The sequence below is a fragment of the Lissotriton helveticus genome, chromosome 7 (assembly GCF_964261635.1).
Source record: "Lissotriton helveticus chromosome 7, aLisHel1.1, whole genome shotgun sequence".
In the NCBI taxonomy this organism is placed as follows: Eukaryota; Metazoa; Chordata; class Amphibia; order Caudata; family Salamandridae; genus Lissotriton; species Lissotriton helveticus.
The window spans coordinates 1,904,557,552-1,904,629,640 of record NC_136068.1 but is presented as its reverse complement, the minus strand read 5'-3'; the positions used below and the strand labels follow the sequence as shown (position 1 = coordinate 1,904,629,640).

The 72,089-nt window shown below is 45.4% G+C and overlaps 1 pseudogene; it reads right to left on the bottom strand.

The window, feature by feature from the left end:
• Nucleotides 1-29,148: 29,148 nt before the first annotated feature.
• On the bottom strand, nucleotides 29,149-30,078 carry LOC144767849 (olfactory receptor 5V1-like; annotated as a pseudogene).
• Nucleotides 30,079-72,089: the final 42,011 nt, after the last annotated feature.

Sequence of the window (72,089 nt, the reverse complement as noted above, 5' to 3'; positions counted from 1 at the left end):
GTGCACAAATTATGGCCACTGATTCACAGTAGTCACCCGAATTAAAAACGGTGTGAACAAATGGCATTAAAGTGCTCAATTATGGTCCTCAGTTCACAGCAGAAACACGAACAGTCCCCACAGTCATGCGAAATCAGCTTAAAAGGGACATTAACTTTGGCAGATGGAAAGTAAACAGTCATAAATCTGCCAATGAACGTGAGAGAAAAGATAAATACGTAATGGCAACGACCACTCAAAAAAATCTTTATACACTGCACTCCGCTATAATTTCCCAAGCGCTGCTGCCATACGATTATTTTAAAAATGTTGATGAAGAAGAATAAGTCTCTTTGGATCACCGAAGGCTATTATTACCTACGAAGTACCTTAACCTTGTGGGCCCCAAGGTTTAGCTGGTGTATGAAACAAGAGGGAAGGAAAGCCGTGCTGCTCCCTCACGCAGACCAGACCTCGCCAGTGTTAAAAAGACTACCAGAAACAAACGCTTCCTACACATAAACAATCCACGGCATATTGCTTTTTCCATGTGTGCTGCACAAGGCAGCAGACATAAAAACAAAACAAAGAGAAACAAAGCATTTCTCCTCCTTTTGCCAAGTTAAGACCAGGTTTTCCCGGGTCTTAATTTTGGCACTGCCTCCTATTTACGCCACCTTTGTAAATAGAGGACAGCGTCAAAATCAATGGGTGTTGCGGTGGTAATTACGGATGCATGGAGGGGCTCACTAGGTACAATGCTTTATCAGACCTGCGAAAACTAATAGCTTTCGAACACAGGCCTCCCTTCCCTCTTAATCCCGTGCTGCCCAATGACCCCTCATTAGGAGTCTTTTATTCTAGGATAACCAGCACCGGGTTATACTTTTGTTGTTTTTTTGCCGGGTATCACTAATTTTGTTACCTAGGCACAAAGGAATGACGGTATGGCAGGGTGTTAGTGTACCCTGACCACCCATTTCTTTGTTTTGGTCCTGAAGAAAAACCGGTAATTCCAATTACGGTTTGAAACATATAGACCCTCCACATACTATTCAGATACACTTGGTCATAATCATACCTGTTATTGTATCTACACACATATTTTAACATTGTCCAGTAGTCTTAAGAATAATTTTTTTTCTAAAATAAGCCATACCAGGACAATTTTTAACACACCTACCCTCTTTTTCTAACACTCATCACTCACATACCAGCTCCACTGTATTTCAGGTGTTGTAGCGGGAAACAACCTTTACAACGCAACTTTTACAACAAACTACCATTACAACGAAATTTTTACAACGCAAAAACTTTTACAACGCATACCATTACAACGCAGGATTTTACAACGCAAGTACCTTTACAACGCATACCATTACAACGTAAGTTTTGGTAAGTATATAATTATTTTTAAAATATTATATGTTTGGGTTTTTGGGTAAAGGGGTATTTTTAGGGTTCAGGGTCAGTTTTCAGTTTTTGGGTAAAGGGGTATTTTTAGGGTTCAGGGTCAGTTTTCAGTTTTTGGGTAAAGGGGTATTTTTAGGGTTCAGGGTCAGTTTTCAGTTTTTGGGTAAAGGGATATTTTTAGGGTTCAGGGTCAGTTTTCAGTTTTTGGGTAAAGGGGTATTTTTAGGGTTCAGGGTCAGTTTTCAGTTTTTGGGTAAAGGGGTATTTTTAGGGTTCAGGGTCAGTTTTCAGTTTTTGGGTAAAGGGGTATTTTTAGGGTTCAGGGTCAGTTTTCAGTTTTTGGTTAAAGGGGTATTTTTAGGGTTCAGGGTCAGTTTTGGGTTTTTGGGTAAAGGGGTATTTTTAGGGTTCAGGGACAGTTTTGGGTTTTTGGGGTACAGGGTTAATTTGTAAAAATAAAATAAAATTATATTTAAATTAAATTAATTAAATGTAATTAAATAAAAATTAATTATATTTTAATAATTTAAATTAATTTAAATTAAAAAAAATATTTTTAGGGTTCAGGGTCAGTTTTGGGTTTTTGGGGTACAGGGTTAATTTGTAAAAATAAATTAAAATTATATTTAAATTAAATTAATTAAATACAATTAAATAAAACTTAATTATATTTTAATAATTTAAAATAATTTATATTAAAAAAAATATTATATACTTACCAATATTTACGTTGTAATGGTATGCGTTGTAAAGGTACTTGCGTTGTAAAATCTTGTGTTGTAATGGTATGCGTTGTAAAAGTTTTTGCGTTGTAAAAAAATCGTTGTAATGGTAGTCATTGTAAAAGTATGCGTTGTAACGTCATACATCCGTTGTAGCACACCTTGATGGCACTCGGCCATCGAGGTGGCCCCGATGATGAAGCATGTCACCGACCAGGTCGGTGAGTGAGGGGTTATTAAAAGCCAAAGAAGGACTCTCTTCTTTCTGTATTTAATCATCCCGCCGAAATCGATCTCTGAGAGCATTTTTTCAGGTGGTACTCCTTCCTTTTGTTAATTAAACTACCTAGATTTCCACACACCCATCAGAACTCACCATTCCATGTTCCACAGACATATTTCAAGGCAATAGAGACCCAAGTGTGTAACCTGCTATGGGACGGGAAACCACCCCGCATAGCTACTATTTAATTGATCATAGGATGGTACGATGGCGGTGTAGCACTCCCACACATACAGACGTATTACTGGACCTCACAGCTCATAGTCCTTAACCAATGGGTACACTCCCATCAGACCGACACCGCATTCCGAATTGATCGATACATTCTGTGCGAAGGGGGGTGTCCTGCGAGCACTATACAACAAAGCCAACATTATATTTCTCTCGGGACCCAAAGCACACACGGTCCAACTATGGCACACAGTACGCAAGAAACTGGGTTAGCACAACAAAATGACACAATTTACCCCATTCTGGGAGACTGAGAAACTGGGCAGACTGATTAGTTGTTAAGGATTCCAAAATTGGGACCTAATAGGAATCTCAAGGGTGGGAGATCTTGGGCACTAGGGGAAGTTATCCCATTTAAAAAGCTACAACAACAATACAATATGGCCTCAAGGCAAACGTTCTGTTACCTATAGATCAGACATGTACTCATGGTTGTTATCCTGGCAAACGCAATCCTTCCAGAGGCATCACCACTGGAAGACAGGTTACTTACAGACTAGATGAACTGGAAGGCAATCTCCCCTATGTATCAATAGTTAATTAATAATTTGACAGACGCAACGCAGGGCCTTCTGGAGAAATGGCAGAAGGACATAGGGCAACTAGACGACACCAACTAACAGGAAGCACTGGAATCCCTGCGGGAGGTGGCAATACCCTCCAGATTGCGACTGATACAACTCAAAGTGCTCCAAAGAACATACTTACTTAGGGCAACCGTAGTTAAAATGGGAAACGTTGACTCCCAGCTCTGTCTGCGACAGTGTGGGGGAGCAGGCACATTCTATCACATTCTATGGCATTTTCCTGAAATTAGAAACAACTATGGAATAACCATGAAGACAGTAACACAGATTAGCGGGGCTCCTGTACCACCTGAACCCAAGAGATGTCTCCTCAATATATAGGAGCCCACAGACCTCAATCATAAAAAAACAAGCCTGGGCGACACTGGGTATGATGATCGCAAAACTTTATTTGCTAAACACCAGGGAGTGCAACATACACCAACATATGCCGAATGGTGCAAAGATATGGACTGTGTTATGATAGCCAAAAAGGCAGTCTACGTTAATACGGGATGCCCCAAGAAGTGGGAGCAGGTGTGGGGAGAGTGGAATACATACAGGGGAGGTATATGTTCTCTGCCAACTCGAGAAAAGATGAGGAATACACCAAGACAAGATGCGGACTTAAGTCTAAAAACAAAACAGCCCATTAATAATAGATGGGATGGTCATGGTCTATAACAGTCAAGTTGATGCTATTTTGTCAATGATTGCTTGTAATGTATTGATAATCTAGGATATGTTCAATACAAAGAGTTATAAAAAAACTATGCAGCCTTCTTGAAGAACAAAATTGGTGAACTTGAACCACCTTCCAGGTGAAAACATCTTTTCACACCACTAGTCACAAGTCACATTTATTTATTTATTGATAAGGTAATTTCATGATTTCAGAGTTTTGTACAGCCAAGTGTGCAGCATTGTGTATAGTTCTGCACACCCATTTAATCCTGACAATGTTACTTGGTGGACGGACCTGCCACTGCATGAAAATGCTGCGATTCAGGCCATGTTTCTTGGTAGAAGGTACTACTATGCGTGCCAAGGTTGTGATCCTGGACATGCTACTCTTTGGAAGGTGGAAGGTATTACCAGTGCGTGCCAAGGTTGTGGTATTGACCATGCTACTTGGTGGACGGAGCTACCACTGCTTGCAAAGGTTGCAAACCTGGCTGTGTTACTTGGTGGAAGGAACTACCACTGCATGTAAAGATTGAGTTCCTGGCCATTTCACTTGTGTGAAGGTACTGCCAGTGCATGTCAAGGTTGTGATCCTGACTGTGTTACTTGGTGGAAGGTACTACCTACCATTGCGTTGCCAAGGTTGTGATCCAGTCATGTTACCTCATGAGGATACTACTGTTGCTTGCCAAGGTTGTGACCCAGGCATGTTACCTCATGAGGATACTACTGTTGCTTGCCAAGGTTGTGACCCAGGCATGTTACCTCATGAGGATACTACTGTTGCTTGCCAAGGTTGTGACCTCACCATCCATTCTTTCCTGCTGTGCCTTTGTTCTCTATCGTACCACTCAGTGAAGAGGGACACTAACATTGATTCTACTCCTTTTTATCTGTTTACCTTTTTTCATTTTCTGAACCCCTCTATGGCTACCCTTTTGCTAATGGGCTTAGTACTCAACATAATGACTTTTCCCCTGACCTACCGGTCATGGTTGTTCCTCACTTTTTCTGTGTTCTGCCTGTGTCCATCCTGGTACCTGAAATTCCATGACTTTCACAGACTGAGGCTTGGTCTTTTCTCCAGTGGGGTGGATTGTATACATTTGCCGAATATCATTTCCAGGGAGAGAGGTAAAATGTCAAGGGCGGAAATGGCAAATTGTGAGCACGGCCAAACAAGTTACGACAGCCTTTGTGCATTTAAAGGGACTGATGCCAATGTGAGACTTGGAAATGGAATAGGACACTAGCAAATATGGGCCCTCTGAGCCAGGACTGTATTGTGACGCTCTACTCTGCACACTCCATGCCACTCTGCTCTGCAACAGTGCACTCTATACCACAGCATCCTGCACCATTCCACTCTACCCTACTCTATCCTACTCTACTCCACTTCACTCTAGTCTCAAACAATCCACTGTACGTCACTTCACTCTCTGCTACTCTACTCCACTCTGAGCCACACCACTCTACACTGCACCACTGTTCTCTCTACCATTGCACCCTACACCACTCCACTCTAAACCATTGCACTCTATGCCAAAGCACTCAAATCAAATCCTTTGCATTCAACGTCACTGCACTCTACGCCAATCTACTCTTCATCACTGCACTCTACACCACTATACTCTACTCTGCAATAATCCTCTCTGCACCAATATACAGGGGCGTAGCTTCAGGGGGGTGTTTGAGGTGTTACACACCCCTAATAGCTGCATTATTTAGTAAAGAGATGGGTACAGGAGCTTTCAGTCGAGTATAGTAAGGTATCTGTCAAATTTCTGTAATGTCAAAAAATATCATCTTTTGCACGCCATAACCCGAATAGATGCTGTACGTGGGTCCAACAAACGGAGACAGTCATAAAAAGATTGTGTGGAATACATCGCTATCACCTGCCGTGAGAGAGCTGAATGCTGCATTTATTTGAATTTTGTTTTGAACTTTTAAAATTGCATCCTTATTTAGCGCCGAAATTGTTTTTAAAACTTTGGAAACTTACTTGTTGCCATTGCTAGGGATAGCGTGTCTTTCCCCTTGGCTGCAGTCTCAGAACCGCCCACCTTGCCTGGGAGTCCTGCCAGGACCGCCCCCTTGCAGCCGAGTCAGCGCTGTTTAGGGTCCCGCCATCTTGGGTGAGGAGCAAGGGGAGGGATAGCAGACTAGTGCTAAGCCCCTCCCGCCCTCACGCCCTCGCCAGTACAAAATGGAGCCTCTACCCCAGAGGCGCAGCGGACGGGCGCAGCGGGCGCGCCGGAGGCGCACCAAAGGCACGCCAAAGGCAAGCCCGTCTGCGCCCGTCCGCGACCGCACGGGACCAGGGGCCACAACCCCTGTCCCTCTTCCAGGAAACCTTGGGGGATACAGCTTTATTGAACTGCGCAATTTAGGACCACTTACTAAGACAGCATGTAACCATTCTTACCACCCCTTGAAGTTGCCCACTCAATGTCCGCACTGCCACTCTCATCTCAAAACCACTCCTTCCACGAGAACTCAGCATACCTTCAAGATATTTCTTCTTAATTGTAGGTCCTTACCCAAGCACCAAACGGAACTATCCCTGCTACTTGACGAGCTCACCCCAGATATAGTATTTCTTACTGAGACCTGGCTAACTCCGTCTTCAGAGCCCAACATAATACAAGCTCTGCCTCAAGGGTACCAAGTAGTAAGGTTAGATCGCTGTTCCGGGAAAGGAGGAGGTCTAGCAATAATATTTAAAGACATTTACTCCTGCCGCTGTCTTCCTAGCCCCTTTCCAGACTGCGAAAGCATGGCCTTCAGTCTGGAACTCTCACCTAATACTAACTTTGCTGGAGCATTGATTTATCGCCCCCCGGGTTCGCTTAGACAGTTTGTATATTCTCTACCCTCGGCTGTTGCAGACCTAGCCTCCACCTCCGCCAACTATACACTACTGGGCGACCTAAATATGCATTTTGAGAACTTAGCTGATCATACGGCCCAAGAGCTTATCGCCGATCTGTCTGCTCTGCAGCTATCGCAGCTAGTCAGATCCTCTACACATATGAAAGGGCACCTGCTGGACCCCATATTTAGTAACTGCCCCGATTTAGAAGTCGAACACCCTATCGTGCTCCCATGGACAGACCACCGCCTAGTCCCTTTAACCTGGCACACGCATAGACCTCCTGCTTTGAGGCCAGGAGCACCGAATGCTCGCAACTGGTCCAAACTTCCACTAGATAAATGGACCGACGAACTACAAGCCACTACACCATTGATTAGTGCAGATCCCTTGTTAGCCAACGAAGAATTTAATAATTGGATAACAACATCATTGAATACCACACTTCCATCTAAGATAACTCGGGCAAAGAGATCTAGGACCTCGGCCCCTTGGTATTCGGAGGAACTTAGGGATTTTAAACGCAAGTGCAAAAGGCTTGAGAGGAAATGGCGTTTGGCCTACACTGACCCAGACAAAATTTTGTACAGGAAATCTATTAGGGACTATAAGACAAAAATAAAGAAAGCACAGACCCAGTAATACTCACAAAAGATCTCTGAAGCCAGCTCTAGTTCCAAGGAGATTTATCGGATAGTAAAATGTCTCACTGAACTTCCCCAGCCCCCTGTAAATAGTGACGACTTACAAGTCCGATGTAACGAGTTAGCTGATTTCTTCTATAACAAAATGGATCTCATCTACTCATCCTTCCCAACCATTCTCCCAAACGCCTCAGGTGAAATCCTGGAGCATTTCAAGCAGGGTGTAACAGACAATCTGCCACCTGTGTTGGACGAGTTTCCTTTGTTACACCTGGATCTCTTGGCCACTTTAACGGCGCAGGTAAAATCGGGCCATCCCAGTGACCCTGCCCCCCCAAGCTTCTTAAAGGCAGTTAATCACATCATCCTCCCGGTCATGTTGGAGGTACTAAATGCCTCAATTTCCACCAACATGGTTCCACCAGCATGGAAACAGGCAAGGGTGAGGGCACTCGCGAAGAAACCCAATATGGACGTGAATAATTTTAACAACTACCGTCCCATTTCCTTGCTCCCCTGGATCAGTAAGATATTGGAAAAACACATTAACAACCTTTTGACTAATTTTCTGGAAAATCATCAACTGCTTGACCCTTCACAAACCGGTTTTCGCCCCAAACATGGGACAGAATCGGCTTTGTTGTCAGTTCTGGAAGAAACAAGAGGCATCTTAGATCGGGGAGGATCGGTGGCAGTCATCCTCCTCGATCTGAGTGCCGCTTTTGACACTTAAACCATGAGATCTTACTGCAGCGTCTTCATGATATCGGGATCCAAGGAGGAGCGCTGAAATGGCTCAGGTCATTTCTGTCCAATAGAACATTCCAGGTTTTTGAGGGAAATACCATCTCTACCAGCAGACCGTTGGGCTGTGGAGTCCCGCAGGGCTCCTCGCTCAGCCCGACGTTGTTTAACGTCTACATGAGACCACTGGCAGGTATCGTCCGCCCATATGGTATTTAGATCGTCACCTATGCGGACGATACCCAGTTGGTGGTCTCTCTGACACAGGCTGAGGACCCTACGGCCATAGTAGATCTGGCTGGCTGTCTGAGCGAAGTGAACAGCTGGATGACCCTGTCTTGCCTCAAACTTAATGGGGGCAAGACAGAGGTTATGATGTTGGGACGCTCAGTCCCGTCCTTGCTGAGTTCCATGTGGCCGGCCTGTCTGGGTCCCCCTCCAGTACCAAAGGATGCCATTAAGAGCTTGGGCATTTGGCTGGATAGTGCCCTAACGTTAAACCATCAGGCTGTTAAGTTGTCTGCTACCTGTTTTGGCATTATTAGAATGCTGAGGAAGATTCTCCCCCTGTTACCTTTCCAAGCTAGGCAAATTGTTGTACAGGGATTGATCCACTCTAGGCTGGACTTTGGAAATGCACTCTATCTGGGTGCTCCTGACTTCACACTGCGGAAGTTATAAGTGATCCAAAACTGCGCAGTCCGGACCCTGCTTCAAATTCCTCGTAGGTCCTCTGCTAAACCTGGATTAGCAAGATTGCACTGGCTTCCTGTAAGAGACAGGATTGCTTTCAAATCCCTCTGTATTGCCCACCAGTCCTTCTGGGCAACCGGCCCTCTGATCAATCGTTCCCTAATCACCCCATACCTCCCTATCAGACAGCTGCGCTCAGCTAGCGCATACCTTGCCACGGTGCCCAAAGTCAACCGGGCTAGATCAGGTGGACGTTCTTTTTCCCTGAACGCTGCTAAGCTGTGGAACAGCCTACCCCTTCAACTAAGGTCTAATGCAGACCTGACTTCGTTCAGAAAACACCTGAAAACCTTTCTGTTCAATAAATAAACTTTCCTCTCTCTCTGTGTTAATTGGTTTTACTGCTTACAATTTTATGCAATGTCAGCGCTTGGACGCCTCTGGGCAACTATTTTGCGCTATATTAAACGCATTTACATTACATTACATTACATCAGTTGGGGCAATCAGTGTAGGCGTATTACAGAGGCTTTGACTGAGGAGATAAAGATATGCCGACTCATTCTCTAGGAGAGGAGAATATTTATTATTTGGTGGAAACAAAATACCGAAGATCTAGAATATAGTGGGGATAGGCCGACTCATCCTCTTGAATGGGAGAACTAATATATTTCTGGGTCGAAACAGAATACAGCAGTTCTAGAAAATAGACAACACATTATATTTTATATATATTTATCAAGAATGTCACCATCATCTTTTTAAGATAATAAGAAAGCTACAATGGGGCCGCTTCATTATACAAAACCGTTTCGATCAGAGTAGTGGTTGATCATTTTTTAGAGGAATCAGTTGAGACTTGAAAAAGGTGCTCTAGATTGGGCTGATACCACTGAAGCGCGTCAACGCTTCGAATAGACTAAATTGGGTGGACATATTGGCATGGTTGAAACAAATTAGGATACACATGCTAATTGTCATCTGGAGAATCAATTGGTCAACGAACAAGAAACATATAGTGATTGTCGTAGCTGCCCGTTTCTTCTCTCTTTTGTCTCTTTTCTTTATATCGCCCTCTTTTATCTAGTGTGGGGTTTTTACTATGTTATAATGAATGTGAAATTATACTTTAATAGCTCTATTTTGAATAATAGGGGTTTTAATGTTATGACACAATGGAATAACGGCTCTAATGAATTGTTAATTGTCTCTAATGTATAGAATCTGTTTTTAAATTATTGTACTGATTTTATGCCTGTTTATGAATAATAAAAGTTATTTTTAAAATATAGGCAACTTATATTGTACTGTGAATATTATCAGAGTTGAGGTTGGGGAGCAACTGGGTTTGAGATTGAATGTGGAGATACGTATGTTTGGTATGGGACATACCCAGAGGAAATTAGTTTTTGACATTACAGTCCTATCAGAGCCTGGTCCCTTTGGTGCGAGGGGCCTCTCTCTGTATAGTTTCTTTTCTGTCAGATTTTTCCTGGGATTTTTAAATACCCGCTCAGAGAGAAACATATATACACTCTTCTGTTTTGAAGGTCTGAAAAGAAAATATGGGTATTTTACAAAATACTGTGTTTTAAGCATCCCTCAAAACCCACACTCCTTTCCCTTTCCATTGCCCCTAAAGCCCCCATCATGAGCTGCTTCTCGTATAATATTTAACTTGATATCCCAGCATGATTGCCGGAAAATCTGAAGCTCACACCCCCTCAGTCTTACTGACCACCACTACAATCTATGCCACTCTATTCTACTCCACTCTACAGCACTCTACTCTACACCACTGCACCCTACAAAACAACGCTATGCCAAACTCTACTCTGCCTCACTCAACTCTATGCTAATACAATGTAGGCCACTCTACTCTGCATCACCCAACGCTACGCCACTCTACTCTACAGCACTTCACTCTATTCCACTGTACGCTACTGCACTGTAGGAAGTTGGCTCTTTATATAGTGGACCAAAACGAGGTACACTTTGTAAGAAGTCTAACCAGACTCCAATTGGTTTACAGAAGCACAAATGAGATCCCAAATGCTCTACTTTGTGGCAGTGTGGATGAGCAGTTAGCCGTATCAGAGAGTAGTGATAAGCATTTGTTTACACATATAGGGGCAATAAACGAGACAGACACTCAGGAATAAATCCGAGACCCATTTAGAAACATAAGTCATATTTTTATATAAACTGTGATATCAAGAACTCTGATAGTAAGTGAGTATTTTTCTAAATATTGAATTATACAGGCATTCACAATCAGCTTCTGGGGCTCTCCTTCGGGTCTTAAGGTCATGGGGGGCCAAGGTCCAACGTATTACCACCAGTTACTCATTATCTGCCCTAGTGTGTCTGGGTGCAAAGGTGCTGGTCACGTTGGTAGCTCTATGAACTACGCCCCCTACAGGGTACTTGAGTCACACAGATCCGGCGTCCAGGGAGCACAGTTAGTTCATCGGTTCCTGGGCCGGGGTGCTTGGTGTAGAGAAAAAAGTTTAGCTGGGCTCTGTGCATCTTGGAGCCTTGCGGTCTTTGGTCTCGCCAGTTGAGGGTGCAAAAATCAGGACTGCTTTGCGACTCTGCAAGTGGGTCTCAGGGGTACTAACATCCCAAGACAACTGCTCGGTCTCAGTGCAGGGGGAATCCAGATTGGACTCTCATGGGCAGTGCAGGGGGGTGGTACCCCGGGTATTGGCCCTTTACAGGGTGGGTCAGTCCTGTTGTCCTCTCACTTTTTGAAGGGACAGACCTGACCTTCAGGAGCACAGGATCCTCTGCCTGAGCAGCTGCTGTGTCAATTTTGCCCAGGGGGTGGCAACTCGGTAGACCTGACTTTTCGGTGGCTGCAGACTGTAGGGGAGTAGCTATTCTTCTCCAAGGGTGTTCTTGGAAGCTGGTCAGCTGCAAGACGAGTCGCAAGTCACGATTGTCGAGTCTGGGTGCAGGCTGGCAGGAGTGTATGACATTACAACACATACATTTACAACGCATGCACTTACAACACAGTTTTTACATTGCAACATCCACTACAACGCATTCCATTACATCGCATGACACTACATCGCATTTTAAAAAACTACCTTTACAACACATTCCATTACATCGTATACTACCTTTACAATGCATATCATTACATTGCATTTAAGGTAAGTATTGGATAGTATAGGGGTAAACATTACTATTCTAGCTCCAGGGGGTGCAACAGTAGGGTAAGTGCTGGATAGTGTAGGGGTTAGAAATTACTATTCTAACTCCAATGGCATGCGTTGTAATGGTATGCGTTGTTATGCCTGCATTGTAGTGACATGCGATGTAGTGTCATGCGTTGTAATGATATGCGTTGTAATGCCTGCGTTGTGGTGTTATGCGTTGTAAAGGATGCTGCGATGTAATGCCTTCGTTGTAAGTGTAGTACAATGTAATGGTTGCGTTGTAAAGGTTGTTTCCCGGCAGACAGAGTTTGGCACCTAAAGTCCACAGCAGATTTCAGTTCTCATTCTCTTGTGGCTCTTCTTTGTCCTCTCTTGAACTGTTGAATATGAGTTCTTGGTATCAAGGGTGCTGTCTAAATACTCAAATTAGGGTGTTACAGTTAGCAACATATATTAGCCAATGGACTGCTTACCTTTAGGCTGTCTTCAAAACCTTGACCCAGAGAGCCCAATTCCACCAAAGCTAAAACTTTGGAATTCTAAAAGTCGTGTTCACATTAGGTAGCTCTCTTTAGGTGTGTACTAGCCTGAGAGGGCAACACGCGTCCGGACCAGCTCATTTTCCTGCCAGTCCTGGTGCCAAATGGGACCGGGACAGAGGGTGGTATATCCTCTTTCTGGGGAAGCCTTGGGTCACATATCAAAGGCATGAGAGGCCTTTGAAGCCTTCTGTCTTTATATGCTGATCACTTAGTCATCCTGTTTGGAGGCGTGACAACACCTCTGGCCACACCAGGCATTGTTTCTGCCCACAGATTGTGCAAGCTCTCACCTGCAGGGAGTCAGAACCCTGTCTGTGGTGGCAGGCTGTTCTACACCAGTCAGTCAGCCAGCGCACTGGTAGTCAATAGGTTTTCATGTGGCACCTCTAAGGTGCCCTCTGGGTGCATGTATTAATAAATCCATCACTGGAATCAGTGTGGGCTTATTAATGCATTATGTTCGATACCAAACATCTCTAGTTTTAGTGAAGCCATCATGTAGCTGGGGAACTTAGTGAACATCGGTGTCCAGCACATGTACTCAAGAGGGCTTCCCTGTTCACTTGTAATATCCAAGAATTGACTTAGAAATCACAGTGACATATCTTCCCATGCAGATATGTCCACACATGTAGTATAGTGCACCCTACATTTTTTTTGTAGAGTTTTATATAGCGCAAACTAGACCCGAACCGATTCAGGTATCAGAGCGCTTTACATAGCACAAGTTACGTTTTTACATGAGGACACACACTTTCATGTTTTTTTAGGCACGGGGAGATTAAGTGATTTGCCCAGAATCACAGGAAGTTTTGGCGTCGTTACCGAGACTCGAACCCAGATCCCCAGGCCCGAGGTCGAGCGCCTTAGCCGTTAGGGCTGCAAGGCCTGCTGTATGGGTGGCTTAACTATATTGCATGCAGTGTCTGTGGCATGGCACACAGGAGGTATGCCATGTTTGTCTTCACTTTTCTCTGCACCAAGGCACGCAGTCTGCAATGGCAGTTTGCATGATGGTGCTTAGCGATCCCTTATGGTGGCACAACACATGGTGCATCCCTTAGAGAACCTCTTGACCCTCCTTGCCCTAGGTACCAGGGGTACAATTTACTAGGGGCTTGCAGTGGGTGCTAAAAGTATTTCCAATTGGGGGAACAATTGTACAGTTTTAGGGGAATAGATCTGGCTCTTGGGACCTAGATAGCAGGAACCCAGTGTACTTCTGTCAAAAATTGCATCAGATACCAGGCAGAAATCGGGGGTGACCATATCAAAAAGGAGCATTTTCCTACATGCACTCTACGTCACTTGACTCTGTACCACTCTATGCCACTGCACTCTATCAGCCTGATTCATCATTCTCCCGTTTTGCGAGCCCCTAATAGCGATTCATAAGGAATCGCTATTAAGGACTTGCAAAACGGGATTCATGTAGAAATTGCATGAAGAAATGCGATTCCTACACATTCCTTATTTGCGATTAGCAAATTGCTAATCGCAAATAAGGAATAACTCCCCATTCATTCCTATGGGCCAAAAGGCCCATAGGAATGAATGGGGAGTATTCCTTATTTGCGATTAGCAATTAGCTAATTGCAAATAAGATAGCGATTTAAAGGGTGCCAGGGGTGTCCAAAGGACACCCTGTAGCACCCCTTAAATGCAAATTGAAACTGGTGTTGCGTACACACATGTCCAAAGGACATGTGTGTGTGCAACATGCAACTTAGAAAAATGCTTTTAAAAGCATTTTTCTAAGTTTTCGCTATTTACCACGAGGTTTGACCTCGCGGTAAATAGCGGGCCGAAATTGCGAATTCGCAATTTATTAAATGGATGATGAATTGCATTTAAGGAATCTCAAATAGAGATTCCTTAAATGTAATTCCTCGCAAAATAGCGAAATCGCTATTACCAATTTTTGCATTTGGGATGATGAATCCCAAATGCACAAACAGCGCGCGCAAAGGGCCAGATTCTCTGAATCTGGCCCTTTGCGAGCCGATTTCGGCTTGATGAATCAGGCTGTATGTCTTTCCACTCTGCACCCCTGCACTCTATGTAACTATACTCTGCACCACTGCACTTTTTACCTCTCGGCCCATATGTATGACACATTTTCCCATAGACACAGAATGGGTAAAACCCTTTGATACATATGGCCCTATGTCACTGCACTCTAGTCTACTTTGCCCTACTCCAATCTATGCCATTACATGAAACAACTTTGCAACAGTCCACTCTACAACACTCCTCTCTACGACATGCCACTCTACTCCAGTCTGCGCCTCTCCATGCTACTCTCCTTTATGCCACAAACGTGTAGCTATGTTGAAGAGCGCCCATAGTGGTGTACAAAATGGCTTAAACACTTTGGCAAAGCCAATAGCTCTTGCATAGGCGAGTCCTCTGGGCTTTTCAAATGTTTGTTATGTGTGAAGTCTCTGCCACATGTGCGGAGTCTCCGCAGTAGTAACATTTCTTTAAGTATAATTAAACTTGCGGTTCGTGGATATTGAAAACATTGTAAACTCACACAAGAGTGTAAGTTTGCTTTTAGAGTCAGGGCCCCAGTCTCCTAGCCCCAGTCTACCTCGGAGTTTAGAAGGACGTCTGTCCCCCGTCTGTGCCCTCCAGCCAATCTAAGGTGATTGGATCCAGACTTTAGCTTCCATTTCTCAATCCTGAAAGGCACAGAGTGCTATACAGGTTTTTGTGCGCATATTTGCTAGCTAATTTTCTTTCTGTAGGTTCTGATTGTCCTACAGATGTCTTGAGTTGGTGTGAATAAAGGGAAATAAGCCAAGAATGTCAATGCCTTTAGTTAAGCACTACAGCTGAGTCTAAGTAATTTGTTTTCATATTCCAAATTTCAAAAAGTGTGATAAGTAATAAAAATATTAGAACATTGATGATATTTTTCATATGTTAACTGTAAGCTCAGAATTAATTTTTTTAGCACTGTCCCATCAAACATTAGCAAATTATACATTTAACCCATTTTGTGCATTACAAAGAAATGCTACATCTGGCTGCTGAAAACATGCATTCCTAGGAACACATGGTACATGTTAAGGTGCACGTGGGAAAATATATTCCATAACTCGCACACACCATCTGCACCTTGAACACATGCACAAGTTGTTTGCACATAGGGGACATTTATGAACCTCACAGGTATGGCCTTTTAACCATCACATGTGTCTCAGACATTATCAACAAGGCAGATTTCTTCATGTGTAAACACCAACTGTCCAGAGCCAGAATTGGGGAAACACAGCAAAAGGACTGATTTCTCTTCACAACTCTAGGGTAACGCCTCACTCCATGGCCTCGCAGACTCCTACTACCACCGCTTAGGGACATCCTACATTTTGCAGCAATCTTATCCAGGGCCTGAAGAAATATGATCACATCCCTCTTTCCTGTCCTATTGGAACAACAATAGCTCTCCTTGCCGACCCGCACCATCTTCAAAAACAGCTGCATCATTAATAAAGCCTTCACAACCAGCAACCCCGCTAACCTTGCTGACAAGCTCACCATCTTTAGGGGTTCTCGGCACACCTGCAGCCAGGCACCATCAGATTGCAGAATAAGAAATGTAAAAAAGAAAATACAAGGCAGCAGGCCATTTCCAGCTGCATCCAGAATATGAAAGGAACAGCGTACCCGCCCCCATCAAGGCTGCTCCAGTTCAGGAAAGAGCTGAAGATGCACCTCTTTAACTCCTTCCATGCTGATGACGGCCGGGAGCCGTCATGGCACACAGTGCTCGTGTGCTGATGACGGCTCCCGGCCGTCATGACGGCACCCGCCCGTCATGACGGCACCCGCGATCGGAATGTGCTGCACAGGCGCAGAATCGCGGCGGTGCCCAAGGGGTTAAAGAACACCACATCACAATGCAGTAACAGTCCACACATTAACAACCTTCCCTATCACCCATTGACTTTATGTTTTTGTGTGACTCTGTACAGTTCTCACCGGCCTTTTGGCTAGCTTTGTGCTATGGAAATACCACATGCATACAACTTACAAACCCAACTGTGCCACAGCATACTGACCCACTAAGCTAACTTACTGACAACAACAAACAACGATATTTATGCATATTTATCTAGCATAAACCATAAATCTAAATACCTCTTTGTTTTCTTAATATTAAATATTATTGCCCAACCCTAAGGAATGTGTTTAGTCTGCCTCATAAGGATAAATGCAGAATTGTTGATTTCAAAAGAGGACGATATAGAGAAATGGGCCGCTAAGTGGAAACATAGCCTGAAGATTACTGAGGAAAGTTTTGATATATCCTTAAAAATGGGATATACATTGTTATGCTCAGCGCCTCTACAGGCTCAACATTACAAAACATTATATCACCTATATTAAACGCCTGCTAAAATAGCTCAGTGGGGTGGTACAACTGGAATTAATTGCTTTAGATGCGGGGATTCAGAAGCAGACTTAATACATATATTCGCAACATGCCCTCACCTGCAGCTGTTGATACAAGATATTGAGGGTTTTTTAAATCAAGGATTAGCAATAGATGTGATTCTTACTCCTTCAATTATTCTCTTGGAGGTAAAAGAAGAGGGGGATGGACAGCAGCAGAGCAACATCAGGGCAGATGAGAGATGGGAATATTTCTTATTTTTGGCTATGGCAGTATTAAGACTTTGTATTGCATCGTCATGGTTAGATCCTAAAACTCCGACATACCACCAATGGTTGGCTAAATTACTCTCAATATATAACTTGGAGATAGAGATCAATGCAAGAAAGGGAAAAAAGGGTAGGAGAATTGGTAGACAGATCTGGGGCCCTATTACTCGTTGGAAGGAAGAGAGAGTGGAATGAAAGGTTTGATTTAAATTACTGATGGTTTGGAGTGATTCGGATACAATGTATTAATATTGTTTGATTTCATTTTTCTTTTGTTAACTTGCCTAGTTATCTGTAATGCTAAATATATTGTCGTGCCCTGTATGTATGTAAAAATGTGGGAAAAATTTGGTAATAAAAAGATTTAAAAAATAAAAAAAGGATAAATGCTGAGTTGAGTGTGCCAGGATTGAATGTGCGAGGACAAAGATAAACACAGATCTCTTATGCAGGTGTATAGACCTAGAATAGGTAGTGCAGCCTGCCTTCTGCAGTTTACACAGTGCTTTTCACCCAGTGCATTAACCTGCCAACTATCATTGTGAAATTTGACACAATAGACTTGCACATCTACCGCTCTTCCCAAACACAGTGCAACCAAGCATTAACAGGTGTGATAGGTTTGACTCTGTATAATATTTAAATGTCCTGGGGCTATTTATGTAGCCATAGTATGTAAGGTAGCTTGGTGTGTCATTTGTGGTAGTTTGGTTTTGCAGTATTTTCCAATAGTGTCTTATGGTGATTTCAGATTCACTCATGAAATAATATTTTTTATTTGTTACTGGAAACCTGTGTCATTTCTTATAAGGCAGTCTTTGGTGACAGATTCTGCCTGTAAAGTATGACTTGCACTGGGGGCCCTTCTGATGGGTGGCATCAAACAGGGCCAGTGATGCTAAGGCATTGAGCGGTGCTCCTGTGCCAGCCACCGGGCATTTAATAATGACATAGAGCCTGGCACCAGAGCAAGGTGTCTGGAAGAATACCTCCTCACAGGATCATGTCATGAGCCTTTCCTTCTCCACATACCCACTGTGCTTCCTGTACACCTTTGTCTTATTACAGGGGGCAGCTCCCTGCTCAGGGGCCATGTTTGGGAGATGTTTTGTGTGACTTGTATTAGAAGATACTGATCCCAAATCATTCAAGAGTTAATGCATCCCAAAGACAGTGTAGAGCAGCAGAAGCCAAGCAGACAATACAGTCCTATTCTTGTCTACAGTGACCGTCATATTTCACTATTACTTGGTTTATGATCTTCTACAGTAGCGCCTAAACTCACTGAATTCACTTCTCTATACACCGTCTGTTCACAGATGTTTATATCCGGCTGAACCACAGCCACTCACTATAAGGCTTGCTCTAAATGTTTAACAAGAATGAATGTGTTTAGTGTAGCTCATCATATCACATATTGACTTCTTCGAAGCGCTATAAACAAGAGCACTCGTGGGGCGGGAAAGCGAAGCTGGGCCAATTAGGAGCCAGTAAGAACGGCTACCGAGGGTGGGACCACCTGGAAATTGGAAGGCCCCAAAGCCAGCGAAAATGTACACAGTTAATTGGCTGGCGTTTTCTTAAATCACACAATGTAGGGAATGGCGGCCAGAATGCCGGCCTTCTCCAAAATGGGCAACTACCGGGGCGGAAAGAGATAATCACATCAGGAGGCAGCCTGTTTCTTTCGCCACTGCTGTCTCTGACTTCCACTGCTGTCTCTGACTGCCACTGGTGAGCTGTCTCTGACTGCCACTAGTGAGCTGTCTCTGACTGCCACTGGTGAGCTGTCTCTGACTGCCACTGGTGAGCTGTCTCTGACTGCCACTGGTGAGCTGTCTCTGACTAGGCCCGGACTGGCCGTTGCGGGCACCGGGCAATCCCCCGGTGCGCCGCAAGGGTGGGGGCCGGTTTTGAGCCCCTGGGGGCCGTTTTTGTTACAAAATCGTCCGATAACCAGCCCTGGAGAGCTGTCTCTGATGGCCACTGGAGAGCTGTCTCTGACTGCCACTGGCCAGCTACACCAACCATCGAGGAATGGAGTGCCTGCCAATGACAGCACGAGTATAGGACAAACTTGGGGAGGGGGAGCAGATCATTGGTCTGACTGGCGCATTGCGCAGCGCAACACGCGAGTCGGACCGATGATCTAAGCCCCTTCCCCAAGTTCACCTGCTGGCACCTCAGCGAAGTAGGTAGTGCGCATGTCCTCCAGGCTTCACACCATAGAACCAAGGTCCTGAGCAGGCCTCCGAGTCTGGCCACATCACAGCAGTTACCAAAAGTAAGTAAGTGTCCTTAAGAAACGTTGCACAGCACATGATAGGGCAAAAATGTGTTAACGGCACAGAGGCGCGTGCTTCCCTGGCGGCGAATATAAAGACCTTCAGGCCTGTCAGCCTTTTATTTGGAGATAACTCGTGGCATAGCTGCACATCACCTCAACGTCCAGCAAGTAATGGGTGACCCTGACCTTGTGCTTTTCACTCTCTGGTTCACGGACAAAAGTCATCATATCATGATGCTTGTCTGGCAGGCAGGGCCTTAAGTGGGATGAAAAAACGGGTCTCAAAAGGCTGTGGCCGATGTTATTAAGGGCATGGCTCAAAATCATGAAAGCTAAAAAATCTGTGCTGAGCATAGTGTGCCACCCAACTGGTATTTTGTGGTATAGTGTGACAAATTACATTATACCTACAACAAGATATTGGCTTTGTCAATGGTTGTTAGTTGCATAAGAAAAAAATCAGCAACTACTGCTTCAATGTATATAAAAATTGAAAATGCTTCATCTCTGAAATGATGAGACTCTGAAAAAAGGATACAGAGTTTCTTTGAAGTTACCTCAAAGGCAGTGAAGGGTAGCACAGCTGCAGAGATACGATTTTAGGGGCGTATCATCAAGGGATTTATCTCCGCCTTTTTGGCTTTAAAAGCCAAGAAAGTGGAGATAAAATTATCTCCCCATCAGCAACAGAGTGCCAACAAGCAAATTGGCATGTTAGCACCCTTTTTCTCTACGCTTCCCCTTGCATCTCTAATGAGATGCAAGGGGAGTGTTCCAGAGAAAAATAATAGGAGAAATGTTGTTAAGCGACATTTCTCCTATTATCAAGGATATCATGGCTAAGTTTGTGAGCCCCTATCATCAAGCTAACGCCAAACTTCGAGAGATTATCGTTGGTTTTCCAGCGATAATCTCTCATTTGGCAGTTAGCGGGAGGATTTTTATCACTTCTAAGATAAACCTTGCTAATAGCAAGTTATCTCTGCGATAATTTCCGGCGATGATTAGCGTTAAAAAATTTGTTGCTAAGCATCGTTAGCGATAAATATTGCTAATCGTTGGTAATATGCCCCTATGTTTTCACCCTGAGGGTGAGAGCAAAAATGGAGAGCCCGATAGGGACCCCGCCTAGCATATGCTTTAAAGAACTGCCGGTGCTCCAGTGCTGAGCACCGGCAAGACTCGGTCCACTTAAAGACATGCTCTCATCTCAGCCACACCTACTCGCAGTAATGTCTTTGTGGATCAGGCCCGTAGTTTGCAAGGGGCATTGACTCCTGTGATTGTAGAAAAGAAATTACGCACAACTTCTCCAGACACAAGCCCTGTGCAAGCGCCTCAAGAGAGGACGACCCTCTTCCCTTGTGAGTGGAAGATTCTGCCAAACCCTATGTGCTCACATCTCCCTATCCTGAAGACGTGCTAGGCGTGGATTTACTAAGGTTAGTGACATGGCAGCTAAATATCTATTTACTTTGACATTTTTACACAGTACGGACTGGAACCAGGAAGGGCGAGAGCGCGCTTTACGAAGAGAAGAGTAAACATGATTGTAATTCAGAGAGGAACTTAAAAATGTTAATTCTTATGATGCATGAAGTCACAAGGCTGACCTATCCCAAATTTCCAATCACTTTCATAAATACTACAATTACTGCCTGTAGATTATTTTTCACCTGGCCTGTGGGTGAGGGCAAAAGTGGAAAGCATGATAGGGGTCCATCTCAGCAGCTGCTTTTTAGAATTTTTAGAATTTTAGAATTGCCGGGCAGCGGCAGGACCCGGCTCACTTAAATCCCTGTTGTCAGGTCTTCGTAAGGGTGCTGTTTTAAACTAAAATGCAGGATGCGGAGGCCTGTCTTCTGCTTCTCTTTCTTGCAGTTTCTGGTTCTTAGTCTGACAATGCTAAGACTGCATGTGCTGTGCCTGCTGTATGAATGTGAAGTCTAAAATATACACGCGAGGTAGAGTGGCATGCAGGATGCAAATGTCCAGTCCATCTATAGTGTCATTTGATAAATCCGGTGATAAGGCTTTTAGTGGTGGTGTGTGGGAATGCTCAAATCTGGTAAAGAAGGGTCTTCAGCTTCCAATAAACCCCCACAGATGGTGAATCTGTCACAGTATCGGATCTGTTCTGAAGGGGTGTTATGGGCTGAGATGAAATTTTGAACTTTTCCACTCTGAACCACACCCTCACCACCTCCACTGGAAAAGGCGAGGTTCATTTGCTACCCTTGTTTTTTGTGTGGTCTTGACTTGACTTCAGTGTCTTAAAATTGCTGGCAGCACCCACACTCTGAAAAGTGTTCCAGTGCCACTGGCCTGGGTGCCTTTGTGTCACGTTTCCATGCTTTCTGGCCTGGGCACTTGCTTGTGTGTGACATTTCCACAGTGTTCGGCCTTGGTGGCCTGGGTGATCATGTGAGACATTCCCACGCGTAACTGCCTGGGTGCTTATGTGTGGCATTTCCAGTTAGTGGCCTCAGTTGCCTGGGGGCTCATGTGTTACACTCCATGCTCACTGGCCTAGGTGTTTATGTGTGACGTGTCCATGCTTTCTGACCTGGGCCTGTACTTATGTGTAACGTTTCCATAGATTCTGGCTTCAGTGGCCTTGGTGCTTATGTGTGACCTTTCCACAGTTTCTTGCATCATGGTCTGTGGGGCTCATATGTGACATTTCCACGCCTACTGGCCTGGGTGCTTATGTGTCATGTTTCCATGCTTTCTGGCCTGGGTGCTTGCTTGTGTGTGATATTTCCACAGTTTTCGGCCTTGGTGGCCTAGGTGTTCATGTGAGACATTCCCACGCGTACCTGCCTGGGTGCTTATGTGTGGTGTTTCCACGCTTACTGGCCTGGGTGCTTATGTGTGACGTTCCCATGTCTCTGGCCTCAGTGGCCTGTGTGCTTATGTGTGACATTTCCACAATTTCGGGCCTCATTGGCCTGGGTGCTTATGTGTGGAATTTCCAGTTAGTGGTCTCAGTGTCCTGGGTGCTCATGTGTCACACTCCATGCTCATTGGCCTGGGTGTTTATGTGTGACGTTTCCATGCTTTCTGGCCTGGGCCTGAACTTATGTGTAGCATTTCCATAGTTTGTGGCTTCAGTGGCCTTGGTGCTTATGTGTGACATTTCCACAGTTTCTCGCCTCAGGAGCCTTGGGGCTCATCTGTGACATTACCATGCTTACTGGCCTGGGTGCTTATGTGTCACGTTTCCATGCTTTCTGGACTGGGTGCTTGCTTGTGTGCGACATTTCCACAGTTTTCGGCCTTGGTGGCCTGGGTGTTCTTGTGTGACATTCCCACGCTTACTGGCCTGGGTGCTTATGTGTGGTGTTTCCATGTCTGTGGTCTCAGTGGCTTGTGTGCTTATGTGTGACATTTCCACTGTTTCAGGCCTCATTGGCCTGGGTGCTTATCTGTGGCATTTCCAGTTAGTGGCCTCAGTGGCCTCGGTGCTCATGTGTGACGTTTCCATGCTTTCTGGCCTGGGCCTGTACTTATGTGTAGCATTTCCATAGTTTGTGGCATCAGTGGCCTTGGTACTTATGTGTAACATTTCCACAGTTTCTCGCCTCAGGAGCCTTGGGGCTCATGTGTGACATTACCATGCTTACTGGCCTGGGTGCTTACGCGTCACGTTTCCATGCTTTCTGGACTGGGTGCTTGCTTGTGTGTGACATTTCCACAGTTTTCGGCCTTGGTGGCCTGGGTGTTCATGTGTGACATTCCCACGCTTACTGGCCTGGGTGCTTATGTGTGGCGTTTCCATGTCTCTGGCCTCAGTGGCCTGTGTGCTTATGTGTGACATTTCCACAGTTTCTGGCCTCATTGACCTGGGTACTTATGTGTGGCATTTCCAGTTAGTGGCCTCAGTGGCCTGGGTGCTCATGTGTCACACTCCATGCTCATTGGCCTGGGTGTTTATGTGTGACGTTTCCATGCTTTCTGGCCTGGGCCTGTACTTATGTGTAGCATTTCCATAGTTTGTGGCATCAGTGGCCTTGGTGCTTATGTGTGACATTTCCACAGTTTCTGGCCTCAGGAGCTTTGGGGCTCATGTGTGACATTTCCATGCTTTGTTGCCTAGGTGCTTATGTGTCATGTTTCTATGCTTTCTCGACTGGGTGCTTGTTTGTGTGTGACATTTCTATTGTTTCTGGCTTCAGTGGCCTGGGCGCTTATGTGTGACATGTCCACAGTCTCTGTCCTCAATGGCTGGGTGCTCATATGTGAGACTTTTCCATGCTTACTGGCCTGAGTGCTAATGTTAGACGTTTCCATACTTTCTAGCCTGGGCCTGCACTTATGTGTGACATTTGATTCACTACTCTTGTGTCTATTTTTGATGTAGTCCGTAAGAAGGGCTATGGGTACATATGACTGGGTAACCTGGTGCTCGTTAAGGTCATTGTCTACTATTTACTGTGCTTTTTTTTTTGTTGCAGAGTTTTATATAGCGCAAACCAGACCCGAACTGAATCAGGTATCAGAGCGCTTTACATAGCACCAGTTACGTTACATGAGGACACACATTCAATTTAGGCACGGGGAGATTAAGTGATTTGCCCTGAATCACAGGAGGTTTTTGGCGTCGTTACCGAGACTCGAACCCAGATCCCCAGGTCCGAGGTCGACCACCCTAGCCGTTAGGCCAACTCCTCTCCCCTAGAGGAGTTGAACGTTAATACAATTAAATATGTAATGAAAAATGTGCAATGAAATGCACAGTTTTGGTCTTTCTTTTTCCAAACTTTTCTTGGAGGGAGAACCGCCTCAAACCCCCGCAGCAGTGGTCGGGCATGCTCGCTGCGCACCATAAGGGAGCTGGTCTGACAAAATTGCCAGGGCTGCTTTCAGTTCCCAGTCTGGCCCTGCTCTTGAGTTTCTTAAGGATGATCACGCGTCAGACCAGGTGCCAGCTGATGCAGCTGTTTACTGAGTTCTACAGGGTGAGGAAATGAGTGTAAGGTGAAGGAACACTCTCCGCTAAGCTTGCATATTACACTCTCTGGCTGAGAGGGGCTGATACAGAAAGCTGGTGTAACCTCGGTCAATAATAGTATTGTGAAGACCTCTCCTAATCAAAGGTCAAACACTGGAATTTCTATGGGTCTGACTTCTCATTTTATATTTTATTTACAAAATGAAACTAGGCTCAGAGCCATGAGCTTCTTAATCGACTAAGCTGTCAGGACACAAAACACATCAGATCTGTCCACATGTTGATTTTAAGCTGCCATTACTAAGATCTTGAGATCCACACTGCAAGTGGTCAGACTAGGATTGTGGTGCTTGTCATTAAACGTAACAAGGGGAGACACTGGCCACATACATGTGCATTCTGATATTTCAAAGACTTCCCAGTTCAATGGGTGATAAGTTCACCTCATTTAATTTCATAAGCCTTTATTTCGATTTAGAAATCATAAAAGACAACATTATAAAAGAGACTAGACATTAACACAATTGAACCTATACATTATCATATCAATCGGCAGATTATCATAATACCACAAAACTTTGCATGGTTATGACAAATTGTCAACCGTCCAATTACTAATTAAAACAATAAGTTAAGTAGATTAATTGAGGAGTTTCATATGTTTTTGCATCAATTTAAAATATGTACAGTTAATTACCCAAATTGTAAACGTTTTTTAAAAACAGACAGAGAACATTTCTAGAGTTTACACATACAACTTGTATCTATGTATATACATTTAGATGGCATGATCACATTTAGTTACTTTAAAATAGCACACAATTTATCAATGTGGACATGATTTATGAGCTCAAAGTATCCACATCCAGTGGAGAAACTTCGCAACAGCTACAACCACAGGCTGGGAGTTATTAGTTCGAAGAATCCTTAAGGACTCACAACCTGTTTTAAGACCTAGCTGCAGACAGATAGGTTTTAACCATGCTTGCCTGGGGACTTTATATTCTGGGCAGATAAAAAGTATATATTTCCAATACTTTCTCGTTGAGTGGGATCGAAAGGACAACTAGTATTACATCCATCGCTCCATTTCGCCGTGAAGGTATTAGTAGGTAATGAACCAACCCTAAACGGATGGTATTTCTTCCGATCCACAGGGACGGTAATCCAGTCCCAGTAACCCTCAAGAGCAGGAGAATGTTTTAATTCCAGAAACTCCGTGGTTAGAGACGGACTGGAACAGCAGCCAAATCTTTTCAATAAAACCATGTTCTAGTACAGTTCTCTCAAACATGTTCTTGGTGGAAATGAATTAGCTGTTGGATTTTCCCACAAAAAGGATAATCCCATAGCAGTATATGTTGCCCTTGCCTCCCTCATCCATGGGATTTTGTAAACCCTATCTGCATCTCTAACTTCGAGGAATGCCCGAGCATACTGGGAGAGTTCTGGAGTGACCCACAATCTCCTCCAGTATGCTACTGGTCTTTATCGGGCCATGTCCTCCAAGCGTTGGGATCCTAGGTCATAGAGGAGGGGAATCAAAGGGGTTGATACTGGAAGACCTGTAATTCCACGCATAAATTTGTTCTGGGCACCAGTCAAGCGGGTAAGGTTGCTAAATCCCTACAATTCTGCCCTGTAAAGAACAGCTGCACCTATCTTAGCATCGTAAATTTTAAGAATTGGGGTGATTGGCCTAATATGGGATAGGAAAAACTCTTTAGTAGTGCCCCTGCTAGTTGAGCATGTTTCGTGGCCAGCTGGTTAGTGTGGTAATTGTACCCCATTCATGGCTACTTTCCCTCTAACATACTTGGAATTGTTGAGGACCATGAACTTGTTCTTACTTACATTTATAGCAAGTCCATGGTCTTTGCAGAATACCTCAAAAACATCTATGGCCTTTTGCAGGCCTTGTTGTGTCTTTGAGATTAATAGGGTATCATCTGCAAACATCAACAGGGGGATCAATTTACCATCCAGCTTAGGGGCATCAGTTGGTTGTTGCTCAGTTCCGGCTAAGTCCATGGAGTTGCAATAGCTCACCTCTATTATAGCTAACCCAAAGCTTGCCAGACTAATAACAGACTTACTTAAGCATAGCAGATATGTCCCCCTGTTGTCTGACCTCAAAGTCTAAGTTAGAGTTTTTAAATCAGGGCATGGAATTTATATGCACATTTGTCATATTGCTGTGAACGGATCAAGTCTAACCAAATGACAAATTCAGACTAATGCAGTTTAAATATGTGCATAGTGCACATTACACTTATTCAAGAATGCTTTGATTTGGAAAGGCTAGAAATGCAAACTTCTAGACATGTAAAGCCCCACACGCTGTTTTTTTCTCAAGGGCATAGACTTGTTTTAAGACTTCTGCCTACTGGCAAAAGGTGCTGGGAGAGCTGACTCTAAGGATCACACCAAGTGTGGCGATATCCTCAATGATGGCCGGTTTGCGACATGTGAAGGACATTTCTGGGCCATTTAAGCAATTCCCGGCAATTGCTTTACTTCTGAGTAACCCTAGGGTTGACACTCATTGGAGGCATAGATGTGCATCTAACTTCAAGTCCTGGTTAAAGGACCTATCAATGTATGGAATACACTGAGATATATGGGACCCTTCCACCAAACTCCTTTCAGCGCAGCGATATATGGGAGATGTTTAGATCATATCTTCCAAAAATATTGTTGATACATAAGATATATGACTTTCATTCATGCTGCAATTGGTATAATGTGATACATAACACCACCATTGTGTTTCATCCCTTAGCTATGACCTCATGTCACCCATTACTCACCACCCCATGTTCACAACTCCCTCGGCTATTGCATCCATTTTCCATTATATATGCAATGAGCCCATTAATAAGGTGTTTCCTACTCCAACCATAAACCATGCTGTCTGTCGTAATGCCTGCCGCTCATGATAGAGACCAACTCATGGTTATACTAACCACAATTTTCTCTGACCCCTCTATTAGTCCTAACACATTTTTCTTAATTGGCACACCTTTTCTCACTGCAATTCAATCACAACCCTATCTAATTGCTAAGCTTCATAATCCATCAACCCTCCAACCACTTTAAATAGTATTAATCCTGCCAAAATCCTCACTTCTTAACTTCCCTGCGGTTCTCCTCCTCCTAATCCCTTCAAATCCCTACATCAGCTATTGAATGAGCCCAACTAATCCGTCCTGCACAATACTTATGGACTGTACTCCCAAAACACCCAGACTCTGAGGCATCCACAGTGAAATACTGAAACAACCACTGGAAAAGTTATATGTAAATCTGCACACTTATGCTGCATCCACATTTGCCAGCATGTCCACTAGATCTATTCAGTGATCTGTTGGGACTCAACACCTCACACCACAAGACATGTGACTACTGTATCCAGGACAGCAGTCTACCTGGAAAATATTTTAAATGCGTCATGATCACGTCATCCTTAAGGAACAATAAAATCAACATGCAGTTATCAAATAGTGGACCTCCACGATATCACAGAAACCTGGATGGGAGATTATGCCTCAGACAAACTACAGGATTCCATTCCCACAGGATATCAAACCCTGTACACAAATTTACCAAACAAAAGTTGTGGTAGGAGTCTAACAGGAGTGAACAAAATATTGATAGTGACAACATGAACAAAGATCTCCCAACAAGGCGTGTGAAACCTTACTTGTTCACTCGTTCCCGCTTCCAACTTAATAGTCTCATTCCTCGGCTACCATCCACTCCAAGCAACATTCACTGTTGCTCTCCAGGACAGCGAATATCACAATTGCCCACTTGAATCTTTGTACCTTTTGAGACATGAACACCTGTCATTACAAATCTGATCCCTAGTAGATGGTAGACCTACCCAATAACCTTGATGATCTGAATTATTGATGGCTATCAATGGAGTCACTCCAAGGGCATGATTGCAGTCACAACAAAACAGGCCATCACCTGCGATGGTCATCATGTTTTACTTCAAAGTAAATCTCCCAAATGCACAACCATTACTAATAACACCAAACACCTCCTCCCATAACAGATCATGGAAGAGCTTTAGCATTGACTCAAGACTTCTCTTCAAGAGAATGAGATCGGTGCCTTGAACAGTTGGAGTGCATGCTAAGGTATTTATGATATTGTTTGATTCTTTTATTGGAAATGTGCAATATCCTTACATTTTTGATTGTTAGCTTTGCACTTGCCCTTCTGAGCACACAAGTAAAAATGTGCGGATTAGTCTGCTTACAAAAAAAGTTTACCTTTGAACTTCAGTACATGGTTTTAATCATGAACATCAATTTAGAATAAGCAGTAGTGATATCATGCATTCTTTGACCATTGACATCACAGGATTGACTCTTGTCCCACAACAAGCCGCTTAATTAACTCCTGTTTGTGGCTAAGTGATTAGAAAAGGGGTAAGACGTTGAAACTACAGAAAGTAAGCAAGACTCAATATTCATTGTTCACATTTGTTCCTCCCAATAACAACATGATCCATGAAACCAGGACATACTATCTGGCTATCCATATTGACAAGCATAACATTATTCTTACAAATGATGCCCCAGACATTCTGAGATTAGTAGAGAAGGTTTCAGGATATGCATGGCTTCCACAGAGATTGCAGTTAGGGAAAATAGTATTCAATACTCTTGTAAAATAGATTTTATGGTCTTGTAGTCTATACTCTTTCTTTTTTTTTCCTCAGGACATTTTTAAAATCTCTGTAGTTTAGGCTGTATATAATGGGGTTGCACAGTGGAGGAAGAGTGGTGTATAGCAAAGAGAAGGTCTTGTTGTCTTTCAATGAAAATGTTGACGTAGGTCTCATTTATGTAGGACAAACAGATCCATAGAATAAAACAACCACAGCGAGATGAGAGACACATGTTGAGAATGCCTTTCGCCTCCCCTCTGTAGACTTAATTCTCAGGATCACTGAGATGACCTTCACATAAGAAGTGAATAGTGTCAGTCCAAAAACAGACCCAATTGTATAGTTCATTGTCTCAATAATGTGAATTTTTGTACAAGACAGCTTCATCAGAGCACTTAAATCACAGAAGAAATGGTTGATTGTGTGAGACTGACAGTAAGAAAGTCCAGACATCAGTACAATGTTTGGCAGAGGAAGCGTGAGACCGACAGTCCAGCTCACAGCGACCAGCTGGATGCACATATTCTTATTCATGATAGTTCTGTAATGCAAGGGGTTGCAGATAGCCACATACCTATCCAAGGCCATGAATGTGAGGAGTAGGAATTCTGCTGCAAACAGGACCACAAAACAGTATACCTGCAGGAGACATTCAGTGAGGGAAATGAGTGCACCTTTTAGAAAGAAATGGGCTAACATTTGTGGGAATGTGACTGAGAAGCAACTGATATTAATAAAGGATAAATTCATGAGAAAGAAATACATGGGTCTATGCAGATATGGGCAGGAGTATTTTATTGACATAATAATGAGGTTTCCTATTAAAGTAATCAGGTAAATCAGTGTGAATGCAAGAAAAAGGGGAATTTGGAGTTGTGGAAGATCTGAAAATCACACAATCAAGAACATCCCCGCCGAGGTCTGATTTTCTCTTTCCATTTTTCCAAGAACAAACATTTTCTTTGACTTGAAGAGAGAGAGAGTCTAAAATAAAATACACAAACAATATGATTTCATTCTACTTTTGTGCTTGCTTGCTGGGACTGGACCCCTGTTGTTGCTGGAGCTCACCTGCGCTATTGAAATCTTGAGCGCCTTATCCTCCCTGAAGCGCTACTCCTTGCCGGACCCGCTTCGCCGGTCCCGCTTCGCGGCGCTTGCTTTCTGTGGGCGCTGGGGAGTAGGAACCTTCAAAGACTGTTGTGGGCGTCAGATAAAGCAGGGCTGCGAGCGTGTCGGTACTCGGACTCCGTTTCCCAGGAGTCCCTGTTGCTGACCTGACCAGAGTCACCTGGGCCGCTCTCCCTGTTTGCCACGCCCCCTCCAACACTGCTAAAACCACCGGACCTCTAACCTTCGTTGGATTTCATTCTACTTTTGTGCTTGCCTGCTGGGACTGGACCCCTGTTGTTGCTGGAGCTCACCTGTGCTATTGAAATCTTGAGCGCCTTATCCTCCCTGAAGCGCTACTCCTTGCCGGACCCGCTTCGCGGGTCTCGCTTCGCGGCGCTTGCTTTCTGTGGGCGCTGGGGAGTAGGAACCTTCAAAGACTGTTGTGGGCATCAGATAAAGCAGGGCTGCGAGCGTGTCGGTACTCAGACTCCGTTTCCCAGGAGTCCCTGTTGCTGACCAGACCCGAGTCACCTGGGCCGCTCTCCCTGTTTGCCACGCCCCCTTCTACTACTCCCCTATAAACTGCGCACGTCATTTCCGCTGCGCGGGAGCGTCCCGGGAGAATCCCGGGACAAGGGTGGGACCGTCTGTGGCCGTCAGGGGCCGAAGGAGGCCGGACTGGGCCCGGTCCCTAATATTTACACTTTGCCTCTGTCGTACTCAGGTTAGTGGGTCTCCGGAACACCTAACACCCTAAGATTCTTCACAGTTATGTCCAACTCACTACCATCCTGTGTTGGGGTCTCGATCCTTGGGCCTCTTGATAAATATTTTGAGAAGGCTAACAAGGAAATAGACAAAGAACTCCTTTTAGCAGAGAAACGTGCTGACCGACGTCGATCCATCGAACATTTGAAACAAAAACCCCTGTCCCCCCCGTTTGATTGAACTACTATTCAAGACACGGGAAGTATTGGTAGGTTGGACAGAGATGCCGATCTATTCTGTACTGATCATTTCCCTAGCATTTTTCGTGATCAAAATACATCTGCTATTAAAACTGGTATCGATAGTGATGACAACTGTATCAGTCCACCTACTGTCTCTAATAGCCTTATAGACCTTAACACCCCAGCAGCCCCAACTATAGCCCCACAACTCCACTCTACTCTGTCTAATAACTCAACCGATAGTGTAGCTCCCACCAAGTCAATTCCGATACATAGTAAAAATGGCACCGGAATTAAACCTATGAACCTACGTAGGGTTTTTCATTCCCCGCCTAGGAAGAAGAGGAGAAAGGGTGGAGTTTAAGCATGGGCGGATCTAGCGGATCTCGCGTACGTGAATTTGCGGATTTACGGATTCGCAATCCGCGAAGATACGCGAACTCTCGCGGATTTGCGGATTTTCCCGTTTTTTGTGTTGGCGCGCGTTCGCGCCGATTTTGGGACAATTTCGCAATTGCCAACTTACTTTTCGGCTCGCAACGGCCGCGACTATGTTGTTTCTAGGTCAGGTTTATCATCACAGGTTCACAGCACCCTCTGTTTCACCACTGCCACCCTCTGGGACACCCATGCCACCCTCTGGTACATCCTCACTGCCACCCATTAGGTTTGTTTATCACTGTGGTTTATGGGGGGTGAAAAAAGCAAGCACACCTCCCCTACTTCAACTGCCATGAATTAATTTGGGGTTGATTAATGTGTCAGTTATTTAGAAAGTTCCAGTCTGGCTGGCACCTGCTTCCTTCCTTATCTGTAATTTGCTTTCTGTTGCAGTGAATTTTTTTTTCACAGGACCTTTATGGTCTACTTGTAGCTATTCTATGAGCCTGCTGTTTGGGTCATAGCAGGGTCATAGAATAATTGCAAACTCTGGAGGGGCCCCTCAGGAAGCACTACAGTGAATGTTACAAATGTTAAGTTTGAACTTTTGCACCTGCTCATTGCTTTCAGTTTAGCAAAAATCGTTTTTTCTGCAATTTCGCGCGTTTTTTGGGGCGCGAATCCGTGCGAGATCGATTTCGGAAGCCGCGAATGCTTGCGAATACACTAATTTTTTTTTTGCAACGTGTATGTTCGCGTGATTTTGTGCGTGTTCGCGAGGCGCTTGTAGCTATACGTTTGCCAAGTTACCCTAGCGGTCGTACACGGGCGCGGCCATCTTGTTTGCGTGACGTAATTCCGTTTCCGGCCGCTATGTGTAATCTCGCAAAGTGTGCTGCTCGCTAGTACAATTTCGTGCGTGCTCGCGAGGAAAATCTCGCGCGAACTTACCCACGCGGTCGGGAACGGGCGCGGCCATCTTGTTTCTCATTCATTGCTATGGTTCTGGGCATGCTTTCTGTATCCTCTCTGAATCTCTGCCATCCTTTGCTTGTTTGAAGTTTATTTGACCTATTTTACTTATTAATCTATCCCTCTATTTTTCTAGCTCTATATTTTTGTGTTTTCTGCTGCTTTTAGTTACTTTTAAACTACTTTTTTAAACTCTTTTCTTTTCTTCTTCACTATTCTATTTCTTCTTTATCATTTAACTTTATTTCTGCCCAGATCATGGTAAAGGGAGCCGGGAAGCACCCTGAGAAGGGGAAGGGTCCCGCACCCTGTGACCGGCTCCCGTGGGGGCGTTTGAGGGGGGAGCAAGTGGTGCCACCGGAGATCTTTAGCGCGGAGGAGGTGGCCGCACTCATCTTCCACGTCCAGCGCCGCCTCCCCAAGACGATCCTGGGAGGCGGCAAGATCGCAACCGGCTATGGCATCCGGGAGCGCCGGAAGCGGTGGGAGAAGGTGTGCCGGGCCATGTTTAAGCTCTCTGGGGTCCGGCGCACATATAACCAGGCCACCCACCGCTGGCCAGATGTCATGGACCGGGAGCGGGACTTGCTGGACGCGCTCGGCGTAGAGGTCCCCGGGCTTGGTGAGTAGTAGTAGCTATTCATCACTACTCTGTTTTATCCGGCTCTGTCATTTGCAAATCTTTGTTCTTTACCAAGAGCAATAATGCTGCCGATTACATTGTAGGTAAATTATATTTCAAAATCTTCTATGCATTTCAGGTGCACTGCTCTCCTTCTCAGTAGCCTTGCTTGCTACTATGCTTATTTGTTTTGTATTTTGTGTTCATTTCATTGGCCTGAGAAATTATGTATGAGTGTAGTGTAAAGATAAGAACTGCGTAATGCTAGACACTAAGGGTCATATTTTCAATTACCGGCGCATCCCTGCAAAGTAGCAGGGGTGCGGCAGTAATTGTGTGCCATGCCACCACCACCCATTGGCCCAAAATGTCACAGAAGCCTTACGCATCTGTGCCGTAAAGGCGGCGCATTGCTGGAGTTGCGTGCCAACGATGGCGCAGCTCCAGCAATGCTCTGGGGTACCCTATCTCCCCAATGCTGCATCAAGCCGTACGTCGGCTTCAAGCGCGCAGGGTTTGAGTCATGCATCATTGTCCTAAAAGTGACTGATTGACATCTTGTAGATTTCCCTCAGCCACTTTTAGGATTCGTTCCTGCGCAGGTACGCCCTCCCTTGCGCCGGAACGCCCCCTGATGGCGCAGGGCTTTACAACGTGATGCATATATACGCCGCACCAACACCATGGCGAGTCTTTTGTTCTGCCGCTGCGTCACAAAAGTCATGCAACAATGGAGGAAAATGAGCCGCAAGGGACTTCTAAATCAGCCCCAACAGACTGAAGTCCAGTCCTTCCTTTAGACACATGGCTATAGGAAGAAATAGTGCCGGTGGTCGGTGGATTGATAGTTTGAGTATTCACTGATCTGCAAGCAGGATGGACTTTGTCTGTCACTTCGCGTGCTGCGGACTGCTGCCTGCCAGGCCTAGGCAAACCTCTTTAGTAGTCTGTTTATTGAGTTACATAGGAACTTTCTAAGTCAACGGTCCGCAAATCAGGCAATACGAATAACGTAGTATACCACATGAGATAGATCCCGTGGAATTGTTGTCTATCTATTTGCTATTTCTCCAAAATATTTTGTTATTGTTCTTTTGAAATGTTTGATTTGGTTGACAAATCTCATCCATGTTTTCTGGTCTTTCTTTCTTTCATGTTGTACATCAGCTCCCCCCAAGGGCAAGAGGACACAGGAGGAGGGTGCTGTTCAGGAGGATGCAGGCCAGGATCGGGCAGGCGAGGGCTCCTTTGCTGGCCCCAGTAAGTGTAAATTTTAATAAAGAGTACCTATTTTTTCCTAGCGTTCCTCATTCGATTTTTTCTAAATCGTCTTTGATCTTCTTGTAGACTGGATATAAATTCTTATCCTGCCTCGAATATGACTCCATGTGGTATTACTAGATTATTCTTTTTAGTCTGTCTGTGTAGCTAACTAAGATTGGACATTTGGCAATTCCACTGTACTCCCATTCTATTCAGCAATAGCTCTATGCACTGTCTCCTTGCTGACTAGATAGTGTGGCAGAGTCATTTAGCTCCCGAAGTCACCGATGATTGATCCCCAATGATCTCTAGATTATCGTACGCAGGACAAGAGTACGGAGTCACAGTCAAGAAGTGTCAGAGGCACTCATGCTTGCAAAAATTCCAAAACCTTTAGCTCATCCACTCTAGTCTGGAGGACCAAAAACCACAGAGTCTATTTAAGTTTAAAAGCTTTATTAAAAGTAAACACATTTATTAAAATCTACTTTGTCATAAAACTATTTAACTGAAAACGGAAAAGTGCTTAGTGCTGACGATTAATTGGACACATTTCTTGTGGTCGAGCCGAGCTCTCACCTGGTTTGAACTTGATCCTGGTCGTGTTCTTAGGAGTCAAGCTTCTGTCTGTTAGGAGAAAAAGTGGTGCGTGTTAAAAATAAAAAGCAAGCATTCATCAGTTGTGCATAAAAGTGCAGCAAGACAACAGCCTTCCCTGGAAAAAGGGACATTTTTACTTTAGAGTAGACAGTCACAAATTATTACATTGTATTCTGTTTTTTTAACATTTCTTTATTACTCCTAGACCAAATATTATATAGTAGTGAGTGGTGTATTCTAACATTCTTAAATGTACTTTGTAGGTGGAACATCTGGTGACGGGGCCAGCGCGGAGGTGGCGGTGTTGGGCGAGGACTCGGAGGACTCTGGGGAGGAGGCGGTGCAAGAGCCGGCGGACGGTCCTGTGGGGGTTCGCACGGTGGTGGCGGGAACAGGTAAGCTATATATTCCTTACTTATTGAGATTGAAGACTGCATAGTGTGCTTTCTGCACGGGTGTATTACAAATCAACCAGGTAGTAGCCTCCTCGAAATGTACTTCGACTTAGCTGTGAAGTTTTTGGTGAGAAGAATCCCAATAAGTTCTTAGATGAACGTGATGGATGGGATGAACGAAAAGCGAAAGAAGGGTGTAAGTAAGTGGGACGCGAAATTGTATGATGGCTGGCAAAGAAGAACGATATGTGTTTGCTTGGCCCCCGAGGTGGCTGGGAAGGAAAGAATATGGTATGGTGCATGGCTGGGTCAATGATGAAGCAAGGATGGGTGGAAGGACAGCAGCCTGGGTGGGTGAAACAGAAACTGTATGTGTGCGTATACTTTGAATGAATGGATGCCTGGAGCATGGTATTCTCTGACTCTTAGATAGCACATGTGTATCTAGAGAGAGTAGATGGTCGCTGGATGAACTAAGTGTTACCTTGAAGAGCATGTACCACCGCACCCGCACGTCCGTTCCAGTGTAGGGAAGGCAAGGAAAAGAAATTGTAAATGTGTCCAATACTACCATGAATAGTAGCAGTACTTTGTATTGCAACTGCAAGCACAGCATATATCTGGTTATTACGGTGGACACTCCGTACCTCTCTTAATAACTTTAGTTTAGTTGTAGTACGTCATTCATGTGTGGGTGTATCACTGTTCACTCAATATTAAGCAAAGCACCTAAAGTCATCCCATATGTCATCAAATACGTCCCATGTGAAGTGATAGATAATCAAATTATTTAGCTTCTTCATTTTCCTTTTCTAGTACTCATTTGCACTGTAGGGTGAAAGGTAACTTAATTAAGCAGTAGCCCTTGTAACAGAGTATTCTCAGTGCCACCCGTAATAGAAAAGTAATAGCTTCACCACCTGCATGTACTGGACCGGTACAGTAACGCAAGTCTGTCTCACTCATCATGGTGTGCAACTGTTTTTCTCGGGTGCAAGTTCACTGTGCTGCCATTCTGCCGGCTTGCATAAGATAACGTACCAATTTTCCTAAACAAGAGAGAAGAAGAAGAATAAGACTGGTGTACTGTCATAGTCGACTGTAATGGAAGTCCATAGTGGTCGTAGAATTTGTTCATTAAACTACCACTAATGTTAGAGCAAGGATGCAGAAGTGGGAGGTTACATAGATACTGTCCTCAATAGTTATGTACTGTGCTTTCAATTTGCTACTTGTACTGTGACCCAACTTACAGCTCAATCACTTTGTGTTATTAATGCTAAGGAGCATTGGTTACAGACTATGTCTTTCTTTCTTCATATAGTTGCTCCTTCCAAATCGACATCACGGAGGGAGCAGGCTCGAATGGCCCGGCAACGGAGGCTGGATGCCACTGTCGCCGAATATCGGCGGCTGGTGGCCCTGGAGGAGGAGGAGGACACGCAGTCGACCGGTGCAACAACAACATCCTCGACTGGGACAGCTGCATCCTCCTCCGTGACCCCACGGGACGCCAGCATGCGCAGTGCTCCAGCGGGACCGAGCCGGGCTAACAAAGCCAACCGCCACCGCCAAGCAACAGAAAGACCAGCTGCCCCCCACAGGAGCTGCAAGGCACGCCAACGCCGCCTAGGAGTCCGAATGTCCTACCTGGAGCAGGAGGTCCAGAACTATAAGAACTTGGTGGAGGGCCTCCGCTTCGAGCTTGCCACCCTCCGCAAGGAGTATGAAGCCCATGCCGCAAAATGCACCAGCACCCTCCAGTAGTGGAGTGTCCCTTGCCCTTTTTTTAGAGACTTTTGGGGGGTGGGATTTGGGAGTTGGGTTCTTTTTGGGACTTTTCAAAGACAATCGTTGGGGTTAGGGTGGGTCTTGAGGGAGATTATTTTGTTAGGGCTACATAAATATACATTTTTCAACTTTATCTGACCATACCTGTTTTTTACTGCTTTTCAGTCTGGTGGGTGGGGGACGGGGGTGTAACAGTAAGTTTGTTTTCCTGAACAGTCGTAGGACTTTAGTAGTACTACCGTCAATCTCTCGTCTAGTCCTAAATAATACTCCATTATACTACCTCCCACCAAACGCTTATCTTACCTGTAATTTGTGTTAGAAATTAGGGCTACGCCCAGGGCTGGCTCCACGTGAAATGGGGATTAACGTTGGCAATCCTGGGCGGGTGAAATTTCCTCATTGCGGTGGTACTAGTGGTGTGACACAGTGGCAGTTGCATGCCTATGGAAAAAAAGAAAACGAAACCTGGTTTGTCCTTACTGTAGCATTACAACGGTTACGGTACGATCGAGAATATAGCAGGTGACAGTACACTAGAACAGTGCCATAATGTAGCCTAACAAATGGTAAAGTATTTGCTTGCAAGTATAACTAGTACTTGCGTTGAATTTATTTGACATTGGCTCCTACTACTAGAAGATATAGTACTGAAGCTGAGTAAGTCTAGAAGATATCCTCGTATTCCTTCACCAGCCTGTTGCTATGACCTTATCCTCCCCAGCAAGTGTGTGGAATTATTGATGTCATTTTAGTCAGACATCAAGCAAAACAACACAGCCCGGGGGAAGAGGGTTAGGGTTTGGAAAATGGATGGGAATGGGGGTTTCTTTTTGGGTAGGTTTTGTTGAGAGAAGAAAAAAAAAGCACAGCCTGGACAAACAATAATTGAAGATAAAGAAATCTTTGGGTACAAACTAAAGCTAAGCACATGCAGTCACACTCATAGAAGAAAACAATGGATACTGTATCTGTATTCTGTATGTTTTTGGAGTTGTCCTGTTGAATTTGGTAAGTAAGTTGCATGCAGCAAACAATTCCTCTTATTAGCGGCACTCCTCCATTCCAGCTGACGCTTCGTCCACTGCCTGCCTGGCGGATGTTGACTGAAACCCGGCCTTTAATTATTGAACGGAAAACAGGAATTGCTATTACAATACCACTGATAAATAAATAAAAGGTATGCACGCTGTGTGGTGCAAAAAGTCACACTTTGATTTCCCTAATAGACAGTAGAATATTTTTGAAATTGCGTGCTCTGTCTGAGTCACCTTTTTAAGGATAAATAAGTATGGCCAAAATATTATAGCGGATCTTTCCCCTCAAGGTAGGTGTACTGTAAACTGTGTTTTAGAACAAAATGTGACTTTCCCAGCAATGCTCCCACCAAGACCCTTACTAAAGCCAGTCGCAAAAATGTAGAAGACCCCCAATCAGATCTCCAAAAACGATGCCTAGCAGAAAAATGGAGACAAAACGTACTTTGAAAGTAACAGTAGGCCCAAATACAGACCGTGGATTGTATTCAAACCACTTGCAAGCAAGCAAAAGTATCCATAGCCAGCATCGCTCCAACAGTGCTCTAAAACCCCAGAACTGCGTTGCAATAGAACACCCCGAAACACATGCAATCCTGCTGCTAGGGCTAACCCTAACGAACCCTAACTTACAAAAAGTGCCAAAACTGGTGTTTCCTTATGGATTTTGTCCAAAACACTTCTATCCGGTATTAGACCTTCCCAGGAATGCCCCAGGCAAGACCCGCCAACCCACCCGCAAAAAACCACGCGACAACACCCCCAAACAGCGAAAAAGCTAAATCTCATACTTACAATATCTCTCGGCCTTCGGTCCAAACGCGCTGTGCAGCTACTACCAGCTAGGCCATCATCAATCATCATAACTCCTGTTTTCCACCACGGATTTCCTGAAAAGCAAATGCAATCAAGATTAGACTGTCGCAGCAGTGCTTCGACAGAGACCCCGGCCGCAACCCACCCACGAACAGCAGGAAGCCCCCCAAAACGCTACATTGAGCAAGATGTCAGAAAAAAAGCAAAAAAAAGGCTTTTCCTTAAGGATTTTGTCCAAAACACTTCTATCCGGCATTAGACCTTCCCAGGAATGCCCCAGGAATGCCCCAGCCAAGACCCGCCAACCCACCCGCAAAAAACCACGCGACAACACCCCCAAACAGTGAAAAAGCTAAATCTCATACTTACAATATCTCTCGGCCTTCGGTCCAAACGCGCTGTGCAGCTAGGTCATCATCAATCATCATAACTCCTGTTTTCCACCACGGATTTCCTGAAAAGCAAATGCAATCAAGATTAGACTGTCGCAGCAGTGCTCCTAGACCCCAAAACTCACCCACAAACACCCGGAACCCCGCCAAAGAGCACCTCAAAGGCAAGCAAGTCAGCAAAAACAGCAAGAAATTTCCACCTCATATTTGGTCCAAAACACTTTTATCCATTATTAGAGCTTCACAGCAATGGGCCCAAATCCGTCAACTCACCCGCAAAGAAGTAGAACACCCCCACAAGTGCTGAGTCTTTCTTCATTGGGCGTAATCCAGCACTCTGCTTTGAGGGAAATCGCAGTCTGGAGGAGGAGGATAGAGGAGCATGTTCTTCAGAACTTGTGAACCTGAGGAATGTAGACTGCGGCACCTTCAAATCAATAAGCAAACAAGTGAAGACAGTTCTGCTGATGGTCTTGTTTTTGGGATTAGGTGATTAAAGTTTGAATTAAATTAACTGTGCAAAACAAAGAAAGAGAGACACACAGGAATAAAAGTGAATAAGGACGAAAAAGAAAGTTATTGATTCATTGTCTCATTTTCAGGGCTCGGTGTCAGGGAATAAGAAGAAGATTTCGTCATCATACTCTGCGAATTCAGGCAGGATGAGGTCAGTGCCACCGAACAGAGAACAAATCCCCTCATCTACGTTGCCGTCCTCCTCGTCTTCATGCGGCGTGCTTTCTCGTACTTTGTAATCTGGTGGTATGAGGTGCTGATTCATCTTGATCATTGTCAGCCGCTCCACATTTTGGGGCGAGAGGCGGCTCCGTTTGGGAGTTACAATGCCACCAGCAGCACTGAAAACACGTTCAGAAGACACACTTGCGAGTGGGCAAGACAAATAGTTTATAGCCAGGTTGGAGAGCTCTGGCCACAATTGTTTTTTCCCATGCCAATACTGCAATGGCTCATCATTAAGAAAGACCTCTGTTGAGTCATTCAGATAGTCCTGCACCATCGACCCAAGGTCATCAACGGTTCCTCCACTTTGCTTACTTTTTGCTGTGCCTGTGACATTTTTTCGAGAACCATACCCTATCAAACTTAGCCAATCCTCCTCCGCAGCCACTGTTAGTGTTGTCATTGTGTGTGGTGCAGATGATCCACTTGCCGGTGTCTTTAACGACTGAGAGGTCACTTGTGCCCCAGCCACAGGTGCAGAAGTGGATTCTTGTGACTGGGGATGGCCTGCTGATGCTGATGCTGATGTACTGTCTTCTCCTTCAATAACCTGCCGTTCTTTTTCAAACCTCTTGGCCGACCAGGCTAACCAATGTTTGTACTTTTGAACATCTGCATCAGCAAAAGGAAAGAATGCTTCGCCTGCCAGCACCTTTTTGTAGCGTGGATCCAGAATAGTAGCACAAATGTAATGCTGTTCTGACTTGATCTTTTGAAGACGTTCATCACCACGTAGGCGCTCTAATAATTTCTCAGACAAAATAAAATGGTCTTTTTTTTTTTCATCTTTTTCAAACTCAGAAGACACCGCCATCAGTTGGTGCTCCAGCATGCACAACAATGGGATAGCTTTTCCCAAATTACAGTCCTCCTGGCTGACTGCACGCGTGAAGAACTCAAAAGGACGAAGCATGTCTGTCAGGCTTTTAACTATGTCCCATTGCGCCGCATCCATCCGCATGTCCTCCTTCTGAGATGTACCCTCTGTGAAGAAATAGTGATCGAGTACCGTATACTGCTCATACAGACGCTCAAGCATGTAGAAGGTTGAGTTCCAACGTGTTGCCACCTCCTGGATGAGTGCTTTCACTGGTATTCGACTTTGAAGTAGCAGCCTCCTCAGATGCTTCCGGGCCTTAAAAGAATGGCTGAAATGGTTGCACATTTTGCGGCAGCTGGCCATTACCGCGAACGCTGCACTGTCTCTATCACTCAAGAATTTTTGAACTACCTGGTTGATACAGTGCGCCAAACACGGCACTCTAAAATAGCGACCCAGCGCCATGGCCTTAACTACATTGGCGCCATTATCCGTGGAAACATAACCAATCTGGCGTTTTTTTGGGGATAGCATTTTCAAGACCTTTTTGTCAAACTCGTCCAAAATGTTTTGGGATGTGTGACTTTTCTCCAAGCCAAACATGGCTAGTGTTGCATGTTTCCGAGCAGCTTTGAAAACTTTGTCCGGGTCAACACCTGCGTTTAGCTTTGCTTTAACACCTGAAAAAGAGACCCAGTGTGCAGTGATGCACATGTAATAAGCGCCTGCGCCACTGGTCCACATGTCTGTTGTCAGATGTATTGTGTGAACAGCACTCTTCTGCAAAGCTGCCCCAATCGCCTCCAGCACATCTTCATGTAGTGCTGGAACTGCAACTCTGGCAAAATAGAACCGGCTAGGAACCTTCCATTTAGGGCAGAGCGTTTCCACTAATTCTAGAAAACCTACCGCTTCTACAAAAGAAAAAGGGAGAAGGTCCACAGCTAGCATTTTAGCCAGCTTAGTGTTATACAGACGCATCAGTGGGTGGTTGCGTTCATATGGCACATCTGAAGTAAGCATTGTTCTAATGTTGCCCTGGACCAAGCAGTTACGGGCTGATAATGACTTCGTTGACCCAATTTTGCTCGCTGGTGAACTTTTGTGCGTTGGTGTCTCACTTGCTCCAACACTCTTAGTGTGCCTCACATTGGGTGTGCTGCTGACAGGGGTACTGGGTGTAAGGGAAGGGTTTGACACGTCTTCTTCCTCCTCGTCATCATCAGATGCAACATCAACGTTTCCTTGAATTCGGCCTTTCTTGATCGCATCTAGGTGCGCAAACCATTGGACAGTGTGCTGTCTCCTAAGATGACCTCTTTGGCCTCCGGTACCATAGTTGGTACCTGGCTTACCACGACTAACTGCAAGCTTACAAAGGGTACAAATGGCAAACTTTGGATTTTTTTGACAAACAGTAAAGAAGTCCCAAACTGGGGACTTGAAGTGTCTGTGGGACCTGGAGGAGGCGGCGATACTGGTGGTGGTGGTCATGAAGCTAATGCCAGATGAAGTGGAGGATCTGGATTGCCCAACTTTTGTACGTTGTGCACTTTCACCGCCACTAATTAAGGTCGAGGTGGATGGAGGTCTCTTCTTGCCAGAAAGAAATATGGAAGCGGGACGAGTTGGTGTACTACTTAACTCCAATGATTGTGGTGTTTCCACTGCCTCCTCATCGACAACATCATCATCATCACGCTCAGCAGCTCTTCGGGCTAGGGTCAAAATGTCTGTTTGCTGCATGCCCGCTGGGGCTGCAGTGACCTTTATGATGACTGGGTCGTCGTTGGCAGAGTCTTCATCAGCAGCAGTATCCGCCACTTCTTGTTGAGCCTCATCACACTCCATAACTCTGAGACTTTGGACGAGCTTCCTTTTACGCTTAACTACCTTTGTCGGATCATGGTGTGCCTCACTCTCAGACGGCAGTGGTGCTGGTTCCCAAGTTTGATCCGTATCATCAGAAGGAGGTGTGCTTGAAGAAGATGTAGACACCACCCTTGATCTCTTCCTTGCTAGGGGTGTGGAAGACAATGAAGGATCATCAGGAGGAGTGGCTTCCTCAAATGATACCTCGCCTTGATTGTCGATTTCCTGATGTGCCCCTACTTCGGGAGGAACAACTATTGTGGGCACTTGTGACCCTCCATGCACCTCTGCTTGCGCATCTCCTTGCGCTGCCTCTCCTTCCACATGTACTTGGGCTTGTACTTGCACATGTGATTGTTGTTGCGGCTGTGGTTGTTCAACACTCGTCAGATGAGCTACAACAACCTGTGTTGATTGAGGGACATTGCTGCTGCTTTCTTGCGATGAGCCAACATCACTGGTCGATGGTGATTGAAGAACTATACTGGCTGCCTCTGCAGCACTCAAGGGCTTGGACTTAAGTTGGTGTGGTGGTGGTGGTGGCACTGAGCCCAATGGAGCGGGGGTGCTGCTGCCAGCTTTGTCCCCAGCAGATCCCGCTGTGCTGCAGGCATACTTTTTTTTTTACTCCCAAAAAAAGGGGCGGGTGGCACACCAGTCTCCTTGGTAACTTGCTTCTTCTGCTCCTTACTGGCACCTTTCTTGCTAGAGGAGCTACGGGTTACTTTTTTTGGGGCCATCTTCTTCAGAGCAGGTCAGAACAGCAGGCAGCAGTTGCACGAGTTGCAGAGTTGTCTGTGTCCAGACGTGACGTCGCGTGACGTTATGCTGCACACACACACCGCTGCAGGACTTCTTCCTGGCACTGGTGGTTCTCTTGAGTCTTGTGCACCTAAAAGCAATGGAAGACAGATGAAAATCAGTTCTGTTATACACCCCAAAAAATCGACAAAACACAGAAAAATGAGCACAATCCCATGCCATCCATGATGTTTATATTGAAGACACCCCACAGAAAGACTAGGGCCATGCAAGTATGCAACACTCACTACCCCTGGGCATAATGGATGAAAAGTAGGCAAAATAAGTGCAGGCCTCAGACACTGCCTCTTTTCAAAATGGCCCCTTACACTCCAAGCACATGTTGCCTGTACCAGCCAGGACTCAAGATGGCCACCACCACCACCCACATGGCCACAGTCCACATCAACAGTACACCCCCAAAAAACAGAAAACCAGCCAGAAATCACCACAATCCAATGCCATCCATGATGTTTACATTAAAGAGAGTGAGACCACACACCTTAGGCACACTCAGTCCATGCACCACTACCCCTTGGCAAAAGGCCCCACCAGCAGCCCCAAAACAACGACAAAAAACAATAAAATCAGCACAATCCCAGCCCATCCATGGCCTCAATGGTGTTTAAATTCAAGAAGACACCCCTCAGAAACACTAGGCCCATGCAACACTCACTACCCCTGGGCATAATGGATGAAAAGTAGGCAAAATAAGTGCAGGCCTCAGACACTGCCTCTCTTCAAAATGGCCCCTTACACCCCAAGCACATGTTGCCTGTACCAGCCAGGGCTCAAGATGGCCACCACCACCACCCACATGGCCACAGTCCACATCAACAGTACACCCCCAAAAAACAGAAAACCAGCCAGAAATCACCACAATCCAATGCCATCCATGATGTTTACATTAAAGAGAGTGAGACCACACTACAGGCACACTCAGTCCATGCACCACTACCCCTTGGCAAAAGGCCCCACCAACAGCCCCAAAAAAACGACAAAAAACAATAAAATCAGCACAATCCCAGCCCATCCATGGCCTCAATGGTGTTTAAATTCAAGAAGACACCCCTCAGAAACACTAGGCCCATGCAACACTCACTACCCCTGGGCATAATGGATGAAAAGTAGGCAAAATAAGTGCAGGCCTCAGACACTGCCTCTCTTCAAAATGGCCCCTTACACCCCAAGCACATGTTGCCTGTACCAGCCAGCAGCACTCAAGATGGCCACCACCACCACCCACATGGCCACAGTCCACATCAACAGTACACCCCCAAAAAACTGAAAACCAGCCAGAAATCACCACAATCCAATGCCATCCATGATGTTTACATTAAAGAGAGTGAGACCACACTACAGGCACACTCAGTCCATGCACCACTACCCCTTGGCAAAAGGCCCCACCAGCAGCCCCAAAAAAACGACAAAAAACAATAAAATCAGCACAATCCCAGCCCATCCATGGCCTCAATGGTGTTTAAATTCAAGAAGACACCCCTCAGAAACACTAGGCCCATGCAACACTCACTACCCCTGGGCATAATGGATGAAAAGTAGGCAAAATAAGTGCAGGCCTCAGACACTGCCTCTCTTCAAAATGGCCCCTTACACCCCAAGCACATGTTGCCTGTACCAGCCAGGACTCAAGATGGCCACCACCACCACCCACATGGCCACAGTCCACATCAACAGTACACCCCCCAAAAAACAGAAAACCAGCCAGAAATCACCACAATCCAATGCCATCCATGATGTTTACATTAAAGAGAGTGAGACCACACTACAGGCACACTCAGTCCATGCACCACTACCCCTTGGCAAAAGGCCCCACCAGCAGCCCCAACAAAACGACAAAAAACAATAAAATCAGCACAATCCCAGCCCATCCATGGCCTCAATGGTGTTTAAATTCAACAAAACAGTTGTATCATGCACCCCTAACCAACCCTGGTCCTACTGGATACTGTGGCTACCAACAATATAATTTATTTAATGTTCTGAAAAAGTTCCAAAATTGTACTTGCAGCAACTGTAATGCCCCAAACAAACTTACTTGTGAAAGTTGATTTCTAATCCAAAAGTGATCCAAAGACAGTCAAAAAGGCCTCAAATCCAAATATCCAGCAGCACCCACAAAAAGTAATCCTTCCAGCTCCAGATCCAAATGAAAGTGACCAGGAGATGGACAAAGCACTGGGAGGAGCCTGCTGGACAGGAACAGGAAGTTGGAGACTGTGGGGCACTTCCTTCCTCCCCCCCCAAAAATGGACTCCTTGCAAAAAAAAAGGCCATGCAAATGTCAACCTGAGGAGTGATTCTGATAAAAATCATAATTTTCTGAAGGTTTATCCTGTTTGCTGGTGATTTTCTTGTGCAGAATTGCAAAATCTCTATTTCGCGAGTGCGAGATTGTTCCTTTTCGCCGCAACTACGTGTTCGCAATTGCGAACTCTCGCGAGGTATGCTGCGCAAGGTGGCAAGCCGCGATTACGTATTCGCGGGCGCCAAAATCCCGCGGGATCACGCAGCAAGATCCAAAATGGCGCGGCACACGCTAAATATGATCGAGAAAAACAACTCGGCAAACGCTTAATGACGGAAAGTGAACGCCGTGCACCACGCCGCGCGCCGCAACCAAGCAAAAAATCCGCCGCGAGCGGATTCACTGATTTTCGACAAATTCGCGAGAGTTCGCGGATTGCGAATTTGCCAAAAATCCGAAAAATCCGCGATCGGAGCGGATTTTACGCCCATGCTTAGTGGAGTTAAAAGAAAATGTCTTAACAATCTGAGCCCTCCACCCCCGGTAGAAACACCCAAAATTAAAATAACTGTCCCGTCCGTAAGGGTGGTTTCACCAGGTTCCCATATCCATTCCAATATACCTACCACTGAAGAATCATCACCTATGTCGAAAAAAGAGTCCATAGAACTCTTTGATCAAAGTTTTAAATCCTACATGCTCCCACCTATGGAGAGAGTTAGGATTTTGGGGGAAAAAATGGATAGCCTTCTAGCTACTGCTGATCCGAACAAAATCCCCCATATAACGAACTCTAAGGATCAGTTCCAAACGAAAGGCAAACCCACCACTACAACTTTGACCCCAAGTATACCACCCAAAATAAATGAAAATCCATCCGTCAAAAACACTAACGCCACCCCATTATCATCCAAACCGACATTAGCACTTAAGCCAGCTAAGGAGAAGCACATGTCGGCTTCCACTAAACCGATTCCCACTACAAACAAGCAAACCATGCCCCCAGGGGTTGATAAAACAAAAACTACAACCCATAGAACATCCTCAATTCGTAAGAATATAGTGGATTTACCCCCGGAATCGTCAAACTTTGTGATCCTTTTAACTGGTGTTCCCCCGATCACAAATGTAAACCCGGAACAAAATGTAAACTTGAAAAATAAGGTTATCTTTTGGCTGAGAACAAATAGACCCCTCCCAGCTCACTTAAACGGAGATATCATCTCGGTAAGAAGGTGTCACTGGGTGGGCCTCCGTCCAAAAGATATAGAGGGCGACATTGTCATCATTAATTTTAAAGATCACAGAGTTGTCTCATACATAAGTGATTGGTACCCCGGAAATAAGGAAGGAGGTGTTTGCACTCGAAACTTGAGCTATTTCTACCCAGAGGCCTTGCTTAGACCTCCTGTTTATCCCAGCTCTAGTTGATATACTCCCCTCCTGAACGTGCCAAATTATACATCCTTCTTCTCCCATCCCACTAATAACACCAATATTTCCTACCCCCTTCTTCCCCGTCGCTATCCTTTTAGCCACTTTCCCACAACAGGTAACGGTACTAACTCCATCCGGTACAATGAGCATTGGAATATCCCACTGCAAAATCTGTACGAACCATTGTCGGGGTTGGACTATAATGATTGACTTGTTTTTCCACCCTTAGTCCCCAAGGATAACTTAGATTGTACGGGTATTTCTTCTACCCCAGAAATGGTCTCCCATTATGGAGTAACATCAAATGAGAAGTCAATACACTGTGGTAATGAGAAGCATGATCTCTTTGATGGGGCTTGTGGTAGGAAACAGGAAATAGAAGTGGTGGTTCAGGATGTAGTGACTGTAGAGGTTGATGATAAGGTGATTGGCCATAACGGGGGGTCGCGAAATGGGGGCCAGAAATTAGAGTCAGTTGTTTATAGGGTGGTTGAAACTAATAAAAGGAGTGACGATGTTCGCCCAAAGGGCAGAAATTTTAGGGGCACCAAGGATGATGATATAGTAAAGGCCAGTATTACTGCCGGGAGTGTTTCAAGCGGTACCAAGTTTGGTACTTGGAACATAGCTGGGCTTGAGTCTCGAATGTGTAATACGGAATGGGTGGATTTCATAAAGCAAGGTGATGTTTGGTCATTCCCGGAAACCTGGGCACTCTCATCAGTGTTCCTTGTTGGATACTTAAATTTTAGTAAACCAGCAATTAAAGGTCATAGAGGGCGCGCTATGGGAGGCCTGACTACTTGGGTTCGCCAATACGAGGGAGTAAGAGCAGAGGAGGTACTAATTGATAGTCCCGACATATTGATGGTTAGAATAAGAACTCTTAAAGGCCTTGATATCCTGTTGATCAATATTTATGTTAGGGGTATCCGGGGTGGAAGGGTTGCTCCAACCCTCCACATCTTGGATGACTTTTTACCATGTGCACATGTAAATGGGTTTACGGTTGTAATGGGGGATTTTAATTCCTGTTTTGAACCCCTGAGTGTAGGTGACGGCTTACTCACTGAGGCTGAGGATATGACTTGGGGGATTCCCAAGCTTGAGTTAGCACCGATTAGGAAATGGACGCAATCTGCTACATTCATTAAAGGGTTGTGCCTGGACAAGGGCTTGCGAGCACTAAATGGTAGAGTGCGTTCTGATAGGACTGGTAGACATACCTTTAGCAACGGTAGACACAGTAGCCGAATAGATTACATTTTGGTTGATGTAAAGATGTGGGCCACAGTTGAGGATATGGTGGTCTCGATTTGTCCGGAAAGTGATCATGATCCGTTGGTGATGGAATTAAGGGATCACAGTTTTCTGGGGCTAGAGAGCTGTAGGCTAAATGTCGTTCAGGATGAAGTTGTACTTAGTAACGACATGAGAAGGGTAGGTGGCCAAAAGTCTCTGTTAATGTTGAGGCACGTAAGGAGATTAGAACACTGGTATCAAATTCTTTGGAAGAAATTTCTAGTTGTGGGTCACAGGATGATATTAATGTAATAATCACTAATTTCCACACTAGTCTATTTTTAGAGCTGAAAAAGCTATTTGTAAAGACATCTCCAAGCAGGGTAGGAGGGGGAAACAGAAAACTACATCCTGGTTTGATGAGGATTGCCGTCGAACCCATGGGGATCTGTTTACTTCATTAAAACAAAACAACTACAGCCAAATAAGGTCTTGTAGGAAGGCTTATAAAAATGCAAGGCACAAAGCCAAGTCCAACTGGGATGAGGAACGGTGGGCACAGCTAACGGAAGCATGTTCCTTCCGGAACATGTGTCAGTTTTGGCATTTACTAAAATGGGGCAAATCACAGGAAGATCGCCCAAGCCCTGCCTCGGTTGGTCAACTACAGTGGGTATGCTACTTTGAGGATCGATTTAGGAATTGTAGTAATACTCAGGATGATATACCATGTCTTATTCCGATTGTTCCGATTGTTCCTCTTAAATTCACGAGTTGTGAAGTTAAACATATTCTGCAATCTATCCCAAGGGGCAAGGCACCCGGCCCGGATTGCATCCCAGCCGACTTATTTCAACAGGATCAGGATCTCTGGGTCCCCTATATAGTTCAATTGGCAAATGCTTTAGCCTCTGGTGCTAAGGTCCCCGAGTCTTGGTTTGGGGCAGAAATCCTGCCAATTTACAAGAAAGGCGATCGGTCGGTTCCTTCCAACTACCGGCCGATCAGCCTAATAGATGCGGTACAAAAAATCATAGCCCGCCTTGTTCTTGGCAGGATTCAAGACTGGATTGATGAGTTTAACATTCTTACACCACTCCAGGCTGGCTTTTGGTCACATGTGAGCACCCTAGATCAGGCCCTTTGGTTTATTCTCCTTTACTGGAAGACCGTCACCCTAGGCAAAGGAAACCTTTACGCAGCCTTTGTGGACTTACGGTCTGCATTTGACCTTGTACCAAGGGCTAAATTGTGGGACTGTTTAGCGAAGCTGGGTATGCCGGCTCCTCTTCTATGCCTCCTGGTGAACCTACACGCCCATACATATGCCCAAGTACGTTGGGGTAAACCAGGGGAGGTAACAGATACATTTCCAGTCGCTAAAGGTGTAAGGCAAGGGTGCGTTTTAGCACCCACCCTGTTTTCTTTATATATAAATGGGGTTACTCAATACTTTGCCAATCACCCTACTGATGCCCCGTCCCTGGCTGGAATGAAAATCCCATTGCTCATGTTCGCAGACGACACCCTTTTAATATCTAAGACCAGACAGGGCCTTCAACAGGCTCTGTCAAGGTTTGAATTGTTCTGCTGCGAGCATGAGCTTGAGGTAAATGTGTCAAAAACAAAATTTATGGTACTAAGAGGACACTCCTCGATTTCAGCTAGGGTCACTATGGGAGGTACACCTCTGGAACAGACTAGACTGTTTACCTATCTCGGAGTTACGTTTAGTGAGACCCTTAGTTGGTCTCAACAGGTTAACCTATTGGCATTAAAGCATACGCAGATAGGAGGAGCCTTGCTCAAAGAACATAAAAAACTCCTTTTCTAGGCCCATGTCTCCTTTAATGAAAATCTATGGTATGAAAGTTCTACCATCTGTTTTGCATGGAGCGGAGCTTTGGGGCTATAGTAACCTTGACCCCTTGAAAGTTGCCCAAAATAAATTTGTAAGGACGGCCATCGGCCTCCCACAGTCATCCCCGCGGATCCCACTTTTGTACGATCTTGGGTGTCAGCCTGTGGAGGACCTGGCCAGACTGCATCCACTAGCTTTTTAGCGACGCCTTTGGACTACGCCCGAACTTCATCTTGATGCAAGAGCATGCTTAGAGGTTAGGGATCTTCCTGGCTCCCCCAATATTGGTTGGTTCAAAGCCTTAAGAACCACCCTGTGTGCCATGGGCCATGGGGAACTCTGGTTAAACCCTGACACTGCAACTTTTCCCTCTAAGAAGGATTTAAAGCTGCAATACTGGGACTGGGTGGTGAACAATAGACATTCTGGACTGACAGATACTAACCTTACTGGTACATTTGTTGTTATGAAAGATGTCCCCAGTTTTGAAAACTATTGGGATGTTATAACTAAGCCCCTGGACCGCAAAGTATATCATCAGTTTAGGTGCGGTTCTTTGCCCTTAAGGGAGTATACTAAACAGTGGGGTAAGGGAGGCCCGGGGCATTGTTCTAGGTGCTCAGGACAGGATGAAAGTGTTAATCATTTTCTTTTTGCCTGTCCGTTGTACACTGCCCCTCGAGTAAAGTGGCTAAGCCCAGTTTGTAGAAACTTGGGAACACGTTCAGCTGCGAATGCTAGTAGGTTATTAAAGTCCGACCTGTCACCCATAACTGTAATTGGAGTAGCGAAATTCTTAGGTTGGGCCTGGATCCTAAGAGCAAGATTTATCAACTCGTCCTAGGTTGCAGCCTATTCCACTGAACTGCAATTGACTATGTGTAAATGTGTTCTCCCCTAAAGTGCCTGGATTATTAAGGTTATTTGTTTAAGGATCTATTGTAATTTTTAACGAATTTTCAATGAAGTTTTGTATAAATGATTTAATATGGTCTTCGACTGTTTTAATATTACCTTATTCTATTTTAGGAACTGTACATCTATTTTAGCTACTGTAAATTGTGTTACATGTCTTTTATGATTTAATTATCGAATAAAGACTTCTTGAAATTGAAATATGAATTAACTTCTTGGTGGTCATCTCTGGCATAGTGATGTAAGATGCATGTTATGTTTGGTGTGATTTGCTGAGTTCCTGATTATTGTCCTGATCAAATTTAAATTACCATGTCATAACAATAACACAGATACTCTCCCACATCACAGAAAAGTGGACCTGCAAAGCTTTTTGATAGAATGTGCTTCAAAATATATGTAAAGAAATGATTATCACATCCCATCATGCCGTAAAGGTTGCTCCTGTTTAATCAACAAAATATTATTCATTTAATATTCACACCATAAGGTTTTGCAGAGAAAAGATATGCATAAACTCCATTAGGAAGAGGTCAAGAACATGAGAATAAAATAGGAATAGTTCAGTATCTGTAAAAGTTAAGCTACCATGAATCACATTCACAAATCCATTGGTGTGTTATTGCTTCTGGGAGCAATACTGTTTTTTTGGACTTTTTGGCCTGTCAGTTCACCCTGTGTGCATTTTTAAACTGCCAATCCGACCTGGCAAAATAAACCTTTTGCCATCCCTAAACCTCCATTTCTAAAACATATCAGTTACACTTTTGGTAGGTCCTAACTGCTCATAGGGCAGGGTGCATTGTATTTAAAAGGTATCACATGCATTTTTAAGTTTTACATTTCCCAGTAGTGAAAAACTCCCAAATTCATTTTTCACTCATGTGAGACATACTTCTCTTAGAACAAGATTGGGTTACCTTATTACATTTAATAAGCGCTAATGTTTGATTGGTAACAGGTACACATGTCATTTTGAGCCTCAGAAGGATTGTAATTCAAAATTCCCATTAATGGAAAAGTTGTATGTTAAATTGCAATTCTGAAAATGCTACATTCAGAATCTTATGTATCAAACAAGGGGGGGTAGCCTGAACCTGTTTTGTTTTTGATTGGCGTCTATTTAATTAACGCTACGCAAACTATTTATTTTCGTTTTAACTGGTACTTCATTAATACCTTTCCTTTAAATTTCTTTTGTTTTTTGTTATATATTCTGATCCAGAATAAAACAGTCAAGTTTATATACAAAGTGTTCATATGAACATTTTGGTTTCACAAAACATTAAACAACAACAATGCGCTTTACATACACCATGTGAATAAAACATAAATGAGAAAAAATTCCTAAATAAACAAACATCCAATATATTGTTGGTCTTTTGCTACCTTTAGAAACAACATTTAAATATTAATTTATAGACAATCTAAAGATATTATATGCATCAATATTTCAATAAAGAAACAGTGGAGAGACACAGGAAAAAAGCTGATGTCTAATACATGGGGCTTTTCTTCTGTATATAGTCTAAACTGAATTCATAATTCCTCTGTGGTTTAATCATATATCATCATTAGCCAACGTGTTTCGAGTCTTTAATATTGAGAATCTTGGCATTTTCCTTTCCTAATCATTTGGTGTTAGCATAATGTGTCCTGGGTCACATGACTGGGTGCAGTTGGCTTTTCGATATTCCTCCCAGGCAGTGAGAAAAAGGGGGACTAGATAATGGCAAGATAGGGAATCTTGCTAGGATGGGAGGGATGGAGCTGTTCCCAGCCCTCTTACATTTCAAAGGGCTGCATCCTTCACACTCCTAGACCTCTTAAAGCCTGTGCAAGGGAAGGAAGGCAATTTCCAGAATTGGGTGTGAGGGGAAGTCAAGATGTTTCCCCACTTCAAAGTCTGGCACCTGGTATATATTTTTGACCTCTTGAACCTCTTCTCAGTTCACTCCTGGACCAGGAGAGGACACCCAGAAGGAATTCCTTGTATTCCAGAGGATTGCCCTGCTGCTTGACACCTGCTTTGTATCTCAGAGAACTGCCCTGCTGCTAGCAAAGGACTGCCCTTCTGCCTGAAGCCTGTCTTGTACCCTTGCAGGATCTGCCTTGTGCTTGAGGCATGCATTGCTGCCTGAACCCAGGACAATGAGCGTGACTCCAAGAGCTAGTTGTCTGGTCTCCTGTTCTGAGCTACACAGACACAGCAAGATCCAGCAACTTTGAACCCTGTACCGGGATACTTCTTGAAATGAGGCCTGACCCATCAAGTGGTGTCCATCAGTCCTAGACCCTTGCAGACGGTGCTAAAAGACCTCTACCAGCCTAACTCTGAAACGTTTATCAAAAAATGTGGCCTGAAAATCTGTAGGAGACTGGGACCTAGCGGCTCGCAGATCCACCTGATGTACATCACTGGTTACTTGACCGTGCAGTAGCTTCTACTTCATTCTTCTTTGCAGCAGCAAATCCTGTTCAGCAGCTCCTCTAGGAAGGTCTATCCAGCCCCCTGCAGCCCTCATAAGCTACAGCATGATGCTTTGCCCTGTGGAGATTTTTGACTTCCAATAAATTGAGAAAGTCAGAATATAGAAATCTTCACTGCAACATCATCAATCGTCTCCCTAATGACTGCGCATCTTCCTTAAACACTACCGGCTGCCATGCCCTGCTGAACTTTACCTTCTCAGGCACTTTCTTCTTGAAAATTCCTCTAAGTCAAAAGGTAAGCCGAGTCAGGGCCCGATGCACCTTGTGTATCTGTTTTCTGAAGTACAAAGTTCAGAGTTTTGATGTCTTTCATGGAGGCCATTTTCAAATACAGTTGAGTGCCATTGGTGTACATGTGGTATTGTATGTTTGAACAGTTCAGAATTTCGGTGAGGGGTTCCAAGAACAAGGTGAGAAGTATGGGCGAGAGTGTGAAACATTGAGGCACTCCAATCGAGACTGGTGTACTGTTAGCGAGAGAATGGTAACTTTGATTCTTTGCTTACTAATATGTAGGAATGAGGCAAACCAATTTAAGACAGGCCCCAATAACCCCATCCATTTTTTCCAGAAGATCTATCAGGTTTTCATGTTTGACCGTGTCAAACGCCTAGGACAAATCGAGAAGAATAAGTAGGCAATGGTCATTCTGGACAAGTAGTCTCAGTGCATCATCAACAATGTGAGTTAGAACCATTTAAGTACTATCCAATTTTATCCATAAAGGTACTTCAGAAGTGCTGTTCAAGCCCCCTTACTCTAACATCTGGATGGTGGTTCTGTCCTAGCCCATGGCCTCACAGACTCCACACTGGCACCCCTTAGTTCTAACCTACATGGTGCTGCACCTCTCATTCAAGACCTGAAGAAATATGATCACATCACCCTCACCCTGATGGAACTCCATTGGCTCCTTTGCAGGCCTACACTATCTTCAAACAAAGCTGCATCTGAAATGTAGCAGGGAAACACAATAGCTTTAGCTTGGTAACGTCATCATCTCCCTATTCCCCACAGTGGCAGCACTGGGACTTCTGGCAAACGATAAACGAGATGTGTGCACAAATGCTGCACAAACAGTAAATGGCTGCTAAGTGGTATGCTTGCAGCAATACATCCAGTGCCTTATTTGAGCCGGTGGTTTCCCGTGCTTGGCACTGGCACTTAGCTCATAGCACCAGTGCTATCTGACAGTATGCCAAAAGGTGGCGCTGTCTGCCAAATTTGGATATGAGCACATCAACAACTGTTTATGAATTTAATGTACGTTAACAATCACTAATACATGCCACCGAAGCCATTCTTATAGCATTGGTGTCCTTGGATAGTATGAATTGTCACACTTGTAGGACTTGCACAAGTCAATCGTATCAGCTCTCCACTCATTGTAAGAAAAACTCCAAACATAAGTTCCTCTTATCGTGGGTGTATCTTTAGATTGGTTTTGCCTTTCTTGAGACGAGGCGCGTCTTCTCATCCTTCGGCTCCCACATTTCATATTTAGTCATTGCACCAGTGTCCAATATTTGCGACGAGTGACCCTGCACTGACGAAATTGCCTAAAAGAGAGATTGGCAATGAAACATGTCGGCTGAGAAAGGAAGTGGTCTGCATAAATGCAGCTGGTTTTAATTTTCTGAATGAGCGCACAAGAAAAGAATAAAATTGGTAAATTGTGCGTCTTATTTCAGTTTTATTTTCACTGGGTCTTGTTTGTGTGGTAGTCGCAAAGCACACATCAGTGTTGTTTAGAGCACCATTTGGGACACTATATATATTTTTTAAGCATAATGGTTACCGATGATGATAAAAGTGAGCATAGCTGCTGAGTACCAATCAGCAAGATCGACTGGTGGTGCGCATGTGAGGTGCCATTTTGCTTTTTCACTATTTTTAAAATATAAACATATCTATAGGTGTGTTTTTTGGTAGATACACCAGTTTTTCCCATATAATTATAGATGAGATGTATGACTGTCACTTGATAAAAAACACGGTTTCATAAAATTGGGCAAATAAAGTGGAATGACACTACTTCGTAAGAAAGTGAGGAGTGATAGGTGAAGAATAATGATAAAAAGTTCCACCTTCACTTATATGAATCTAGAGCCCTGGGTGGCCGTTTTTTGTGTGTTTGACTAAATTTTCATGTGGGAGGGGGGTTCATTGAATACATATCTGCAGGTAGCTGAAAACGGAAGGAAACAGCAAGAACCAGAACTTACTGCAAAACACTAAGATGCTTAGTAGGAAACACTACTGCGATGCTGCTCAGATAAAACACACTACTGCAATGCTGCTCAGATATAACACACTACTACGATGCTGCTCAGATAAGACTCACTACTGCGATGCTGCTCAGATAAAACTCACTACTGCGATGCTACTCAGACAAGACACACTACTGCGATGCTGCTCAGATAAGACTCACTACTGCGATGCTGCTCAGATAAAACACACTACTGTGATGCTGCTCAGATAAGACTCACTACTGTGATGCTGCTCAGATAAGACTCACTACTGCGATGCTGCTCAGAAAAAAAAACACTAGTGCGATGATGCTCAGATTAAATATACTACTGCAATGCTGCTCAGATAAAACACCACTGCGGTGCTGCTCAGATAAGACACACTACTGCGAGCTGGTCAGATAAGACTCACTACTGCGATGCTGCTCAGATAAGACACACTACTGTGATGCTGCTCAGATAAAACACACTACTGCGATGCTGCTCACATAAAACACACTACTGCGAGCTGCTCAGATAAAACTCACTACTGCGATGCTGCTCAGACAAGACACACTACTGCGAGGCTGCTCAGATGAGACTCACTACTGCGATGCTGCTCAAATAAGACTCACTACTGCAATGCAGCTCAGATAAGACACACTACTGTGATGCTGCTTAGATAAGACTCACTACTGCAATGCTGCTCAGATAAAACACACTACCACGATGCTGCTCAGATAAGACACACATCTGCGATGCTGCTCAGAAAAGACTCACTACTGCGATGCTGCTCAGATAGAGCACACTACTGCGATGCTGCTCAGATAAAACACACTACTGCGATGCTGCTCAGATAAGACACACTACTGCGATGCTGCTCAGAAAAGACTCACTACTGTGATGCTGCCCAAAAAAGACACACTACTGTGATGCTGCTCAGATAAGACTCACTACTGCGATGCTGCTCAGATAAGACTCACTACTGCGATGCTGCTCAGATAAGCCACACTACTGCGATGCTGCTCAGATAAAACGCACTACTGGGATGCTGCTCAGATAAAACACACTACTGCGATGCTGCTCAGATAACACACACTACTGCAGTGCTGCTCAGATAAGCCACACTACTGTGATGCTGCTCAGATAAGTCTCACTACTGCGATGCTGCTCAGATAAGACTCACTACTGCGATGCTGCTCAGATAAAACACACTACTGCAGTGCTGCTCAGATAAGCCACACTACTGTGATGCTGCTCAGATAAGACTCACTACTGCGATGCTGCTCAGATAAGACTCACTACTGCGATGCTGCTCAGATAAAACACACTACTGCGATGCTGCTCAGATAAAACACACTACTGCAGTGCTGCTCAGATAAGCCACACTACTGCGATGCTGCGCAGATAAAAAGCACTACTGGGATGCTGCTCAGATAAGACTCACTAATGCGATGCTGCTCAGATAAGACTCACTACTGCGATGCTGCTCAGATAAAACACACTAATGTGATGCTGCTCAGATAGAAAACACTACTGCGATGCTGTTCAAATAAGACTCACTACTGCGATGCTGCTCAGATAAAACACACTAATGTGATGCTGCTCAGATAAAACACACTACTGTGATGCTGCTCAGATAAAACACACTAATGTGATGCTGTTCAGATAAGACTCTCTACTGAGATGCTGCCTTAGATAATACACACTGCTGCGATGCTGCTCAGATAAGACTCACTACTGTGATGCTGCTCAGATAAGGCACATTACTGCAATGCTGCTCAGATAAGACTCACTACTGCGATGCTGCTCAGATAAAAAAAACACTACTGCGATGCTGCTCAGCTAAAACACACTACTGCAATGCTGCGCGAATAAAACACACTACTGTGAGCTGCTGAGATAAGACTCACTACTGCAATGCTGCCCAGATAAGACACACTACTGCGATGGTGCTCAGATAAGACACACTACTGCTGAACATGGCAGCCTCTAAGGGATGTGTACTGACATACCGATGGATCAATGATGATCATGGTATTAGGAGCTGTTCTCTCTGCCAGGCAGCCCTTCACTGTGCCTCGGCACTGCTTCTGGTGCCAGGGTTGTTACTCAAGGTGCTAGAACCGGGTGAGGGTGCACATTATTTAACAGGTGCAGAGCACAGACAGCAGTTCTCAGTCAGGTCACAAATCTTGTTATCACACCAGTGCTCTCCTGATATGTGTGTTATGTTATGCAACACAATGCTATGTTATATGGTGCTGTCTTATCTTCTCTTATCCTGCCTTGCCTTGCCTTATCAAGCCACACAGGTCTGAAAGTGATGAGGCTTATGAGTGGTTAGTATCTGGGTTCATGGGGGTACCAGTGTTTATTCTGCTCTAGACACCATTGGACAAAAGGCCTGCCCTAGCACTTGGGCGCGACAAGTATAACAATTATGCAGATTCTGTTACAATGTAAATAAGCTGCATTAGCAGGACTCCTTCTCACCATCAGAGTATAAGCAGTAATAAATTGAAGACAGAACTGGTGAGTGAGGTGCTTATACTGGGTGTCCAACAAAGGTCCAGGAGGGACAAAGTTATAACATCTGGGTATAGATTGGGACAACTGGTGGTTATGCAAATTAGTGTGCTTTAGGTTTATTGAGCCTGAATGTATCTTATGTGCCATTCCTGAACATTTGCCCTAAGGGACTTCTATGTTCATGCACAATGACACTGCTCCACTTACCTTTGAAAAAAAACAACTGCAGAAAAATATTACATACACAAGTAACACTTCTCGTAAGGAGATTCCAAAGAAGTCCAGAGCCTCACTAGACTTTCTGTCACTCTGGCATTTTCCTAGTTGGCTGCAGGCAACGGGGCTTCTTTCACAGAAGGGTGGGATCCAATGCCCCACAGGTTCAGTATGGGCTGCTCTGAACATTTTTTGCCAGGCTTGATTTTGGTTTCCAGTCCTGCCCTGAAGTTGGCCAGGAGATTTCAGTGGTGCAGACGGGGTGTGGATACACAAGTTCACTGAACTGCACACACTCACAAGTGGATGTGCATGACATAAATAAAACAGCCTTGTGTGAGAATACACCTTGGAGAAACTGTCCTCAGTGATCCTCTCAGCTTATGCTCTCTTAAAGCCAACTTTTCTTCACCTCATTGATCCTGGTGACAGGATCCCTGAAGATGGACACAGAATAGTAATTGTGCAGCTGTTGATCCCATGTAATTTAAATACATTTGTTTATTAACAGTTGATCAATAAAAGTTAGTTTATTGTCAAAATACAATTGTTGACCAAAACTTTCTCCAACAGTCCCTAGTCCAAAGTTTTGTAAAATTGAAGGTCAAGGCACCGAGTATGTTGTTAGTTGTGGTCTTTCTGCAGTCCGTGCACAGCCTGTGATACTTGCACATGTGTCTGCAGATGAGTCTTTATCTGTTTCAATGGTACCTCAATGTGGCCATAATGTTAGTGAGGTGACCAGACTTATCTTTGGTGCTATTTGTAACCTGCACCAAGTCCAGAGACACCACTGACAAGCAATGCAAAGTTTATCATTAACATTAGATCTATGGGCAGTGGACCTGTTATGGTAGCGCACAGTCGGCAAAGTTTAATCTAAAAACCCAATGACCAAATGGCACTAGACTATCAATTATGGGGATACCAGTTCAGCTCATCTTCTGTCTTTGGGCATTTGTGATACAAGGAATTCACCAATTACAACGTGGCTAGGCGGCTAGAGCTTTAGCACATTCAACTAGTTCAGTGTTTGAGGCAGACACAGGATTATTGTCAGACTCTACTGATCACGGTGCTAACTCATAGAAAGTCAGCTCCATGTTACATGCCTCTGGAGCAGCAGATGGCATCAGTCACCATCGGCCATGGTTAAATGTATGTCTGTAGTCACCAAATGCCTTGGTTGAATGTCTGTCTGCAGTCATCACGGTCAATGGTTAGATGTCTGGCTGTAGTCACCTCATGCTATGGTTAGATGTCTGGCTGCAGCCACCACCTGCCATGGTTGGATGTCTGGCTGCAGCCTCCACCTGCCATGGTTAGATGTCTGCCTGTAGTCACCATCAGCCACGGTTAGATGTCTGCTTGCAGTTACCACCGGCCAAGGTTAGATGTCTAGCTGCAGACAACACATGCCATGGTTAGATATCTGTCTGCAGTCACCACCAGCCATGGTTAGATGTCTGCCTGCAGTCACCACCTGCCATGATTAGATGTGTGGCTGCAGTCACCACATGCCATGGTTAGATGTCTGGCTGCAGCCTCCACCTGCCATGGTTGGGTATCTGGCTGTAGTCACCATCAGCCATGGTTAGATGTCTGGCTGCAGTAACCACATGCCATGGTTAGATATCTGTCTGCAGTCACCACCAGCTATGATGGTTAGATGTCTGGCTGTAGTCACCACATGCTATGGTTAGATGTCTGGCTGCAGTCACTACATGCCATGGTTAGATGTCTGGCTGCAGACTCCACCTGCCATGGAAAGATGTCTGGCTGTAGTCACCATCATCCATGGTTAGATGTCTGGCAGCAGTCACCACCTGCCATGGTTAGATGTCTGGCTGCAGTCACCACCTGCATGATTAGATATCTGCTGCAGTAAGTACCAGCCATGGTTAGATATCTGGCTGCAGTCACCACATGCCATGGTGAGATATCTGTCTGCAGTCACCACCAACCATGGTTAGATGTCTGGCTGCAGTAGACACCAGCCATGGTTAGATGTCTGGCTGCAGTCACCACATGCCATGGTTAAATATCTGTCTGCAGTCACCACCAACCATGGTTAGATGTCTGGCTGCACTCACCTCGTGCTATGGTTAGATGTCTGGCTGCAGTCACCACCTGCCATGGTTAGATATCTGTCTGTAGTCACCACCAACCATGGTTAGATATCTGGCTGCAGTCACCACATGTTATGGTTAGATGTCTGGCTGCACTCACCTCGTGCTATGGTTAGATGTCTGGCTGCAGTTACCACCTGCCATGGTTAGATGTCTGGCTGCAGTCACCACCTGCCATAGTTAGATATCTGGCTGCAGTCACCACCACCCATGGTTAGATGTCTGGCTGCAGTCACCACCTGCCATGATTAGATGTCTGCCTACAGTCACCACCTGCCATGGTTAGATATCTGTCTGCAGTAACCACCAGCCATGGTTAGATGTCTGGCTGCAGTCAACACATGCCATGATTAGATATCTGTCTGCAGTCACCACCAGCCATGGTTAGATGTATGGCTTCAGTCACCACATGCTATGGTTAGATGTCTGGTTGCAGTAACCACCTGCCATGGTTAGATATCTGACTGCAGTCACGACCAGCCATGGTTAGCTGTCTGGCTGCAGTCACCACCTGCCATGATTAGATGTCTGGCTGCAGTCACCACCTGCCATGGTTAGATGTCTGGCTTTAGTCACCATCAGCCATTGTTAGATGTCTGGTTGCAGTTACCACCGGCCATGGTTAGATGTCTGGCTGCAGTCAACACATGCCATGATTAGATATCTGTCTAAAGTCACCACCAGCCATGGTTAGATGTCTGGCTGCAGTCACCACCTGCCATGGTTAGATGTCTGGCTTTAGTCACCATCAGCCATTGTTAGATGTCTGGTTGCAGTTACCACCGGCCATGGTTAGATGTCTGGCTGCAGTCAACACATGCCATGATTAGATATCTGTCTAAAGTCACCACCGGCCATGGTTAGATGTCTGACTGCAGTCACCACATGCATTGGTTAGGTATATGTCTGCCGTCACCACATGCCATGGTTAGATATCTGTCTGCAGTCAACATATGCCATGGTTAGATATCTGTCTGCAGTTACCACCAGCCATGATTAGATGTCTGGCTGCATTCACCACATGCCATGGTTAGATATCTGTCTGCAGTCACCACCAGCTATGATGGTTATATGTCTGGCTACAGTCACCACATGCTATGGTTAGATGTCTGGCTGCAGTCACTATATGCCAAGGTTAGATGTCTGGCTACAGCCTCCACCTGCCATGGTTAGATATCTGGCTGCAGTCACCACCTGCCATGGTTAGATATCTGGCTGCAGTCATCACCAGCCATGGTTAGATGTCTGGTTGCAGTTACCACCTGCCATGGTTAGATGTCTGGCTGCAGTCACCACCTGCCATGGTTAGATATCTGTCTGCAGTAACAACCAGCCTTGGTTAGGTGTCTGGCTGCTGTCACCACATGCCATGGTTAGATATCTGTCTACAGTCACCACCAGCAATGGTTAGATGTCTGGCTGCAGTCACCACATGCTATGGTTAGATGTCTGGATGCAATCACCACATGCCATGGTTAGATATCAGGCTGCAGTCACCAAATGCCATGGTTGGATGTCTGGCTGCAGTCACCACATGCTATGGTTAGATGTCTGGCTGCACTCACCACATGCAATGGTTAGATGTCTGGCTGCAGTCACCACCTGCCATGGTTAGATATCTGGCCGCAGTCGCCACCAGCCATGGTTAGATGTCTGGCTGCAGTCACCACCTGCCATGATTAGATGTCTGGTTGCAGTCACCACATGCCATGGTTAGATGTCTTTGTGCTGCCTCCATCTGCCATGGTTAGATATCTGTCTGCAGTAACCACCATCCATGGTTAGATGTCTGGCTGCAGTCACCATCTGCCATAATCAGATGTCTGGCTGCAGTCACCACCTGCCATGATTAGATGTCTGGCTGCAGTCACCACGTGCCATGGTTAGATATCTGTCTGCAGTCACCACCAGCCATGGTTAGATGTCTGGCTGCAGTCACCGCATGCTATGGTTAGATGTCTGGCTGCAGTCACCACCAGCCATGGTTATATGTCTGGGTGCAGTCATCACCAGCCATGGTTAGATATCTGGCTGCTGTCACCACCTGCCATGATAAGATATCTGTCTGCAGTCACCACATGCCATGGTTAGATGTCTGTCTGCTACCTCCACCGGCCATGGTTAGATATCTGTCTGCAGTAACCACCAACCATGGTTAGATGTCTGGCTGCAGTCAGCAGTCACCACATGCCATGGTTAGATATCTGTCTGCAGTCACCACCAGCCATGGTTAGATGTCTGGTTTCAGTCACCACATGATATGGTTAGATGTCTAACTGCAGTCACCACCTGCCATGGTTAGATGCCTGGCTGCAGTCCCCACCTGCTATTGTTAGATATCTGGCTGCAGTCACAATCAGCCATGGTAAGATGTCTGGCTGCAGTCACCACCAGCCATGGTTAGCTGTCTGGCTGCTGTCACCACCTGCCATAATTAGATATCTGGCTGCAGTCACCACATGCCATGGTTAGATGTATGTCTGCTGCCTCCACCTGCCATGGTTAGATATCTCTCTGCAGTAACCACCAGCCATGGTTAGATGTCTGGCTGCAGGCACCACATGTCATGGTTAGATATCTGTCTGCAGTCACAACCAGCCATGGTAAGATGTCTGGCTGCAGTCACCACCTGCCATGATTAGATGTCTGGCTGCAGTCACTACTTGCCATGGTTAGATGTCTAGCTGTAGTCACCATCAGCCATTGTTAGATGTCTGGTTGCAGTTACCACTGGCCATTGTTAGATGTCTGGCTGCAGTCAACACAATCCATGGTTAGATATCTGTCTGCAGTCCCCACCAGCCATGGTTAGATGTCTGGCTGCAGTCACCACCTGCCATGGTTAGATATCTGTCTGCAGTAACTAGCAGCCATGGTTAGATGTCTGTCTGCAGTCAGCACATGCCATGGTTAGGTATCTGTCTGCAGTCACCACATGTCATGGATAGATGTCTGGCAGCAGCCACCACCTGCCATGGTTAGATGTCTGGCTGCAGCCTCCACCTGCCATGGTTGGGTATCTGGCTGTAGTCACTATCAGCAATGGTTAGATGTCTGGCTGCAGTCAACACATGCCATGGTTAGATGTCTGGCTGCAGCCTCCACCTGTCATGGAAATATGTCTGGATGTAGTCACCATCAGCCACAGTTAGATGTCTGGTTGCAGTTACCACCTGCCATGGTTAGATCTTGCTGCAGTCACCACCTGCCATGGTTAAATATCTGTCTGCAGTAAGCACAAGCCATGGCTAGATATCTGTCTGCAGTCATCACCAACCATGGTTAGATGTCTGGCTGCAGTCACCATATGTTATGGTTAGATGTCTAGCTGCACTCACCTCATGCTATGGTTAGATATCTGTCTGCAGTCACCACCAGCCATGGTTAGACGTCTGACTGCAGTTACCACCTGCCATGATTAGATGCGTGGCTGCAGTCACCACATGCCATGGTTAGATGTCTGGCTGCAGTCTCCACCTGCCATGGTTGGGTATCTGGCTGTAGTCACCATCAGCAATGGTTAGATGTCTGCCTGCAGTCAACACATGCCATGGTTAGATGTCTGGCTGCAGCCTCCAACTGCCATGGAAAGATGTCTGGATGTAGTCACCACATGCCATGGTTAGATATCTGTCTGCAGTCACCACCCGCCATGGTTAGATGTATGGCTGCAGTCACCACTTGCTATGGTTAGATGTCTGGCTGCAGTAACCACCTGCCTTGGTTAGATATCTGACTGCAGTAACCACCAGCCATGGTTAGATGTCTGGCTGCAGTCACCACCTGCCATGATTAGATGTCTGGCTGCAGTCACCACCTTCCATGGTTAGATGTCTGGCTGTAGTCACCATCAGCCATTGTTAGATGTCTGGTTGCAGTTACCACCGGCCATGGTTAGATGTCTGGCTGCAGCCAACACATGCCATGGTTAGATATCTGTCTGCAGTCACTACCAGCCATGGTTAGATGTCTGGCTGAAGTCAACACATGCCATGGTTAGATATCTGTCTACAGTCATCACTAGCCATGGTTAGATGTCAGGCAGCAGTCACCACCTGCCATTTTTAGATATTTGTCTGCAGTAACCACCAGCCATGGTTAGATGTCTGGCTGCAGTCACCACATGCCATGGTTAGATATCTGACTGTAGTCACCACCAACCATGGTTAGATGTCAGGCTGCAGTCACCACCTGCCATTTTTAGATATCTGTCTGCAGTAACCACCAGCCATGGTTAGATGTATGGTTGCAGTCACCACCTGCCATGGTTAGATATCTGACTGCAGTCACGACCAGCCATGGTTAGATGTCTGGCTGCAGTCACCACCTGCCATGATTAGATGTCTGGCTGCAGTCACCACCTGCCATGGTTAGAGTTCTGGCTTTAGTCACCATCAGCCATTGTTAGATGTCTGGTTGCAGTTACCACCGGCCATGGTTAGATGTCTGGCTGCAGTCAACACATGCCATGGTTAGATATCTGTCTGCAGTCACTACTAGCCATGGTTAGATGTCTGGCTGAAGTCAACACATGCCATGGTTAGATATCTGTCTACAGTCAACACCAGCCATGGTTAGATGTCTGGCTGCAGTCACCACCTGCCATTTTTAGATATCTGTCTGCAGTAACCACCAGCCATGGTTAGATGTCTGGCTGCAGTCACCACATGCCATGGTTAGATATCTGTCTGTAGTCACCACCAACCATGGTTAGGTGTCTGGCTGCAGTCACCACATGTTATGGTTAGATGTCTGGCTGCACTCACCTTGTGCTATGGTTAGATGTCTGGCTGCTGTCACCATCTGCCATGGTCAGATGTCTGGCTGCAGTCACCACCTGCCATGGTTAGATATCTGGCTGCAGTCACCATCAGCCATGGTTAGATGTCTGGCTGCAGTTACCACCTGCCATTTTTAGATATATGTCTGCAGTTACCACCAGCCATGGTTAGATGTCTGGCTGCAGTCACCACATGCCATGGTTAGATATCTGTCTGCAGTCACCACCAACCATGGTTAGATGTCTGGCTGCAGTCACCACATGATATAGTTAGATGTCTGGCTGCACTCACCTCGTGCTATGGTTAGATGTCTGGCTGCAGTCACCACCTGCCATGGTTAGATGTCTGGCTGCAGTCACCACCAGCCATGGTTAGATATCTGGCTGCAGTCACCACCAGCCATGGTTAGATGTCTGGCTGCAGTCAACACATGCCATGATTAGATACCTGTCTGCAGTCACCACCAGCCATGGTTAGATGTCTGGCTGCAGTCAACACATGCCATGATTAGATACCTGTCTGCAGTAACCACCAGCCATGGTTAGATGTCTGGCTGCAGTCACGACCAGCCATGGTTAGATGTCTGGCTGCAGTCAACACATGCCATGATTAGATACCTGTCTGCAGTCACCACCAGCCATGGTTAGATGTATGGCTTCAGTCACCACATGCAATGGTTAGGTGTCTGGCTGCAGTCACCACCTGCCATGGTTAGATGTATGGTTGCAGTCACCACCTGCCATGGTGAGATATCTGACTGCAGTCACGACCAGCCATGGTTAGATGTCTGGCTGCAGCCGCCACCTGCCATGATTAGATGTCTGGCTGCAGTCACCACCTGCCATGGTTAGAGGTCTGGCTTTAGTCACCATCAGCCATTGTTAGATGTCTGGTTGCAGTTACCACCGGCCATGGTTAGATGTCTGGCTGCAGTCAACACATGCCATGGTTAGATATCTGTCTGCAGTCACTACCAGCCATGGTTAGATGTCTGGCTGAAGTCAACACATGCCATGGTTAGATATCTGTCTACAGTCAACACCAACCATGGTTAGATGTCTGGCTGCTGTCACCACCTGCCATTTTTAGATATCTGGCTGCAGTAACCACCAGCCATGGTTAGATGTCTGGTTGCAGTCACCACATGCCATGGTTAGATATCTGTCTGTAGTCACCACCAACCATGGTTAGGTGTCTGGCTGCAGTCACCACATGTTATGGTTAGATGTCTGGCTGCACTCACCTCGTGCTATGGTTAGATGTCTGGCTGCAGTCACCATCTGCCATGGTCAGATGTCTGGCTGCAGTCACCACCTGCCATGGTTATATATCTGGCTGCAGTCACCACCAGCCATGGTTAGATGTCTGGCTGTGGTTACCACCTGCCATTTTTAGATATCTGTCTGCAGTTACCACCAGCCATGGTTAGATGTCTGGCTGCAGTCAACACATGCCATGGTTAGATATCTGTCTGCAGTAACCACCAGCCATGGTTAGATGTCTGGCTGCAGTCACCACATGCCTGTGTTAGATATATGTCTGCAGTCACCACCAGCTATGATGATTAGATGTCTGGCTGCAGTCAGCGCATGCTATGGTTAGATGTCTGACTGCAGTCCCTATATGCCATGGTTAGAAGTCTGGCTGCAGCCTCCACCTGCCATGGTTAGATATCTGGCTGTAGTCACCATCAGCCATGGTTAGATGTCTGGTTGCAGTTACCACCTGCCATCTTTAGCTGTCTGGCTGCAGTCACCACCTGCCATGGTTAGATATCTGTCTGCAGTAACCACCAGCTATGGTTAGTTGTCTGGCTGCAGTCACCACATGCCGTGGTAAGATATCTGTCTACAGTCACAACCAGCAATGGTCAGATGTCTGGCTGCAGTCACCACATGCTATGGTTAGATGTCTGGATGCAATCACCACATGCTATGGTTAGATGTCTGGCTGCAGTCACCACCTGCCTTGGTTAGATGTCTGGCTGGAGTCACCACATGCTATGGTTAGATATCTGGCTGCACTCACCACATGCTATGGTTAGATGTCTGGCTGCAGTCACCACCTGCCATGGTTAGATACCTGGCTGCAGTCTCCACATGCTATGGTTAGATATCTGGCTGCACTCACCACCTGCCATGGTTAGATATGTGGCTGCAGTCACCACCAGCCATGGTTAGACGTCTGGCTGCAGTCACCACCTGCAATGATTAGATGTCTGGCTGCAGTCACCACATGCCATGGTTAGATGTCTGGCTGCTGCCTCCACCTGCCATGGTTAGATATCTGTCTGCAGTAACCACCAGCCATGGTTACATTTCTGGCTGCAGTTACCACCTGCCATGATCAGATGTCTGGTTGCAGTCACCACCTGCCATGGTTAGTTGTTTGGCTGCAGTCACCACATGCCATTGTTAGATATCTGTCTGCAGTCACCACCAGCCATGGTTAGATGTCTGGCTGCAGTCACCACATGCTTTGGTTAGATGTCTGGCTGCAGTCACCACTTGCCATGGTTAGATGTCTGGCTGCAGTAACCACCTGCCATGATTAGATATCTGGCTGCAGTCACCACCTGCCATGGTTAGATTGTCTGTCTGCAGTCACCACCAGCCATGGTTAGATATCTGTCTGCAGTCACCACCAGCCATGGTTAGATGTCTGGCTGCAGTCACTTCCTGCCATGGTACGATATCTGTCTGCAGTAACCACCAGCCATGGTTAGATGTCTGTCTGCAGTCACCACATGCCATGGTTAGGTATCTGTCTGCAGTCACTAGATGCCATGTTTTTTTTCTTTTTTTTTGCAGAGTTTTATATAGCGCGAACCAGAACCGAACCGAATCAGTTATCAGAGCGCTTTACATAGCACCTGTTACGTTACATGAGGACACACTTTCATTTTAGGCACGGAGAGATTAAGTGATTTGCCCAGAATCACAGGGGGTTTTTGACGTCGTTACCGAGACTCGAACCCAGATCCCCAGGTCCGAGGTCGAGCGCCTTAGCCGTTAGGCCAACCCCTCTGTCTGCAGTCACCACATAACATGGGTAGATATCTTTCTGCAGTCACCACCAGCCATGGTTAGATGTCTGGCTGCAGTCACCACCTGCCATTATTAGATGTCTGGCTGCAGCAGTCCCCCCTAACATGGATACTAGTCTATGAACCATGTTAAAGGCCCTCCCCAAACTCATCTGCCTCATGATTTCCACCTCTAACCCTGTCTGGTTCTGCCCTTTGACCAATCTTACAGCCTTACAGCAATGTGGAAAAGTAAATTTTGTCATGTTCTGTGTCCCTACGTGTCATCCATCATATGTTATGTGTGCATGACCAATATGCATATGTTATTCCCCATGTCTGATCAATGACGCAATTACAGTTGTGTCCACCTCCAGTATGCCAGTTTCCAGGCCTCGTGAATACTACGGATATCAGGCCTATGTAAAGTAATGTTGCCACGTTTCTCAGTGTGCACGTTATTCCATTATAAAGTCCCCGTTTCCAGGCCTCAAAAGGGCCTGGACATCAGATTCAGCTCCTGTCTCCTGAAGCCTCGCTGAGGAGCGATGCAGCCCCCACCTGTATCCTCGACCTTTCACTTACTTCCTGCCTCGCAGTGCCCGGTGCAGCTTGGCTCTGCCTCTGAGTCTGCCAAGAGTATGTTATAGTTCCAGTTATCAGTTCAGTCCTCCTTCTCTGCATTCCTAAGTTACTGAACTGCATCAATAGTTTCCGTCATTGTCTAGCCTTCTCGTCTCCACTTTAGAGAAATACTGCATTTAATGGTCATTTAATATTCTTCATCACGCACTACATGTAGAATAATGCATGGTCCAGTCTTAGAGTCAGTAAGCCTTTCCCCTCTTGACTTCTAGTTTATATCAACATGTTCTCTAAACATCAGATACTAGATAGAGTTTAGGTACATGTCGCTCCGACTCTCCAGACTTTAGTCTCTGCTCCTAGCACAGAGTTCATAGCCCCCAGCTTCTCCTAGTGACACGTCGTTGCCAGTTTGCGCGCACCACCAGGTTAGAGGTCCCGGCTCCTTAGGTAGCCCCCCCAAATGTTTCCGCCCCATTCATGACATATTCTGTTACGTCTGCACCACATGTCTATGTATACGCCCAGTTACACCTACTTTTACTCTTATCTTTCGCGACTGCTACGCGTCACGCCTTCTGCTCCACCCACTGCTACGCCTACTGTAATATAATGCTATGTGTTTGCGTTTTGTATATAAGCTCCTGTATTGTTATTAAAAGTTAGCGCGCTCATCCCAGATCCTGGCCCCCGGCAGCTGCCATCCTATTCCCGTGCAGGTTGTCCTGTTCCTGTCCTTATGCTGTATTAAACCTGCAAAACTCCTACTACCTCGAATCTTGACTCTTATTTATTGAGCTATCTGTTATGATATATGTCTAGTCAAAAATAGGGTATTATTTATTTATTTACCACATAATGGCGCCCGAATAGGGACTTGCCCTTTCCCCACGCGTCGGTGAAGCCACGCCGACCCCCTGACCCTCTGCAGCCATGACGGAACCATACCGGCCACGTGCAGATATTTCTGCTTCAAGTATCCCTCAGGCCCACGGAGGAGACGGAGGAGGCGGTCCAGCATCCAAACGAGACGGTGGAGGAACGCGGCGAGTCCCGACCAGAGCCCAAGCCAAGAGTCCAAGGTCCAAGGTATCCGGAGGCCCACCCGTAACTGAAGTCCGAAGTTCGTCGTCCGTCGTCGTAGCAGTCCAGTCCAGTCCAAGGCCTTTCCGTTCTTGCTGCCCGGTGAGTACCATTGCTGGGGTAGTATCTAGACAGGGTCAATCTAAATTGACTCTGGTCCGTGGGTTGGTGGTACCCAGGCCCACTAACGAAGTGTTCACCTAGGTGGATACGGGTCTTGATGCGTCCCTTTATGGGACCGGTATGTTCCGTACTGTTTCAGCAGTGCATCCAGTAACTCTAGTCTGTTCCGTTCTCGAGAAATTCTTGTGTTTCTGTTCTCAGTATTCCAGGTAATATTTCTGTCCGAACTGTAATGTTATGATGTTGTTCAATGTATTTCCAATGTCGTGGTATGCCTGAATTGTTTTCCCAATTGTTATTGTTCCTCGTCTATTGTATTGTGTTCCGATTCAAGTTTACAATGTCTCTCTTTTCGAGATTACGTCAGTTAAAAACTAGAAAGGGTTTGTTAGAAGAAGCAGTTCCTGTTCCGCCTAGGGACAGTCCAGGTCATTTTATGTATCAGAAATATGGCATAAGCGCCATATTGTATCTAGATTTATGGGTAGATTATACCAAACAGTTAGAAGAAAAGTATAGATGGCCCGTATCGGGTACATGGGATGCCGAATGCATCATGCGAGTAGAAGAGGCATTATGGAAAAAGAAAGCCAGACAGTCACAGAAAGATGCCATCGAGTTATGGCGCAAAGAAGCTCATAAAAGAACCGAAAAAGAAATCAGAAAGACAGAACTAAGTAGAGAATCCCAAGAACGAGCCCAAGAAAGAGAATTAATCGAGATAGGTGAACGAGTCAAAGCCGAACAGTCAGACAGACAGAGGCATGCCCTCATTAAGGGTATGTATCCTATTCTTGCTGAGGGCTTGCCAAAAGCGACCCCAGAGGCATCCAGTAATTTCCCGCCACCATTAGTTCCGACCAAGCTACGTCACAAACCGACCGCAGCTGATATTTTTATTTCATCCTATCTGGACGACACAGTCCCCGAATATGCAAATCCTGTTCACGCTCCGCCAGTCCCTGTAAATCAGGTAATTCCTGCTCCTCCAGACACCGGGGTGCCCTTAACAGCCCCCCCGGGTCAGCCCGCCATACAAGTCCAGCCCACGTTACAATTACCCACCCTGCCAGGACGAAAAGCATCAGTTGATGATTCTAGTTTAGGGGCCGCGGGAGGAGGTCTTCCTCAAACCCCGCCGCCATACAAGCGTTTATCAGCACTCGAATTACATGCTCAAGCATCACAGCGTACTCCTAAAAGTAATAAGTCTGTTGCAGAAATCAGGCAAACCCTTGGCGAATGTGTCTATGACCCAGTTCCAGGCGAATTTAATATGGTTTTATATTCCGTACGCATAAGGAGGGTGACCGAGTATCTAGTCACCCTGCCGAATATGAAAGAAGATCTAGACAGAATATATCGTTTCATCCGTACAGGGGATGATCCAGAAAGTATTAGTAATGCCATGTCTCAAAGGAAAGCCGAGATTCAGCGCATGATATTAAAGTTCTTAATTAACTGTCTA